This window comes from Bos grunniens, chromosome 11 (genome assembly GCF_055505025.1).
Source record: "Bos grunniens cultivar Pamir isolate PY7600 chromosome 11, Bosgru_T2T1.0, whole genome shotgun sequence".
Classification (NCBI taxonomy): domain Eukaryota; kingdom Metazoa; phylum Chordata; class Mammalia; order Artiodactyla; family Bovidae; genus Bos; species Bos grunniens.
Window position 1 is genome coordinate 25,402,277 of NC_141175.1, and position 72,089 is coordinate 25,474,365.

Genomic DNA, 72,089 nt, shown 5'->3' on the forward strand with positions numbered 1-72,089 from the left:
CATTCCTGATATTGATGGTCAGGGTTTGAAATTCAGCAAAGGCCCCCAGGACTCAGCAGAAGGTGGAATGAACACAGGGGCCTCCCTCCAGCAGCACAGTGACCACAGGCTGTCTCCACAGTGGCTCCTCACTGGGAGGGCAGATCCACAAAGAAACAGCACTGTTCTGTCTTCACAGCTGGGGTTCAGGACATCTCAATCCCGTGGGCAGAAAGCACTCACCGTGGCTCTCCGGCCCCTCCTCCTAGTGTGGGTAGTCCAGACGCAAGCTGTGGGTGGTTGGGTGGGCTGGGAAAAAGGAATCCTGAGGGCCAGCAACATCCACGCCCCTGGGAACGAAAAAGAGACTGCGCAAGCACTGCCAGGGTAGCAATTTTGAATGTCAATGGCCCTTTCCTGGTTTTTGTTTGTTTCTCTTTCCTCCCAGTAAAATGCCTACACCTTGTCTCCCTCTGTGAGGCTCCTTCTCACACTGCTGGGCGAGGGGCACATAGTAGGCCCTCAATAAATATTTGCCCAGCGGAAGAATGGATGGTAAATCCAGCATTAATCCCCTCTCTTCAGCTCCCCACCCCCAGGAAGGAATAAAAGATGTCCCTTCGCGGCTCGGCCACATTCAGGCGAACTTCCATATTGCTGCCAAGTCCTGCCATCTGCCACCTCCGCGGGGCAGGTGCTGGCAGCCTCGGCACCCACAAAGCCCGCGCGGGCACAAAGGCCCGACGTGCGCGGGTAATTGCCGAGCGCGCAGCCCGCCGGCCGGCCGGGCCGCGGCGAGTCCGCGGCGGCTGCGGAGGGAGATTTGCATACAGATGGCCCGTCGGGCCGCGGGGCCGCCGCCGCCGCCGCCCCGGGTGGACCGGCCCAGCCGCCTCAGAAGTGCGCGCGGCTTTGACTGCAGCCCAGCCCGGGAGAGGCCGCATTCTGCCCGCCCTGAATAGTCAGCCTTTCAAGGGGACGCTTTGAAATTTGAAAAGAGAGAGAGAGAAGGAAAGAGAGACAGACCAAGAAACAGAGAGGCAGACAGAGATTGAGAGAGGCAGACAGGAAAAGACAGAGACAGAGAAACGGAGGCTGAAACTGAGAGAGAGAGAGGCAGAGATGAGAGGAGGAGATAGGGAGAGAGGCAGAAATAGAGACTGGGAGACTGAGACAGACAGAGACAGGGAGGCTGAGAGAGACAGAGACAGAGAAACATGGAGACTGAGGAGAGACAGAGGCAGAGACAGGGAGGCTGAGAGACACAGAGAAACATGGAGATTGAGGAGAGACAGAGGCAGAGACAGGGAGGCTGAGAGAGACAGAGACAGGGAGAGAGAGTCAGGGAGGTTGAGAGAGAGTCAGGGAGGTTGAGAGGGACAGAAACGATGGAGGACAGAAGAAAAGCCAGTCTCTTGGTGAGGCAGAGTTCAGTGGGAAGGGAGCCTGGGCTTTAAGAATAAGAGGCGCCTCCAGGAATGCGGGGAGATCTCTGGGGAGACTCGCTCCGACTTGTGGCCTTCCTTGGCTCTGGCTCCGGATTGTCTAGGGTCCCGGATGTGCAGGAAGCAAGGAGAGAGGGCCCGCGGGGGAGAAGAGGCGCTGAGGAATGGCACAGGCAGGTTGCAGCTGTTTTGTAACAAACAACAACAAGACCCCCATGCTCGAAACTGCATGTGAAAAATCTCTGTAATGAAAACTAAATTATAAAGGTTAAGCGGGCAGAACCGTTTCGAAAGCCAGTCCCGAGTCCCTAAAGGGGCCACTGGGGCCCAGGCTCGGCTGTTTTTCTCTGGCTCCTTCAGTGGGTTTGGAAACACAGTCCCAGGGGTGAGCAGCCGCGCCCACCACCCCTCCTCCGCCCCCGCTCCAGGGACACGGGGACACGGTGACGCTGGATGTCTACATGCGGCAGGTGCTGGCCGGCGACTTCACGGCTCTGTTTAGCAACCCGGCGGCGGCTTTCGGCTCCATGTTTGCTAAATACCCCTCGCCCTCGCCCTCCGCGCGGCTCCCCTCCCCACCTCCTCGGTGAATGACCTGTAGGGCTGAAAAAAAGAAAGGCGTCATTGAACTCCTGTTGCCTCTCTTGTCCAAACTAAATGAAAGGGAAACAGAAAAGCAACAGAGGAGCTATTTCTCGTGTTTTTCACTGGACGTGCTAAACCTGCTGGTCCCTCTGGGTCACCTCTGCACGAGGAATCTGGGAGTCAGCCTTGATCTCTCAGCCCCACCCCTGGAACACAAGCAGGCACCTAGACCTTGCTTCCTGTACCCCTTAAAGCCTCCTCCTTCCCCCCACCAACCCATATTCCTCAACCGCAGTGACAGTGCTGCTTCTAAAACCCAATTCCCATTTTCTTTCTGTCTTAAAAACGCTCACTGACCCATGATCATCCTCTCAAGAATAAAGCCTGGCGCTTTAGCTTGGTGTTGAAACCTGAGGTTCCTTCCAGCTCTAGCCCTTGCTTGTCCCCACCTCTGCACCTTCCATGAGGGTTCCATTCTAGTTGAGGCTGTTTCCCACCCCTGCCCCTTTGCCCAAGTGACTTCAGTTCTTGGCAAGCCCTCTCCAATCCTGATGAGCAGGATGCAGGCTCCTTCCTTCCTCTGCCCACCTCCCTTCCTCCTTCCACCTGCCAACAAACAAGTCACCGATGCCAACACTATGTCAAGCATCAGGTGCTAAGGATAAAGGGATGGCGAGAAACACTTGTGTCTTCTTCCCATCCTTTCCCTGGGTACCATAAGGCGTCCGGAGGAAGTTCCTCTGGTGGTGGTGGTTTAGCTGCTAAGTCGTGTCCAACTCTTGGGACCCCATGGATTGTATGTAGCCTGCCAGGCTTCTTTGTCCATAGGATTCTCCAGGCAAGAATACTGGGGTGGGTTGCCATTTCCTCCTCCAGGGGATCTTCCCAACCCAGGAATTGAACCTGGGTCTCCTGTGTTGCAGGCAGATTCCCTGGGTACCATAAAGCATCTAGAGGAGGTTCCTAAAGTACCAGATCTCCCATCTCGAGCTGAGGCTGTAGTTTTCCAGCCCTGTGTTTCCAGATGACGAGTGTTTTTCTATCAGAGACAGATACTGATGAACTCAAGACTATCTCATCACTGAACTGAAGGCTCTTCCTCAATGTTTTTTTATCATGCTTTTTATGTTTGAAACTATGCCAGAAACTCGGGGGAAATCATTCACGGAGGATCAATTCTATAAAAGGGAAATTACTGACAATTTGAGCCAGACATGAACATAGCTTTTATGATCTCTTTTTTTGCTTTCACCACTTGAAATGTCAGAGCAAAATGCACTTTAGATGCTGTATTTTTATTCTTTCAACAAGTATTTAGGTTGAATGAATGAGATTGTGAATGAGGTATTTGGGTAATTGTTTTTTTTTTTAATGAAATTAGCTCCAAAATGTTAATATTTTCATGCTTGGAAACTTATTCCTTCTTGATGACTCTCTCTGAATGAGACTCTCTGTTCTTTTAACTCTCTGCAAGTCTTTTTTTTTTTTTTTAATATAACTGATTTACAATATTGCGTTCATTTCAGGGGGTAGAGAACAGTGATTCAGTTATGCATGTAAATATTAATATATATATATGTACTTTTTTCAGATTCTTTTCCAATATAGGTTATTACAAGATATTGAGTATTTTGTATTGTGCTATATGGACATGACTGAGCGACTGATCTGATCTGATACAGATACTATTGGGGATTCCCTAGTGGCTCAGACAGTTAAGAGTCTGCCTGCAATTCAGATCGACCAGAGTTCAATCCCTGGGTTCAGAAGATCCCCTGGAGAAGGAAATGGCAACCCACTCCAGTATCCTTGCTTGGAAAATCTCATGGACCGAGGAGCCTAGCGGACTACAGTCCAAGTCACAAAGAGTTGGACATAACTGAGTGACTTCACTTATACAGACACTATTGATTATCTATAGTAGTGTGTATGTCTTCATCTCAACCTCTTAATTTACCTCTTTTTGCAAGTCTTGCAAGGACTTTGGCTAAAAGGAATATAGTCTTGGACTTCCCTGATGGTCCAGTGGTTAGGACTTGTGCTTTCACTGCCAGTACCTGTGTTCAGTCCTTGGTCAAGGAACTAAAGTCCTGAAAGCCACGTGGCACAACCCCCATGAAAAATAAATAAATCAAAAAGCGTTATAGGCTGGTCTCACCGGAAATGGGATAATGTGCTGTGGCTAAATAAGTATCACTGGGAACAGACCACTGAGTAAAATGGTTGCTTTTGGATCTGAATCTGGGTGGCTTTTGGTAATGATAACCATTCTCTGGGCTCCAGCCCATTGTTCTGTAACCTAGCAACTGGTGTATCTATTTCAAGGGTGGGGTGTGAGAGTCCGGAGAGTGGAGAAAAAAGTCATAAATATGAAAAAACAACCTAAATGGTGTTGTTGTTGTTATTCAGTCTCTCAGTCATGTCTGACTCTTTGCGATCCCATGGACTGCAGCACGCCAGGCTTCCCTGTCCTTCACCATCTCCCTGAGTTTGCTCAAACTCATGTCCATTGAGTCGGTGACTTCAAAGCATCAACATGAGTCAACTTGATGTCATTTTCAAACTAACTTGGTATCACTACTGGAACGATACTTTGTGGCAAAAATGAAGAGGAGAGACAAAGTTGGAGGAACTCTGAAAACCCTGTTACTAAGGCTGTGGTTTGGGGAGAGGCACTTAAGCTTGTTGAGCATCATTTTCCATAGTTTCAAAGATACTAACGCCTACTTTCTAGGCTTTTTGTAAGGATTAGGTGACATAATGTCTATCTGATGCAGTATCTGAGGAGTAATAGGTACTAAAAATGAGTCATTATTAATAACATGATTGCTAAGAACAATTTTATTTATTTCCGTTTTAAAATCTATTTTCATTTTGGTTGCCCTGGGTCTTTGTTGGTGTGTGCAGGCTTTCTCTAGTTGTGGCGAGCAGGGACTGCTCCTCACGGCAGTGCACAGGCTTCTCACCGTGGTGGTTTTTCTCGTTGCGAGCGTAGGCTCTAGCCGCACCGGCTTCAGTAGTGGCAGTTCACCCGTTCTAGAGTCTGGCACAGTAGTTGTGGCACATGGGCTTAGCTGTTCCATGGCATATGGAATCTTCCCAGACCAGGGATCGAACCCATGTCCCCTGAAATGGCAGACAGATTCTTATCCACTGAATCACCAGGGAAGTCCAGGAATACAATTTTAAAAGGTGAAATAAATCTATGCACAGGTCGACTTTTACCTACCTGAAAGTAGAAAACAGAAACAAATTATTATTGTGCCTAAGCTGCCCTGTTTAACTGTATGTCCATTTATAACATTTTTTTCTGAAGCAATTTCAGAAGCTTAAAGTTGACTAAGTATTGAGAGTATGAAGCACTGTGTCCCTGTTTCCCAGTCACTTCAGGAGGCAATAAACTATTGAAGTATAATGTGTTAGAAAGCATCATTCAGTTCAGTTCAATTTCATTCTATTCTGCAGATATTTCTAGAACACAGCAGACATTTCTAGATTAGCAAGGCACTATGATGTGGGGACCTTAGAGGTGAGAGCATAAGGGATACACTGAAGAAATGTAAGCTGATTACTATAGGAACAGACATGGGTATCTGATGCCCCTGACCCTGAATCCTGTAACTTCCTGTGATCTTGAATATCTTGTAGTTTCTTTTCTTCCCTCAACTGTAAACCGGAGGAGAACAAATCTGATCTTTCAGGGCCATTGTAAAGAGGAGAGGAGAGTTACATATGCAGGATGCCTAGCATTGAGTGTACAAGATCACTGCAAGCTCTTTTAAAGTGTGGAGGGATGGCTGAGCCTCCAAGAAGACTCGATGATGGACAGTGGAGACCTGGCAGTGATAACATCCATCACCAATGGGCGTGGCAAGGTGTCCTTTCTCTAGGACGCACTCCATTGCCTCTTCTCTCTGTTCTAGACCAGAGGCCACCCCAGTCGTGGGTTTGAGCCAGCCAGTGGTGAGAACGGGCCTGGGGGAGGTGAGCTCAGTGCCACAACGATTTGAACTGCTTGGAGAGTGAAGATCTCTCCCAGCCTCACTTTCTTCCTTTGACACATTGGGGAGAAAATGCCTCTTTGAAGTACTTCACATGGTGGGTGGAAGAGAACTGACATGACAGACAGGAAATGGCTGTGTAAACAGCAAGTTGCTGAACCAGGCTAGAGATTGCTATCAGCTTCCCAAAAGGAAGGCACAGAGAAAATCCTATCAGTTACTGAATTCTCTGAGTTCTGTATTCCTCTGGCCAGGAGCTTTTGTGATCATTGGTCTTCCCAGTTGGCTCAGTGGTAAAGAATCTGCCTACCAATTCAGGAGACACAAGAGATGCGGGTTCAATCCCTGGGTTGGGAAGATCTCCTGGAGAAGGAAATGGCAACCCACTTCCGTATTCTTGCCTAGGAAATCCCATGGACAGAGGAGCCTGGAAGGCTACAGTCCGTGGGGTTGTGAAGGAGTCTGACATGACTTAGTAACTATAAACAGCAATAATAAGCAGGTGGGGGACAATTACCATTCCAGTCTGAAGCCTCTCTACTCAAAATGTGAACCATGGATGGACCAGCAGCATTGGCATCACTGGGGAGCTTGCTAGACGTGCATGGCTGGGCTCCCCATCCCACATCTACCCAATCAGAACCTGCATTTTAGCAGAATACCTGTGAGTCATAGACACATCTGGACTGCCCTGGTGGCTCAGATGGTAAAGCATCTGCCTACAAAGCAGGAGACTCACATTCAATCCCTGGTCAGGAAGATCTCCTCGAGAAGGAAATGGCAGCCCACTCCAGTATTCTTGCCTGGAAAATCCCATGGATGGAGGAACCTGGTAGGCTACAGTTCATGGGGTCGCAAAGAGTTAGACACAACTGAGCGACTTGACTTTTGACTTTATAGACACATCAAAGTTGGAGAAGCCTTGGTCTACAGGCCTTGGTGTTAAAGAGGAAAAATTGATAGCCAGGAAGTTAACCAGCCCTGGACAGGAAGTTCTGTGATCCTGGAGGTGAAAGGATGCAAGACCTGCACACACCTTTGGTGTGTTGGGGTTGCTTGGTGTGATGTCAGAATTAGAGGTGATAAGAGAAGGAGAGAAAGAAGAAATGCCTTCACTCAAGAAAGGCTAGAAAGTGCCAGGCCTCTGAAAAGATGGGAGTTATGGACAGCCACCTGCAGCCACTGAGTGGTTCCCTCCCCAGTGGTGCTGTCACTTCTGGACCCAGTGGTTCAGGCGATTCTTGGGGGAAAACCCAGGCCCATCTGCTGTCTTACCTGAGCCTAACTCCTTTCCAAGACCCTAATGAGCTCATTCAACATCACAAAGGCTTCTCATGAGGAGACACCACTTAGGAACTCTTTGTTATCAATTAGTTAATCATTAGGTCCACGGGCACTTACTGATGGCTGAACTAACTACACCTGAAGCACCCTGACATTTTTACTGTTACGAGATAAATCAGAGGTGGAGCCCATTGTCTGCCCAGGTATTTTCAGGCTTTCTTATCTTTCATCAAGTGGTTCCCTCTGCTCGCAAAGCTTTCTCCTCCCTCCTCTTCTCAATTTAACACTCAATGGTGTCCTTATCCTTTAAGACTTAGGTCAGGGGCTCCCTTCTCAGTGTGACCCTGATCTCAGTGGAACTCTCACTTAGTTTGGGGTAAGAGAACGCATGGATGCTAAGGACTGGAAAGGGAATTTTCCCCCTTAAAGTGCTCAGTGACTTACTTTCTCCATGGGACCCCATGGAAAGTCTCGATGTAGTGGGGAAAGTGTTTATGACTCCCAGAGGGCACTCCCTTTGTGGCTGGCACTTCCTAGGTGTTTTACAGCAATTGACTTATGTCATTTTCCCACAAGGATTTTCCTAGATGTGTGTCGTCATCTCCATTTTATGCACAAAGAAAGCAGAGTCAGTGAAACTTGGATTTATACACAACATTCTCCAGTTCCTGAGTTCCGCTCCCCCTGCTCTCTGCAGATTAAGGGAGGAGGAGGATGTAGAAGAAGAAGAAGGGAGACCTTGTCTATGATGGGGGGCCTTGGGTAGCATCACCAGGCTCCCAGATCCACTGGGAGTCTAGCTCAGGAGGAAGTACATATAGTGATTTCTAGTATGGGCCATTCAGACCACTGTCCATCTCTCACTGTTCCGTGGATTTCTGTTGGATGGAAATCAGGATCCTGTAACTTCAAACATCTGGATGGACTGAGATGAGAGGTCCCTTCGCAGTACCATGAAATTAAAGGAAAAAACATAGCTCCTTGTTTTTCTTGATGAGATATGTTTTCTGTCTTTCCTTCTTGCTTTTTTTCTTTTTCTGTCTTCCCCCACCCGTCTCTCTTCTTTCTTTCCCTCTTTCTTTTTAAAGTGGGTGTATTTAGCCATTATAACTGGTTAGAAGCCAGAGATAGTTAGGCGTCTTCTGGTTGGAACAGAAATAGCCCTGTTAGCCGTGGCCTGCATCCAAGCCCCTGTGAACAGCTTCCCGAGAAGATCTCCATATAAATGGTTCCTTCAGGACTCCCCTTTGAATGCTTTCTTGGTCTTGGGGGTCTGAAATGGAGCCAATTTGAGAGAGTTCCAGGCATTTCCCACAGGGCCTCCTTCCCCAAAGCTTTTCAAAGCAGTCCCAGAGGTCCAAGCATCTTCTCTAACTCAGGACTCCCGCCACTGGGAGGAGTTTGGAAAACTTGCCTTCAGCCTCCTGACACCTTCGCCCCAACTCTTGAAAGGGCTCAGACCTGGCCGACTTTTCCTGCAGCGCAGAGACAGTGCCCAGGATGGTAATAAATGTTTGCAATGAATGTTTGTTAGTTTTAACTGTGAAATACATTGGAACTGTGCTGAAAGCCTCTGGAGCTGAGTCGTGCTGGATTCCCAAGTACATGGATGGCAGACGGACCTCTGGGTGTCTCTCCAGTTACTAATAATGAATGGATGAAATAGACGAGTGACTTGTACGTGCTCATAAATATATAAGAGAGCATTTCAGTCAACTCATTCATATTTCCAGTATTCACAGCACGGATGTGAAACCTGGGATATTGTGTGTCTGTTAAAACAATGATAACAAAACCCAAGTCATTTCCTGAAAAGCGCAATAGGCAAAGATATGGACTTGGCCAAAGTGGGTTTGTATTCATTCTTTCTTTCCAGGAGGATGTTTTCAGATAAGTCACCTGGACTCTCTGGACCTGTTTCCTCATCACTATTAGTTGTGTTAAAGGAAAAGCCTTTGCTCAAATAAGATAAATCTGAAAGTACTTTGCAGAGGATAAAGTTAATCATACTTTCATTTACATAGGCTAATTTTTAGAAGCTGACAAACTGGGCTTAAAAAAAATTTCTAAATGACCCTAACCTGAATTAGTAATGCTTTACAGAGTTCAAAATTCTTATGTAATAGGTGGGGGAAGGCAGCTGAGGACCAGACAGGGTTAATAACCATCCAAGTCCTTACAGCCAAGGTTCATCATGTGTTTGCGCTCAGTTGTGTCTGACTCTCTGGACCCCATGGACTGTATAGCCTGCCAGACTCCTATGTCCATGGGATTTTTCAGGCAAGAATACTGGAGTGGGTTGTCATTTCCTTCTTCAGGGGATCTTTCCTACAAAAGGATCGAATCTGCATCTCTTGCATCTCCTGCATTGGCAGATGGGTTCTTTACCAGCTGGGCCTCTGGGGAAGCCCACAGCTGTGGCAGAAGAATAGTTCTTCTGAATCTCAAATTCTGTGTTCTTGGTTTCTTCTTCCCATGACCCAGAAGAGCAGTCAGTGTACACCAGCTTACGTTCTCCCCACTTAGGTCACCATAGTGCTGTGTGGCCTTGGGCAACTCTCTTGCCCTCTCTGGGCCTCTACTTCCCCATCTATAAACCTGATGATTTCGAGGTACCTGCCATTCATTTAGAATTCTAGTTCATATTCACCAGAAGACCTTTTTAGAAAGAGTGCTCATTTTCAAAATCCAAATCTCCCCTTGGCTTGGATTGATTTCTTCTTCCCCTAGGCTAGTAAGGAAATTTCCTTAGATTTAATTATAGCAGATGTGATTTTCTTGAGAGTGAGGGTAAGGAACATACCTTACAAATATTTCTTTGTATCTTCTGAAGACCCTAGCACAGAATTGGCATAGAGCAAGTATTCAGGAACTGTTTGCTGCATTGAAAACCCATCACCCCTTGATAACCTGTTTCCTGGTGGCTCAGACGGTCAGGAATCCACCTTCAATGCAGGAGACCTGGGTTCTATCCCTGGGTTGGGAAGGTGCCCTGGAGAAGGGCATGGCAACCCACTCCAGTATTCTTGCCTGGAGAATCCCCATGGACAGAGGTGCCTGGTGGGCTACAGTCCATGGGGTCGCAAAGAGTTGGACACAACTGAGCAACTGAGCACAGCACAGCATCATAGCTAAAATAGTAATTAAGGAAAGTATAGAGAACCATGGGAAAATGACTTAGACAAGACCTATGAAAACAACAACCTGAGATGGTCTCTACACTCAGATTAAACCATAAAATGCACACATCTGGACAAGGGTAAGAGTGGAATAATAATAGTACCACGGTGACTAATATCTATTGAGCTTTTATATGTCTAGAGGTTTTCTAAGCTTTTCAAATACATCATTTCAATTAATTGTCATAAAATCCTCATAAGGAATGTAACATTACTATCCCCATTTTACAAATGAGAACATCGAGTCCCAGGGAGGTTAAATAACTTTAAGTTGATCTGACTCTATTTCTCAGAACACGCCTACAATTTCCACTTCAAACAACTGTTTATTAAGCATCTACTGTGCACTATTGCAAGGTTTTTGGGAAAATAAGGAACAGTAAAACTTGAGGTCCCTGATATCAAAGCTCTTAGAATCTAAATGAAGCTAGAAGATGTACCACATAAAAAATATAGGGAGTAGGATTTGAAATTGGATGAATCATCATGCAACTTTTAAAAAAATGAAGCAGACTATATCTATATATTTACAGCAGGGGAGGGGGAGTTCCCTTGTGGCTCAGCTGGTAAAGAATCCACCCACAATGCAGGAGACCTGGGTTCGATTCCTCGGTTGGGAAGATTCCCTGGAGAAGGGAAAGGCTACCCACTCCAATATTCTGGCCTAGAGAATTCCATGAACTATATAGTGCATAGGGTCACAAAGAGTCAGATATGACTGAACAACTTTCATTTTCACTTTCACATATATTTACAACAGGTTTGGGTTCATAACAAAACTGAGAGGAAGATAAAGAGATTTCCTACCAACAGCCCTATTCCCTAACATGCACAGTCTCTCCTGTGATCAACATCCCCCCATACCCCTGCCCAGGACAGTACATTTGTTAGTCAATGAATCTACACTGAAGCATCATTATTGCCCAAAGTCCATAGCTTACATTAGGGTTCACTTCTGGTGTTGGGCATTCCATGCGTTTAGACAGATAATGACATGTGCCCATCACTGTAGCATCATTTCCACTGCTCTAAAATACTTTGCATTCCACCTATTCATCCCTCCCTCTCTCTGGTCCCTGGAAACCACTGATTTTCACACTGCCTCCATCGTTTGCCTTTTTCAGAATGTCTTATATTTGGAACCATATAGTGTGTGACCTTTTTAGATTGAATCCTTTCACTTAGTAATTAATATACATTTAAGTTTCCTCCATGTCCTTCCGTGGCTTGAACACTCCTTTCTTTTTAGTGCTGGATAATATTCCTATTACCTGGTGGCTCAGTGGGAAAGAATCCTGTCAATGCAGGAGATGTGGGTTTGATCCCTGGTCAGGAAGATCCACTGGGGAAGGAAATGGCAATCCACTCCAGTATTCTTGTCTGGAAGACCCCATGAACCAAGGAGCCTGGCAGGCAATCCATAGGATCCTAAAAGAGTCACATGACTTAGTGACTAAACAACAACAACAACAAATATTCCATTGTTCGGATGTACCGTAGTTTATCTGGAGGATGTCTCTTCTGTTGCTTCCGCATTCTGGCAGTTATGAATGAAGCTGCTATAAACATCGGCTCTGTGACTTGGAACAAGTTATTTTATGTCTTCAAACTGCAAGTTCTTTATCAAATAGAGATAGTAATAGAGGCAGAATAACAATAGAGGTTAAGGACTTGGACTGAAACAGACTGGGTTCTGATGGTGGTGCTGACACTTACTGGACCTTGGCTGTGTCACTGGACCTCCAATGAGGGTGATAACAGTTCCTGCTTCAAGAGTTCGCTACGAAGATTTAGCGAATTAATAGTGTAAAGAGATTAGAACAGTGCCTGAAAAATGGTAAATACTAAGGGTTTGTTAAGTTAGTGAGATAAATACTGGCCATCTCACAGTATATCTTTCAAAGTTAAATGAAGGAGCGTGTGCATTACCTAGTATGTGTGTGTGCTCAGTCACTCAGTCATGTCCGACTCTTGGCCATCCCACGTGCTGTAGCCCACCAGGCTCCTCTGTTCATGGGGTTTTCCAGGTAAGAATACTGGAGTGGACTACCATTTCCTCCTCCAGGGGATCTTCCTGATCCAGGGATCGAACCCGTGTCTCCTGTGTCTCCTGCATTGGCAAATGGATTCTTTACCACTTGAGCCATCTGGGAAGTCACATTACCTAGTATTGGAGGAATATCTTGCATATGGAAGATATTCAGTTAATGTTTCTTTCTTCCTTTGCTTTTGTCCTTCCTTTCAAAGTGCGGCACCAGGAGCATTTTCTGCCTACTGCTGCAGACGAGGTGCGAACCATGGTTCCCAAAATGGGCAGCATGTGAGAATCGCTAGGTGAAGCTTGAATAGTCCCAACCCAAGCACGTCTTAGATCAATTAAGTCGAATTGGCTGTGGCTGGAACTCAGGCATCAGCGTTTTCAAAACTCTCCTTTGTGATTCCAACGTGCAGTCAAGTGGGAGAAACAGTAGTACATCTGGGTTCCAATGGGATCCTGGAAGGGGCTGGGGAAAATTTCTTCTTTTTTTAAAAAAAAATAATTTTTATTTATGTATTTAATTGTTTCTATGTTAGCAGGCTTCCTCCAGTGGTGGTGAGCGGGGGCTGGTTTTCTGTGTGGTGCACAGGCTCCTCATTGTGATGGTGTCCCTGTTGTGGGCCACGGGCTCTGGGCGTGTGGGCTTCAGTAGCTGTGGCACATGGGCTTCGTTGCTCCAAGGCATGTGGAATCTTCCCCAACCAGAGATCGAACCTGTGTCCCCCACATTGGCAGGGAGATTCTCATCCCCTGTACCACCAGGGAAGTACCAAGGAAGGTTTCTTGATATTGATCTTTTTGTTGACTCCTAGAGGTTGTCCCCTCAGCTCACTCCACCTCAGAAGCTGCATTCACACCTTTGACAAATTGCTATTGGCACCTGTGGTGTGCAAGGCACAGAGGGTGTATCCCTGAGCAAGCCAAGTCCTGTCGTCTTGGGGCTTACCCTAGAAAGGGTAACAGATAGCTTATGTGCTGTGCTCAGTCATGTCTGACTCTTTGTGACCCCATGGATTGTAGCCTGCCAGGTTACTCATGAGATTTCCCAGGCAAGAATACTGGACTGGGTTGCCATTTCCTTCTTCAGGGCATCTTCCTGTTTCAGGGATTGAACCCGAATCTCTTGCATCTCCTGTGTTGGTAGGCAGATAATACTAACAGACAGACACACATGTAAAAGAATGAGTCATGCTGAGAACGATAGTTTGAAGAGCCACAAAAGAAAAGAGCAACAGCAGAGAGTGACTGGGGTGGGGTGGGTCCAGAGGACTTTCTGCTAAGCTGACATGGAACTGAGCCCAGAAGGAGAACATGGCGTCTGTCCTAGGAGGACTATCCCAGGGGGAGACCACAGCTTCATGTGTCGAGGGATAGAAAGTCCGTGAACCTGGGGTATAGTAGCAATAGCAGGGGCCCGGACAGGAGCCTGGAGAGGCAGGGGCCTGAGCTAACAGGGCCTTTTGGAGATGTTGAGGATTTCCTTTGGATTTTCTTTGAAGTGTGATAGGAAGTGTCTGGAGGTTTTGCTGCAGGGGGAGAGATGTAACCTGGATTCTGTATTTCAAACAGGATCCCTGTTGGGTGGAATGTGGAGGGTTAAGGATGAACAGTGATGGTAGGGAGAATGGGTAGGTGGCTACAGGTGCAGCCCACGCTGGAGGGCTTGTGGTTTGGGCGAGGAGATAGCAGTGAAGAAGGATGGCAGTCATCAGATTCTAGATGTACTTTTTTTTTTTTAATTTTAATATTTATACGACTTTTAAAGGTTACTTTCCATTTACAGTAATTACAAAATATTGGCTGTATACGCTGTGTTGTACAACACATCCTTGAGCCTGTCTTAATTCCAACGTTTTGTACCCCCACACCCCTACTCTGTATCACCCGTACCCCAGATGTGCTTTCGTGAAAGACCCAGTGGGACTTGTCAATGGATAGGATGTAAAGGACACAGAAAAAAAAAAAAAAGCAGGATCAAAATGACTCCCAGATGGTGGACCTGAGCATTTGAGTGGATGGTGCCAGTTCTAGATGGGGAAGACAGAAGGGAGAGCATGGTCTGGATGTCTTGGAGTTTGTACCGGTGGCTGGACTGGAGGGAGGGTAGGGTTCTTTGCTCCTATGCTGATATGGGAATCCCAGGCTCATTCAGAGTCTGTTCCATGGCCCTTTGGTCTAGGAACATTTGGAAGAAACTGTGATTCCACCTCCGAACATCCATGACATGTCCACAGTGACATTCCAAATGCTGTGCAGAAGAGTCCCTGGGAACCTTATCATACAGAGTGGTTTAAACCATTATATTCACCCCTGCTCCTTTCTTTAGAAGCAGAGCTGAGCTCGGTTACCTCAGCAAATCCATCTCAGATATCTTAAAGCTGAACTTTGAATTTCTTTTCCAGAGACTTCCTTGAAGCAGCACAGTGAAAAGAGCCCCGGGCTGGAGCCTGGCAGCCTGGCTTTGTGATCTTGGGTGAGTCACTTAACCTCCCAGAGCCCCAGTTCCTTCATCTGCAGATGAGGGGGTTGGATGGGGGTATTCTCAAGGGTCTCTTTGAGCGCTAATGATCTGCTTTCTTAAGGCAGATTCCTTCCTTGGCTCCTATTAAAGAGGCAGAGAGAGGAGGGCAGAGTCCCTGCCTGCATCAAAGTGTGCGCTTCCAGAGCCCTCGCCTTCTGCCAGTGGGACTTTCTCATCCTGCCTTTTACAAAGTCAAAGGCAGAAGAATGTGATATTGAAAGACTTGTGTGGATTCTGACATGGGAATTGATCAGGCCTCCTTGAGCACCTACTAGGAGCCTGAGCCTAAGCTGGTCACTGGTGAAACAGAGACAATGAAGCAAAAGAAGGAAGCAAGGAATTTAAAAAGAAAAAGGTGATTCATTTTCTCATCTTAAAAAACATTCTCATTGTCCAGTAAAGCATAATTTTATTGAACCTTTGTTGTAGACAACAACCTTTGTTGTAAGACGTTTCTGGCTCTTTTGAGACCCCTCTGAGCCCATCAGGTTCCTCTGTCTATGGGATTTCCTAGGCAAGAATACTGGAGTGGATTGCCATTTCCTTCTCCAGGGATCAAGCCCATGTTACTTGCATCTCCTGTATTGACAGGCAGATTCTTTACCAGTGAGCCAACTGAGAAGCCCAGATTGAGTGCTTACCCTGCACCAACATAAGTTAATATGAAATAAAGGAGCTATATCACTTAATTCTCATTTAAGATGTTGGAGTCCTCCTTTTTTTAAAAAAATTAATTTTCAGAATGACTTTGTGCCCAAACAACTTTCAAAGTGAATGATGACATTTTAAAAATGTTTATGAACTCATAGATTTTTGTATATGTATTGATTTCAAATTTCCTTCCTTTCAGTTATTTTTGGTTTTCATCCTAAAACTGTGTCATTTTTGATTAGGGGCAGTCCTTCAGATTGGCTCCTGTAAATCTTTTGGCACCACACCAGCAATCTTTGTAAGCTTCCTTGTAGGTAAAGAATCTGCCTGCAGTGCTTGAGACCCATGTTGGGAAGATTCCCCTGGAGAAGGGAATGCCTATCCATTCCAATATTCTTGCCTGGAGAATTCTGTGAACTGAGGCATCTGGCAGTCTACAGTCCATGGGGTCACAGAGAGCCAGACACTACTGAGCTCACTTTCACTTTGCTCTCTGTTACAACATTGTTTCATTCTTGCTACAGTCCTTGCAGTGGAATTCTTGCTGTAGAAAATTCTTAAAGAGATGGGAATACCAGACCACCTTACCTGCCTCCTGAGAAATCTGTATGCAGGTTAAGAAGCAACAGTTAGAACCGGACATGGAACAACAGACTGGTTCTAAATAGGGAAAGGAGTACGTCAAAGCTGTATATTGTCACCCTGCCTATTTAACTTACATGCAGAGTACATGCTGTAAATGTTGGGCTGGATGAAACACAAGCTGGAATCAAGATTGCTGGGAGAAATATCAATAAACTCAGATATGCAGATGACACCACCCTTATGGCAGAAAGCGAAGAACTAAAGAGTCTCTTGATGAAAGTGAAAGAGGAGAGGGAAAAGTTGGCTTAAAACTCAACATTCAAAAAATGAAGATCATGGCATCTGGTCCCATCAGTTCATGGCAAATAGATGGGGAAACAATGGAAACAGTGAGAAATGTATTCATTTTGGCGGGGGGGTTCCAAAATCACTGTAGATGGTGACTGCAGCCATGAAATTAAAAGATGCTTGCTCCTTGGGAGAAAAGCTATGACCAACCTAGACAGCATATTAAAAAGCAGAGACATTACTTTGCCAACAAAGGTCCATCTAGTCAAAGCTATGGTTTTTCCAGTAGTCATGTATGGATGTGAGAGTTGCACCATAAAGAAAGCTGAGCACTGAAGAATTGATACTTTTTTTTTTTTAATAAGGTGAGTCATTGGCTGAACCTCACAGCATGTGGGATCTTAGTTCCCCAACCAGGAATCAAACCTGAGCCCCCTGCATTGGAAGCACAGAGTTCTAACCACGGGGCAACCAGGGAAGTCCCAGAATTGATGCTTTTGAACTATGGTGTTGGAGAAAACTCTTGAGAGTCCCTCAGACTGCAAGGAGATCCAACCAGTCCATCCTAAAGGAAACCAGTCCTGAATATTCATTGGAAGGACTCATGCTGAAGATGAAGCTCCAATACTTTGGCCACCTGATGTGAAGAACTGACTCATTAGAAAAGACCATGATGCTGGGAGAGATTGAAGGCGGGAAGAGAAGGGGACAACAGAGGATGGGCTGGTTGAATGGCATCACCGACTCGATGGACATGAGTCTGAGCTAGCTCTGGGAGTTGGTGATGGACAGGGAAGCCTGGCGGGCTGCAGTCCATGAATTTGCAAAGAGTCGGACATGACTGAGGGACTGAACTGAACTGAAAATTTAGGATTGCCAAAGGTTATAAGGCAGAGTTGGGATTTGATCTTCACTTGTCTTCCAAACTCTTCAGCATTATATCACATAATCAATTTGAAGAGATATGATTAACACAAAGGAAATAATTAGTCAATAGCAAAGAGTATGTTAATTAATTTAACAACGGTGCCATTAAACTGAGGTGGTTCTAATGTGTTAAGCAGCCTAGGTATGTGTGTCAGTTGCTTAGTCATGTCCAACTCTTTGCGACCCCATGGACTATAGCCCACCAGGCTCCTCTGTCCATGGTATTCTCCAGGCAAGAACACTGGAGTAGGTTGTCATTTCCATCTTCAGGGGATCTTCCCAGTCCAGGGATCGAACCCAGGTCTCTTGAATTGCAGGCGGATGCTTTACCATTTGAGCAACTAGGGTAGCTCCTAAGTAGCCTAGGAAGGAAAACCAAACCTAAGCCTACATTGCCTCAAGATTAAGAAATCCAAACCCAAAGGTAACCAAACATAAATAGCCAACTAGACTCTCCCGAATTAGGCAAATAAATTATAACCAATCAAATAATTTTGTTGCTTTGCTTCTTTGTCTTCTCTGTAAAAGTCTTGACCCTGGCTCCTGTCATTCTGATGACTTCTGGTTTGGTACTATCTGATGGGAATCAGCTTTTGCTCAAATAAATGCTACAAGATTGTCATATGCCTCAGTTTATCATTTAACAAGTGGTACATGTCTTTTGATTGATTCATTAAGCATCTATTAAGTTTCAGTGATATGCCAAGTTTCATGGGATGAGTAAGACAAGATTCCTGTCCTCAAGGAGCTCATGTTTCTTTAAAGGCTGATCTTTGTGGTCATGACAGTGGGTAGGGAAGGAATTCAGTGTGGACTGGGGAGGCCTAGGAGGCTTCTGGGATAGAATTAGATCTGGCCTTAATCTGGCTAATTAAGAACTTTTCTGTGAAGAGGCATTCCAGGTAGGGGATGACCTGAACAAAGACCCAGAGGCAGGAACCAGAATGGCAGAGGAGGTGGCAGTGCCCATTTGTCTCAAATCATTCATCTTCCATAGGCTTCTTGACTTCGAGAAGAGTGGGAGTCCTTGATTGAGCGTGCTGTGAAAATGACTCTCGAATGGCAAAGGAACTTTCAAGTTCTATGTTATAGGGAAGGCCAAGGATTATGGGAAAATTCTCCCTCCCCCAAACTCTTCGTTTTTTTGGTAACTTTTTATTAAACTATTTCCATGCAGAATGAGAATAGCGGCCCATTTTGCATGGGAACCGGAGTGGTGTGTGTGCTTGTGGTATCTGAGCTCTCAGAGAGTAGAGACTACATCCCATTGGTCTCTGTATCTTCAGTGATCACTACATGGATAGGCTCTTAGTAATTTTCTTTTTGACCTCAACACACTGAATTCAAAACTTCACCGCCCAGGGACTGAACCCATGCCCCATGTATTGGAAGCTTGGAGTCTTAACAACTGGACTGCCAGGGACATCCAGCTCTTAAATCTCTTTTAAAAACTGAAATAACTTTTCTTCCAAAACATTTATACCCTTTGATTAGATGATTCCACCATGTGTCACTGAGAATTTACTGCAAAGAAATCATTAGGAATGTGGATGCAGCCTTCGCCACAGATGTTCATCACGAAAGTATTCATATCAATAAAGCATGAGAACCAGCCTAAGGTGAATGTTTAATCACACCCATTCTGTGCTATTCTAGGTATGATTGCCTTGAAGCCTGATGTAGATGTTAAACATCATGGTTGTGGGGAGTTCTGAATCACATGAGAATATGCTTAGGATATAAAAATATGTGGGCTATGAAATTATCAGCAGAAAGTGACCCTAACTGTATATAAATGCATAGGGAGAAGCCTGGCAAGAAATTTACTAAGGCTGACAGCAAGAGCTTCTCTCTGGGATGGTTGTCTTCTTTGGTTTTTCTCTATTTTGTAAAATGGGTGAGCCTTACTTTTATGACACAAAACAAACGTATGAAGGATAGTCATGGTTCTACTTTATCTACTGATGACTCAACATTTTAACAAGTGAAAAGCTGAGTGTTATATTTTGTTACTTAAAACAGAACCAGAAAGTCAGGAGGGGTGATGGATGTGTTCGGGAAGGGTGGGTGGGTCGGGTGGGGGTGTCCAGCTGAACAATTCAGGAAAACGGGTGAGGTCACCAGGTAGGCAAGATGATGTCCTGCGGGGCGTCCCATCCTTGGTGGCTCCTACCCCTGATCTCCAGCTACCTGAAGAGGTAGCTAGGCCAACGCTGGTGGAAACTCCAATTTTACAGTCATTAGGGGCACAGTGGGCTGGGCCTTCGGCAGAGGCTTTGATCTGGTTAACCTCGCTGGGGGTCAGGCAGCTCTGACCCCGGCAGTGTTCTCACTCTAAAGCCGCAGCCGGGTCACCGCTCCTATTGTCCTGCCGGCCGACATTAACTCCCGGGCCAGAGAACAGGGCCTGCTCCCCACCACCAGCCTCCCACCCAAGTGGGCATGCTTTGTTCGCTCCCCATCGGCTCCCATTGTGCCTGCTGAGGGGGAAAAAGCCAGCGTTCATTTCCTCACTCTAATGGCTCCATCCTCTTCCAGCCCATAAGCATTTTGTCACTGTGACCCCGGAGGTTATCCAGGCCTTTTGATCTTGCCCACCTAGAGCCCGGCTCCCCAGCTGCCATCAGAGGCCTGACCCCCCACCCAGAGGGTGTGCCCATTGAGTGACTGGGCCCCAGGCGTGGAGGCCCTTAGCTAACTGGTCTAGGGGCTGGGATTTGGAGACCAGTGTGGAGTGGCTTCCCTGATAGCTCGGTTGGTAAAATATCTGCCTGCAATGCAGGAGACCCCAGTTCAATTCCTGGGTCAGGAAGGTCCTCTGGAGAAGGGATAGGCTACCCACTCCAGTGTTCTTAGGCCTTCCCTGTGGCTCAGCTGGTAAAGAATCCGCCCGCAATGCGGGAAGACTGGATTTGATCCCTGGGTTGGGAAGATCCCATGGAGAAGGGAACAGCTACCCACTCCAGTATTCTGGACTGGAGAATTCCATGGACTGTGTAGTCCCTGGGGTCACAAAGAGTCGGACACGACTGAGCGACTTTCAGTTTGTGGAGTGGGTTCTCGTGGGAGATAATTTCTCTTCACCACAGCCCTCTCTTCTCAGAAATGAAAAGCCTGAGGGGGTGGAGTCTTCTTCCATCTAGGAAGAGGTGAGGGGGGCTTTATCTAACGCCTCTCGGTTCAGTTCAGTCGCTCAGTTGTGTCCTACTTTTTGCGACCCCATGGACTGCAGCATGCCAGGCTTCCCTGTCCATCACCAACTCCCGGAGTTTACTCAAACTCATGTCCACTGAGTCAGCGAAGCCATCCAACCATCTCATCCTTTGTTGTCCCCTTCTCCTCCTGTCTTCAATCTTTCCAAGCACCAGGGTCTTTTCCAATGAGTCAGTTCTTCACATCAGGTGGCCAAAGTGTGGGAGCTTCAGCTTTACCACTGGTCCTTCCAATGAATATTCAGGACTGATTTCCTTTAGGATGGACTGGTTGGATCTCCTTGCAGTCTGAGGGACTCTCAAGAGTCTTCTCCAACAGCACAGTTCAAAAGCATCAATTCTTTGGCATTCAGCTTTCTTTGTAGTCCAACTCTCACATCCATACATGACTACTGGAAAAACCATAGCTTTGACCAGACAGACCTTTGTTGGCAATGCCTCTGCTTTTTAATATGCTGTCTAGGTCGGTCATAGCTTTTCTTGCAAGGAGCAAGTGTCTTTTATTTTCATGGCTGCAGTCACCATCTACAGTGATTTTGGAGCCCCCCCCCCCCCAAAACTAAGTCTCTCACTGTTTCCATTTGTTTCCCCATCTATTTGCCATGAACTGATGGGACCAGATGCTGAGATCTTAGTTTTCTGAATGTTTTCTGAATCTAAAGCCTCTAATCCTCTACAGTCCCACCCCTGCTGACTGGCCGACTTATCTCCTACCCTTGGCCTCAGGGCACTCCCAGAATTCTCTGTTTGCTTATTGTCCCCTGAATGTCCTGGCCTCCTGGATCCTCCACAAGTTCTCTGCACTAATGGAACCTTTGAACAACAAGGAGATCAAACCAGTCAATCCTAAAGAAAATCAACCCTGAACATTCATTGTAAGTATTGATGCTGAAACTGAAGCTCCAGTACTTTGGCCACCTGATGCGAAGAGCTGACTCACTGGAAAAGACACTCATGCTCGGAAAGATTGAGGGCAAGAGGAGCAGGGGGTAACAGAGGATGAGAAGGTTGGATGGCATCACCAACTCAATGGACATGATTTTGAGCAAACTCCAAGAGATAGTGAAGGACACGGAAGTCTGGCATGCTGCAGTCCATGGGCTTGCAAAGAGTCAGAGACGACTGAGCGACTGAACATCAACCCCTGAATGTCCTGGCTGCCGGGATCCTCCACAAGTTCACTGTAGCCTCTGCACTGATGGAGCTCTTCACATCCCTGGAGCACAAGCAGGCGCAGCCCCTTCCCCTCACACAGGGTCCTCCATGACAAAGCTCCTTGGATATGGGCTCTATGTTTTCTTCCTTGATAGATCCCTTCTTCCACCACATGCCTCCAGCAGGGGCCTGGAACAATGACCTGGTAATGTTTAGGGACTTCAACACAGGTGTGGGATGAGTTCCGGTCTTTTCTGAAGCAGCTTTATACAATAGAGAGTTTGGCTTAGGGACCAAACTCTTCTGAATTAAGTTAGATGGTTGAGAGGTGGTCAAGGTATTTCAGAAGGGTTTTGGTACGTTTTTAAAAACAACAGAAGGATCAAATCATATGCTCTCTTAACTCCTACAAACAGGAATCAAGCACCTTCTCTGGGTAAATATTAAATGGCCCTTAGCCCTGAGAATGCAGAAGGGAAAACAGTCTTAGCCTCAGTCTTCGATGGGCTCCCACTCTGGCGGTGGTGACAGGTACACAAGGAGGACAGCATAACCCATCACAGGTGTGATGACAGGTGGACTCGTAGGCATGTTGAATTCTACTGGGAGACAGGAGGAGCTGACCCTTTAAGAGAAGGTAAAATCGATTGAGAGAGATGTAAAATATTCACAATAATAAATTTAGTAGGCGATATTGGACAGCCTGGAAGAATTCATCTATTTCCTCCAAAGTGAATAATCGCAATTCAAATTCCAATTAATGGCTTTGAGGAAACTACACTGAAGCATCAAACAGCAAGTTAAATACAGCCTTTTCTGTCCGCCCACCTCTAGACAGCCGGGTGCCCTTTATTGACATTTGTGTCTGTGCCTCTGCAGGAAATCCGGGCTTGCCCATAGGCAGTCTGCCACAACTGCCTCTGCTCTGTGCCAGCTCCTTAGGAATCTACCTGCAGTCCCCTCCACGGCTGGGCGGAGTCTGTGCTTAGTCATTAACCAGTCCTTTTCAGCCCAGATTTTATACTGTTCAGAAGGCAAACTTAGGTTCTTTCATTAATACTCCTACTTATTCATTCATTGCTATCCAATCAATAATCTATTCTGTGTCAGTCAAGTCATTTTCATTTATTCATTCCACAGATGCTTTACTATGTGCCTAGAACTGTGTTATTATACATTCAGGAGATGCAAAATGAATGCACAGTGATGTCTGCCTTCAAGAACGCTATTTTAGTGAGTGTCTCTTATAATGTCACCCGGGAAGTGAAACACCATGTGTTAGGGGACCTCTATCTAGGAGTATTCAAGGCAGGCAAAGCTTTGCTAGACAAGATTGCCTGTAGGCTCAGTCGATTCAGTTGTGTCCAACTCTTGACGACTCTATGGTCTGTAGCCTGCCAGGCTCTTCTGTCCATGGGATTCTGCAGGCAAGAATTGTGGAATGGGTTGCCATTTCCTCCTCCAGGGGATCTTCCCGATCCAGGGATCAAACCCATTCTCCTGCATCTCCTTCATTGCAAGCAGAGTTTTTACCACTGAGCCACCAGGGAAACCCAAAATCACACTTGAACAGTTCTTGGCTGCTAAGGAATTAGCCAGGGGAGGGGTAGAGAATGGTGTTTGAGGTCAGAAGAGTGAGTGAATGAGTGAGTCAGTGTGTTCTCATTTGTGTTTGAGTCTGCAACCCCATGGACTGTAGCCTGCCAGGCACCTCTGTCCATGGGATTCACCAGGCAAGATTACTGGAGGGGGTTGCCATTTTCTACGTCAGGGGATCTTCACGACCCAGGGATCGAACCCATGTCTCTTCAGTCTCCTGCATTGGCAAATGGATTCTCTACCACTGTGCCACCTGGGAAGCCCTGAGGTCAGAAGGAAGCTGGGTTAATGAGGAAGACCCTAGAAACTGAGGGTGTTGGAACAGGAACCCAGGGGAGCTTGGACTGGGCTCTGGCCCTTGTTTCTGAAGTGCCCCAAGGGCACAGGGACCAGTCAGTGTGGCCCCTCTGCTGGAACCCCTCACTGTGTCCTGGGAATGGATCCAGCTCTGACCATGACCTCCTGACAAAGGTTGCCTGCTGCACCCTGGGTGCCACCTCTGTGCATGCCACTTTCACATAGGGCTTACCTCTGTCATCTGTAAAACGTCTTAGCAACGTCCAAAAGCCTCACCATCCTCCAAATTGTTGCACTGTCTGTGCAGATAATTTCTGAGAACCCTTACTGGCTTCAAACAATTCTGTATTCTGTTGGGTGGGTATCCCCGCCCCCGCCGGATATGCGGATAGATGCCTCTGAACACGCTGTCTGGATCTGAGGAAGAAAGATAATTATTTGTCTTTCTCATAAGGAAAAGCTAATTACTAGAAGGAATCCCAGCATAATTACACAGTTAGGCTTCGTGTCTCTGTACACATCGCTTCCTGACAGAAACGTCCTGGTTAGCCTGTAGCCATTTGGAGGAGGGAGCAATCATTTCTGGCTCTTTCTGTCTTCCCCACACTGTTGCCCGCCCCTGACGGATGACACTTTAAGGCAAGTGAATGGAGTTAGGGGCTTGAGTGATAGGAAGTGGAAGGCGGTGCCTTCCAGGTGGCTGGTCCGCACGGTAACCTACTAAGGGGTTCGGCAGGCAAGTTGTGGTGCTCAGGGAGGCCTGTCACTTGTTCGGTGTCTCTGCCTGTAAGAGTTAAGAGTTGAAGGACACCTCTGGTGGTCCGGTGGTTAGGACTCAGAGCTCCCAACTCAGGGGGCCAGGGTTTGATCCCTGGTCAGGGAACTAGATTCCTCATGCTGCAGCTAAGACCCAGCACAGCCAAATAAATTTGAAAAAAGGTTAAGAGTTGAGATTCGAAGCCACGCCTCTGATTGGAAAGCTCGCCTTTTACCCCAGGATGGCCTCACTGTTGGGTGTTGACTTCATGCTGGGGGCCCCTTGCAGGGTGGCCAGGAAGGGGAGGAGGAACCTATGTCTCAGTGTGGGCTGGCTGGGCTACCTGTGAGCTGGAGTTGAGGGCTGGCCTGGGACTGGACCAGGGAAGGAGGGAAATGCTCAGTGTGACTAACACTTATTGTGTGTTCATGGATAGGGGCAGTCAGGGAGGCTGGGGACATGGGTGTGGTCCTCAGAGTGAGAGGTCTCACCAGTGGGCTTTTCATCCCCTGCAGGCCCATCCATTCCCAGGAAAATGATGACCCACTGACAGGGAGGGAAATCTCCACAGGCCTTGAAGTCTGCATGGTTTTCTCCACAAGGAGGAACAGGCCAGGAGACAAAGTGAGGATCTTCCAAGGAGGAGAAGAGTTGAGCAAAGGCCAATGTACACATTGCCAGAAGTGAGGAAAATAGAGGGTAGGCGCCGTTTTGTTGAGTGAGTGATGACTGCTGACCGTGATCTTGTAGACCCATGGCCATCTCTCAAATGGGAAGGGAAGGGGTTGAATCAGGTGATTTTAAATCTTCCTTCCTATTTTGACTGTGCATCAATGTTTAAAATATATTTAAATATTTATAACACCGTTGGGACACATCTATTGAGGATCTTGACCTCTTTGTACCCTTTGATCAAGTGATTCCAGTTCATGACATCTTCCTAAAGGCAATCTACAAACAAGCATGTTTACTATAGTGTTGTTTATAACAGAGACAAATTGGAAATAACCTAGAGATCCAACAGTAAGGGGTTCACTATGAACACAGTTCTTTTATACTTTTTATAGTTTTATATTGTTTTTATAATAAAAACAATAGATTTTTACACAGTTATTAAAGGTATGTTTATGAAGATTCTATAAAAACAGAGGGAAATGGTCATAGCATAACATCGAGGGATATATTATTGTACATTTAGCCATGATTATGAAAAAACACCATCTCATAGGGCAGCAGACACCCAATTACACATAGAAAAAAATTTAGAAAGAAGCACTCATGGTGGCCTTCTTTGACTAATAGAACTCTAAGGGCTTAAAAAATTACTGTGACTATTCTAATAGGAGTAATAAATATTATTAATATGTTTTTTAAATGAAAACATAAACAATGGCAACAAAAAGAACAGCAAAATCTCCAGTGCCAGGGCCAGATGGTTCCGACTCCTTTTCTGGCTCTTGGTGGTTACACTTGGCCCCATGACCTGGAAGATGGCAGCTCCAGGTGTCAGAAGCGTGCTTGCCCCACAGCAACTGTGCTAGGAAGCAGCTGAGATAGTGGTGGTTGGTGGGTGTCGGAACCCAGCCCAAAGGGCAGGTTTCTGGGTGAAATAAACTCCTCAGAGGCTTTACAGGAGGAATCCAGCAGTAACAGTGAGCCCCGGGCGTCTGTTAGGACCTGCAGTACCCAGCTCTGACTCGAAGAAAGTTGTGAAAGTCTGTCTCCCCAGGGTTTTGTGAAATGTTAGCGTGGCTTGACATCCTTTCCTTCAGCTTCCTTGGAAAGTGTGGGGGCTGAGTTTTCACAGCAGAGCCTAGACTAGGGGTCAGAGAATCAAGCTCAAATCCTACTTCTACTTCTAATTCCTTCTGCGATCTCGGCTTTCGTCCATCAGAAAGGGAATTACAATACAGATCCCAGAGACACAGGCACAGAGATTTCTGTGAGGAACTGTCAGCAAAGTGGCCAACTCTGAGAAGGGCCTTTGCTCGAGGTAGCTTACATTTGGAGGTTTCTTCTTAAGTGACTGGTGCTGCTCCCTCCTTTGTTGGTGAGAAATGTGTGTCTGGTGGCGAGCTCTTGCTGTGACGATCCCAGTTTTAAATTGGCCAGTTTGGTTAATGACATGGCCTAGCAGGCAGGCCTCATTGTGCGAGCAAGCACTAAATTAGTCCTGTGCAGGAGATTGCTCTACTGACATCCAGCCCCGACACCCATGAGAAGGTCCCCCTACCCGCAAGGCAAAGCCGACAGCCAATCGCTGCATTCAACCAGCGGACGGTTTCACAAAACCTGTGATCTGGAGGCAAAACCAGGTTTTCCTGTGACTTGCACTGCTCCTGGGAGGGTGAGCTTCTCTGCTCCTCTGCTCTGGTCTCCCACCTGCCTGGCATCTCTCAGGGCATAGTTTTAGATTCCTTGGACAGAAGGGGAGTCTCCCTATTGTTGCCGAAGAGGGATTTCACAAAGGCTGATGATACATATTTTCTGACCAGATGGCTCTGAGAGGCTCTGGGAGCCCCAAGATGACCCAATAATCTGGAGGCTTAGATGGAGAGGATTTGTGAGGTTAGGAGGAAGGCTGCGTGTCTAGAAAGACCAACCTAATTAATACCTGCCATTCCATCACGACAGCTCCACTGCACGGAGCCTAGAAGGGGCTTAGTCTTTACGCTTCCCTTTCTTGAAGGTAGACTGTCTTGGGAAGGTCAGATGGTGCGCCGTTACTAGTCACTGCTGATAAGTTAGGCTGAGAGGGACACGTTAGGAAAAGGTGCTGGCTAGATTCTGAGAAGTAGGGCAGAATAGTAGGGGAGGCTCTGCAGACCAGCCTCCTCTGACCCCCTGGGGTTTTCGGTTTCACCCACTTTTAAACAGAATGTAAGTTAAGACCTAAAGCAAGATTATGATTAAGGTGGGAGAGAGTTGAGGAAGTCATCTGGAATGAGAGATGGGAGGTATGGAGTGGGGTCAGGGAGCTGGGAGGCATGAAGGCATGATGCATGGGAAATGGTGTTTGTGTGTGTGTGGTTGAGCAGATATCCAGAGCCACTTTCAGCCCCAAATAGTTTTCCTTCTTAGAAATCAACTCCTGGGAAGGAGTCCAAGGATGGAAGGAGAGTGAAGCTATGGTCCAGGTCCTGATCCTTCACCCTGTCCATCAGCAAAGGCGGGCTTTGCCCTCTACCATGCAGACGCTGCTTCTGATCTCTCAATGCCAAAGTCTAGGCTGTCACAGAGTCAGGAAGGACTGAGGAAAGAGAATCGAGAACTGCTGCAGGGTCGAATTAATTATCCCATGACTGTTCAGACACCCACATGTGATGCTGTGATCTGAAGACTCCTCATCTGTCCAGGCACCCCCCTCTCCCCACCCCGCATGTCCAAGTCATAATTCTAAGATGGGGAAACTCAGGCTCAGAGGGGAAAGTGCCTTGTCCATTCCTGCTACTGCTAAGTCACTTCAGTCGTGTCTGACTCTGTGCGACCACATAGACGGCAGTCCACTCCTAGCCACAGAAAAAATCAGGCTGAGTCCCTAAGTCTTTGTTTCCTTGACCTCCAGACCCACGCTCCCCTCTGTGTGTCACCCAGCTTCAGATCACACCCTGGGACAGAGCTCCATGGCGTTTCCTGCCTCATGTGGACAATTGTGAGGATTTATTGTAGCTGGGATTTTGTTTCAAGCCTTTAATATGATTAGCAAACATCAAATATCAAAAGCTTATCTAGTAAACACCTCCCGTCCGTGCTGTGGATGTTATGGTCAGCTTTGGATTGAAGTCGAGTCGCATTTCAAAACAGATGCAATTTCAAGAGGCCAGGGCAAGGCCGCCCACATCTGCGGGCTGTGATCTTTCGTGTGCAGTAAATGGCATTGTTGGAGAGCTCGGCTGTAAAACATCAGCCTGGTCAGCAGGATCGGCTCACAATGCCTGGAGCTTTCCGGGGGATTTTAAAAATGCAGTTGAGCACTCCGAGTCTGGCGGGCTGTCTGCCGGGGCAAGGACCAGCCGTCCACTGAGGACTGGGATGCTCAAGTCTAGTATTTATTATCTTTGACCCCAATTCAAATGAGCTTATTAGGAGCAGCAGGGTTTCCAGGAGTGATGCTGGCGGGAGTAAAGGGAGAGCATTTGTAAAATAAGATGACTGTGTCCTCCCCATCTTTCCTTTTCCTTCCGTGCCCTTGCCTCGTCTCGTGACTCAGTCATGTCCAACTCTTTGCAACCCCATGGACTATAGCATGCCAAGCTTCTCTGTCTATGGGATGATTCTCCAGGCAAGAATACTGGCGAGTATGTGTGTGTGTGTGTGTGCACACACGCTAAGTCGCTTCAGTCATGTCCTACTCTTTGTGACCCCATGGACTGTAGCCTGCCCAGCTCCTTTGTCCATAGGGATTCTCCAGGCAAGAATACTGGAGTGGGTTGCCATGCCCTCCTCCGGGGAATCTTCCGGACCCAGAGATCAAACTCGGGTCTCCTGCATTGTGGGTGGATTCTTTACCATCTTAGCCACGAGAGAAGCCTGTCCTTGCCCTAGATGTGACATTTAAGAAAAAAATTTTTTTTTCTTCCCGTTTAAGGGTAAAGTGAGGCATGAACCTACAGCATGCTCAGTGCGTGTTTTCCCTTGGTCCATAGGTATTGTGGCTAAATGCAGCGCCTTGCATGGATGTATCTGAACACGAGGTTGGGCTCTGCCTAGGGCCCACTGAGCCCTCCAGCTCGTCTTCAGGGATGCTGGCTGTATATATTTGTGTGGATGTGTGTCTGGATGTGAAAGTTTAAGTTTGTTGAGTGCTCAGTGATTCCAGTCACTGCGACACAGCCACCAACATCACCCGCGTGGCATTCTCTGTCTACTGCTTGCTTGGGAAGAAGGAGACACTCTATCTGGGGGACTCATATTTCTCCGGGCACCCAAGCCCATGGATTTGAATGACCCATTCCAGCTGTTCCGGCAGCAGCTCCGAAGTTTGCTGTAGCCCGGCGGGTGGCAGGGTGGTTTGCACCGTGGAGAATGTGTTCCTAATGGGGCAGCAGCTGCCACTGGCCAGCACTTGAGGAGCTGGTGTCATGAGAGAAATTGTTCTCTGCTGGTGGGTCGGGCCAATTTCACCCACAAATGAAGATTTGCTGCTCCCAACAGGGAGGGATATTTATTTGTTTGGATTCCTGGAAGCTGATAAGGAGGTGGGAGAGATCCAGTGAGAAAGTGAACCAAAGACTCCATGGAGAAACACAGCAAAGGCATGCTCTGGGCTCGAGTTGGGTCTGAACTGGGTGGATCCAGGTCCCATCTGTGGTCCGCAGGCTACCTGGGCCTCTCAGAAGGAACCCCACTTGTAGGTGCTGTGGAATCCTGGAAGGGAGAGTAAACAGAGGCAGGGGTGGGCTCATTGGGATGGGACGATGGAGGGGTGGAGCAGGAAGACACTGTCAAAGCTGCGGTTTCATCCTCGGAGACTGCCATGATCAGTGGTTCAGATGATTGGTACTACTACACAGGCTGTTACTCGAGTCCAGTGAAGACTTCATTTTCCTTAATTCAGTTTTCAATTTCTTGTTAAAGTTATACAGGTGTTTAACTTGAGGAATTCCACAAGGTTTCTTAGAAAAAGCAAATTTCCCCCAGCCTCTCCCCCCATAACCGCCCCTTGTTTTCTTTCCCCAGAGGCGATGGCTTTTAACTCTCTTGGTTGACTCATGTTGCTTTCCTCTTCATCTTTCAGTGACATATTGTTTCTTGCTGTGACAGCTTGAGGAATTCTCTGCTGGCTTTGCACTAGGGAAGATGAAGATTTAAACCCTTTTGTGACCGTTCCTCTTCTCAACATCTATTGACATTGCCTTCCTCCTTTACGTCACAACTTGGGATCGGGATGAGGAAAAGTGTGGGCTCCCAATGGTAAAGAATCCGCCTGCCAATGCAGGAGACTTAAGAGATGTGGGTTCGATCTTTGGGTCGGGAAAATCCCCGGGAGGAGGAAACAGCAACCCATTCCAGTATTCTCACCTGGAGAATCCCATGGATAGAGGAGCCTGGTGGATTATAGCCCATAGGGTTGCAAAGAGTCAGACAAGATTGAAGTGACTCACCAGGCATGCACACACAAGGGAAAGGGTACAAGAAACCGAATATGGAGCCCACACACACTAAGCCAAGGGAATTGTGGCAAATGTGGAGTTTGGAGCTGAATGTATTCATGTAAAAAGTGCTTGGCGCTTGTAGACTCCAAAACCATATGAAGTCTTCCACCAGGCAGGGAATCTCTAGAAAAGCTGCATCTTAGGAGAGTGTACATTCTCCAGCTTTCTATCCCTGGCAATGCTGTGTGAAAGAGAACCTAGTTGGATTAGAAACACACTTTCTTCCTAGCCTGGGAGACCCGGGAGAGGTATGCAGGGGGCACATAAATAATGAACGAGCTCTGGCAAATGCATTCGAAGTGAGCCATCTGTTCCTGCTGCTGAACAGACCCATGAAAATGTGATTCTGACCACAAGGTCCTAGCAAAGGAAAGGACCTGTTTACATTTATGACAGGCACCGCACGGAGCATTGTGCTCGGCATCAAAGTAGGTGCTCAAACCATATTTGTCTTCAGTAAATGAAAGCACTTCTTTGGCAGATGGGTAAACTGAGACTCAGAGAATTAAAATGACCCTCTCTGGGTCTTACAGCAGATTAATGGCAGGGCTGGTGGAGGGGAGGTACCCACAATTCATCCCTGTCTTCTTCCTTACCTTGTAGTGACATATTGAGGACCACTCAGCCAAGAATTGTGTAAAGGAATAAAAAGATGGAACTCCAGTCCCCAAGTCAGAGGAGCTAAGAGTCTTTTTCTTTTTTTATAGCTAAAATTTCTGGCAAGAAGTATTTTATTTTGTTTTAATTTTTTAAAATAAAGTATAGTTAATTTACAATGTTGTGTTACTTTCAAATGTATAGCAAGGTGATTCAGTTATACATATATAAAAGAATCTCAAAAAGAATATATATACAGCAGTACAGAATCTACCTGCAATGCAGGAGCTGCAGGAGATATGGCATTGATCCCTGGGTCAGGAAGATCCCCTGGAGGAGGGCATGACAGCCCACTGCAATATTCTTGCCTGGAGAATTCCAGGGACAGAAGAGTCTGATAGGCTACAGACCATAGGGTTGCAAAGAGTCAAACATGACTGAAGAGACTTGGCATGCATGCATTCTTATACATATCACATATATATATTTTTCAGAGTTTTTCCACCATAGGTTATCAAATACAAGATATTGAATGTAGTTCTCTGTGTTATACAGGGCTGAGAGTCTTTTGGGGAGACTGTGCTGGAGGCAAAGTTATGCAAGATACTTTGGGAAGAGAAAGGAGGCGAGGTGAGCTCTGATAGGAAGTCTTCCCAGAAAGTGGTAATTGAGCTTGACCATAAAGGAAGAATACATTTCAGCTAAGAAGAATATGGCCAGCCCTTCATCGTGTGAGCATGTGACAGAACATGCAGGGTCCAGAGGACAGGAAAAGTCTGGTGGCAAGAGGCCAGGGGAAGGCTTACACACCTATTCAGGTGAGATATGACCTGGGCTTCAATGAGCAGGACAGTAGCCAGGGAATAAGAGAAGGAAGATGTGAGAAACACTTTGGTACAAGAACAGATGTGACTCGGGGATAGGCTGGAGGCAGGTGGAAAAGGGAGGACTTAGACTGACGTCCAGATTCGTGGCTCAGCCCTCCTGGTTGGCAGTGCCATCCACAAGCAGAGAGACCACCAGAGATGAGGGAGGTCTGGGAGTAAAGAGGATGAGTTCAGGTTTGAATCTGTCAATTCAACAGGTAAGTGGAGGTGTTCAGTGGGCAGATGCAGTTGAAGGGACGCGCTGAAGAGAGGTCAGAGGCAAGGCTGATTGTTAAAGCCATAGAAAGAAATGTCAGCTAGGGGTACATGCTCTGAGAGAAGAAGAACAGTGAAGACAGAGCCCTGAGGAGCATCAACATGGAAGGGATGGGGAGAAGGGGCATACATGAAGGTGAAAGTGAAAGTCGCTCAGTCGTGTCCAACTCTTTGCGACCCCATGGAGTATACAGTCCATGGAATTCTCCAGGCCAGAATACTGGAGTGGGCAGCTTTTCCCTTCTCCAGGGGATCTTCATCCAGAGATATAGGAGGAATGTCTCTCAATGACAGAAAATAGATTTCAGAAAGGAGATGATGATCAGAGTGTCTAACGTAGCAGGAAAGTCTAGAAAGGAAAAGACTGATAAAGCCATTGGGTTAGGCGATATGGTGGTAGGCAAGCTTGATGAAGGCAGTGTCAATCGGCTGGTGGACAGTGGGAGCCAAAATTCAGTAGCACGCTGAGCTCTTGGGCAGCAAACTTCCAAGCCATGTAGAAACTCTGGCTGAGCTTGGGAAGAGAAAGATCGATGTTCCTTGAGGATAGCAGTCTGTAGTCCTAGCTCCTTGAGACCCACTGAAGAGCTGCCCTGGATGACTAAAGGATGGTAAATCCTTTCCATGGAATTCCAGTGCAGACTAAAGCCAAGGCAATTTGGTGAAAGAATAGGGCCCATTTCTGCTCTCTGGTGACCCTCTGCCCTGGTCACTGTTTTTTGTTTTTACTCTGACTGATATATGTATTTGTGAGCAACCAGTGGATAACGTTTGCTGCTGCTTCTAGTGAATTCACCCAGCATAGACACTGAATAACCAGAATCCGATGATCATGTGAAACAGATTTTAACTCAGGGGGTCTCCCTCTTGTTGATGGGAAGACAGGTAAACAGTCTCATTTCTATTCTTTAGTCAATCAATGAGAAAAGCCTCTTGTATGTATGGTCCCTAATTCTTGGAACAGGAGCTTGTATTTATTCTTTGGTTGAGAAAAGTAAGTAAAACAGGCCCCAATAGACGTACGTGGAATCCTATGTTGAAAAGACTTCAGATTGTTTCTTTCATAAGACATTTAGATGCCAGGTCAATAAAAGATATCTGTTTTCTGCAGATTATTTCCAGAATTTTGCTTTTTTAATAATTTCCATAGTGTTACTATTAGTCACTCAGCTGTGTCTGACTGTTCGTGACACTTTGGACTGTAGCCTGCCAGGCTTCTCTGTCCATGGAATTCTCCAGGCAAGAATACTGGACTGGGTCGCCATTCTCCACTCCAGGGGATCTTCCCGACTCAGGGACTGAATCCTGCATTACAGGCAGATTCTTTACCCTTTGAGACACCAGGGAAGCCCATGGTTGTTGGTTGGAGAGTCAGTTCTGACTTAAAGTCACTTAAATATTTTCATTAAAACTCTGTTTTTCCAAATATATTGTTGAGAACTTGTAGTATTCCTGGCAATGAAACAAAACCATTAACACATGAGAAAGCAGAGGGAAGACATGAATCTTTTATGTGGGGAAGATAGAACAATATTACCAGTAATTGGGATAACATAGTAACTGCATGTGAACGTTTTTAGCTATGAGCATTTTGATCTCAAGGCAAGATGTGTTGGCTGAATTGTACGATTGTCCATGTCAAAATCACATACAAACATGATCAGTAATGACTGTGGAGATTATGTGGTTGTGGATTTAGATGAAAGGGTAGAGCTCATTTGGAGGATCTGAAGCCCCCAGGTACTGGTGTCAGGCTTTGTGAAGAGATGAATGTCACTTTTCTGATTCACCTGCTTTATTTCACATATGGGGAAACCGAGGCCAAAGAGATGAATACATTGTCAGTTGTCATCCAGTTGATTGGTTGGTGAACCAGGACTAACTTCTGAATCTTCCACTTGCTTTTCTATCTACAGTGATCTCATGATTTTTAAAAATTTATTATCAAAAAGGCTTTTCAGTTTCATAAAATTCACTAAAAATTTGTCGGTTTCAAAGAAGGGAATGGCAACCCACTCCAGTATTTTTGCCTGGAGAAATCCATGGACAGAGGAGCCTGGAGTGCTATGGACCATGGGGTCACAAAGAATCAGACATGACTGAATGATTACCATTTTCACTATCCAGAGATAGGTACTGTTAGCATACAAAACACTCACATACACATATACATATACAGTTTATAGATTATAAATCAATTTCTGCTTTTTTATCTTAAAATTACATGTCATAAATATTTTAAGATTAGGTTATAAATATTTTGCCATGACATTAGGAATATTCTTATAAGTGTGATTTTTAACATTTGCATAAACTATCATATGAATATATCACATAATGAACCTACCTGACAGATTGGCTTTTTTTTTTTCTTTTCCAAGTAAAATCTCTTTAAAAACATGTGTGTCAGCCTAACCATTTGGGGGCAGGAAAAACCACCTTAGAGAAATTTCTAGCTTGAAGAGCTTGGTTATCCTCCCCACAGGTGATATGTGGGCATGATGGACCCTGAGTTTCACATTCCCCAGAGTGGCTTCCGTTAATTTGATGCTTTCTGCCTCTGAAGATGGGAGGATGTCTCATCTCAGCCTCGTTTCTGCATCTTGATTTGCACGACTTGGCTCTCTGAAACAGAAGCCCTCCGCTTTTCTTCCCAGTCTGCTGAGGAGCAAAGGGAAGGCCACGGACTTTTCCAGCATGGTGAGTAAAGCCCCTGAAGGGTGTTCACATTTACCAAAGAGAGAGATTCTTTGGGATTTTACAATGGCAACATGAAATCAATTTCTACAAGACTAACAAATTAGGAAAGAATGAGGAAGGATGTTCAGAGAAATGACCTCAGGTCATTGCCAGGTCCTTAAAGTGCTTTCTGAATCATCAAAGAAAGATTGCATTACCGCCAGGATGGTTATAATGTCAGGTTCAATTTATTATGTCTGGATGCCTTTAAAATTAATCATTTAAATATAAGAATTTAATTATTTATTTATGATCTATACCATTCTTACTTCAAACATGAATCAGAAATAACATGCTATATATATATACTTTATTTATTTATTTATTTGTATTTTTGTTAATGTAAAATGTCCATTGTTTGGGCAGTAATGGCAATAATCTGCTCTACCACATTCACCTTCTGAATTTTTGCTCTTTAAAGGCAACCAGTTTCAGCAATTTAAGATGGTTTTTATAAGATTTATTTTCATTTTCTGTGTGCTTGTATTAGTATTTTAAAATTTATTATTGCTGGGCATTATCCATATTGACTGCCGGTGCACCTCTGGTTGATTACCATGTATTACTGATTCTTGGAGGAGGAAATGGCACTCCACTCCAGTATCCTTGCCTGGATAATCCCACAGACAGAGGAGCCTGGCAGGCTATAGTCCATGGGATGGCAAAGAGTTGGACACAACTGAACTCGCACACATGCGCTGATTCTAGATGGAGCATAAGATATTACACAAGCAGAAATCAAGGAAAAAGTATCTGTCACCTTCAAGTTATGTAGCTTTAGTCACCTTACTTTACTTTTGTCACCTCGAGGATTTTAATCTCTTGTAACTACATCCTTCACGTCTTCTCTTCCTATCCTCCCAATTTAATTACTTCACAATTTGTAGTTAAATTGATGGTTAGTGTTTACCTTTTTACTGTGAAAACATTGTTCACTTACAAGTGCTGTATTAAGAAAACTTTCCTTTTATAATATAATATTTTGGTATCTTCTAGAGTTCATAATTCTTTATGTAGGACTTTGTACATATTCTTAAATTTTTTAATCTTTAGGTTATATCAAGAGGTTTTTTTTTTTTTTTATTGCAAGAGCTTACATCAATTGCATTTTCCCACCTGTAGAACTCCGTCCATAGCACTCTGTCTTCTGCTTCAATCTGGATTGCTTTTTAAGCCTGATACACAGAGTGATCCTGGGACATAGTTGACTATGTGTTAAAACATATTCACTATCCTTTCCTGGATGAGGATTCTATTTCTGACTCCCGTTGATGTCAAGCTTGGTCTTGTAACTTGCCAAGGAAGTGTGAGTAGAAGTGGCACGTGTATGTATCACTTCTGAGAAGAAATTTTAGAGCCAGAGTATGGTTTGCCATGATTTCTTTTATCCTCTGCCATGATGGCTGTCAACATTTAAGATAAAAGATGCTCCCTTGAGTTAAATCTGGAGTAAGGAAAACATGGAACAGAGCCATAGCAAACCCACAGTAGATGTGTAGCAAGAAATAAACCTTTGTGAGTCCCAGCATGTAACCTAGCCTGTTTTGTCTGAGTCATGTGACTTATCAATACTGCCTTTCTCTGCTAATAAAAAGTCTACAAACAATACATGCTGGAGAAGGTGTGGAGAAAAGGGAACCCTCTTACACTGTTGGTGGGAATGCAGACTAGTACAGCCACTATGGATGACAGTGTGGAGATTTCTTAAAAAACTGAAAATAGAACTCCCATATGACCCAGCAATCCCACTGCTGGACACGCACACCGAGGAAACCAGAATTTAAAGAGACACATGTACCCCAATGTTCATTGCAGTACTGTTTACAATAGCTAGGACATGGAAGCAACCAAGATGTCCACTGGCAGACGAATGGATAAGAAAGGTGTGGTACTTAAACACAATGAAATATTACTCAGCTGTTAAAAAGAGTGCATTTGAATCAGTTCTAATGAGGTGGATGAAACTGGAGCTTATTATACAAAGTGAAGTAAGTCAGAAAGAACACCACCAATACAGTATATTAATGTATATGGAATTTAGAAAGATGGTAACAAGGACCCTATATGTGAGACAGCAAAAGAGACACAGATGTAAAGAACAGACTTTTGGACTCTGTGGAAGAAGGCAAGGGTGGGATTATTTGAGAGACCAGCATTGAAACATGTATATTACTGTATGTGAAATAGATCACCAGTCTAGGCTTGATGCATGAGACAGAGTGCTCAGGGCTGGTGCACTGGGATGACCCTGAGGGGTGGGATGGGGAAGGAGGTGGCTGGGGGGGGTGGGTGGGGGTGGTGTTCAGGATGGGGAACACATGTATACCCATGGCTGATTCATGTGAATGTATGGCAAAAGCCACTACAATATTGTAAGGTAATTAGCTTCCAATTAAAATAAATTTATTAAAAAAATACTGCCTTTCTGTTGTTCTTAATTTGCTTATTCCCTTGATCTACCTATTCACCTATCCACCCACTTTATCTATCTATCTCTAATCATTTAATCTCTCATTTTGATGGCAGATAATGCATGCTAGCTTCTTAAGAAATGGTGTATGAGATGTAAAATTTTTGAGTTCTTGCATAATTTTTTATTCTTTATTATATTTCTACATCATTTAGCTACTTTGGCTGGGTATAAAGATTTATATGGACAGTCACCGTCTTCCTGAAATTGAAAGCACTGTCTCTTTTTTTTCTAATATTCTGTGTTACAATTGAAAAGTCTGATGACATTCCTTTGGATAGAATTTAAATTTTCTTCCCTGGAAGCTTTTAAATTTTTACTTGTCTCAGTGTTTTGGAACTTTACCCTGATGGAACTTACCATTCAGAAAGGATTTTTTTTTCTTTTTTTTTTTCTTTTTTGAATCCTGGAGCTCATGTTCTTTCCTCCTAGGATTTTTATTTTTTTAGGAAATATTTTAAAAATCCCTTTAATAATTTTCTTCCTTCTCTTTTCTCTTTCTTCAAATAATATTAGTTCAGTTCAGTTCAGTTCAGTTCAGTCACTCAGTCATGTCCGACTCTTTGCAACCCCATGAATCGCAGCACGCCAGGCCTTCCTGTCCATCACCAACTCCCGGAGTTCACTGAGACTCACGTCCATCGAGTCGGTGATGCCACCCAGCCATTCATCCTCTGTCGTCCCCTTTTCCTCCTGCTCCCAATCCTTCCCAGAATCAGAGTCTTTTCCAATGAGTCAACTCTTCGCATGAGGTGGCCAAAGTATTGGAGTTTCAGCTTTAGCATCATTCCTTCCAAAGAACACCCAGGGCTGATCTCCTTTAGAATGGAATATTCTGGATTGACCCTGATATTTCACCTTTTCTGTTCAATTTTCCAACTGTTTCCTATTAAAGAAAATTTAGAAGATTATTTGTATTTTCTAATCTTTTTGTTGAGTTTTCTGCTTTTGCTAATTTAAAATTATTCAAGGGAGTATTTTATGGGAGAATATAGAGAAGATGAATTTGGGGATCTAAATCTACAATATTTTTTCCTTCTATTTACAATGTTGTGTTAGTTTCTGATGTATAGCAAAGTTATTTATATATATATATTTCAGATTCTTTTCATTATAGCTTATTACAAGATTTGGAATATAGTTTTCTGTGCTATATAGTGGAACCTCATTTATCTGTTTTATATATAGTAGTATCTGTTAATCTCTTGCTCCTAATTTATCTTTCCCTCCAAATCCACTCTACTTAGCTTTCAAATTTGTATGAATCCTGAAGTCACTGAGTTTAGTGTCTTCCATCACCAGTTCCACCTCCAATTCAACAGAGGAAGATGATTCCCAGAAAGGAAAAGGACTTCTCCAAGGTAATGTAGCAGTATCACTTCTTACTTCCAGTCAGTTGCTTTTTCATCATCATATTCTTCCTCTTCCTCTGATAATGACTAAAAGCTTATCTCCATTCTAACTCAAACTAAAGTATATTTTAAATTAGTTTCTGAATGAAAGTGAACACTGAAGACGGGCTGGGGCAGCATTAAAAACTGGGCACTTAATGTAATGGTAAGCAACCATCACTCAGGGGCATGCAAGTTCAGTTTCTCTCCTGCCTCTGACTTACACTCTGATTTTGGCAAGTCATTTTAACTTTCTAGACTTTGGAGTCTTCATCTATAAACTGAAGACCTTGGGGTCATTCATTACTTTTCAAATTATATTCTTCTGGACCGCAGAAGTTCTATAGGGTCTTGGGCCTCCATGGTTTGGGGAGGGGGCTGAAACAGGGAAGGGGAAGCAGGATTCTAAGCCTTCCCTTTATTTTTTTATTTTTAATCTTTTGGCTGTGCTGAGCAGCATGTGGGATCTTAGTTCCCTGACCAGGGATTGAACCTGTACCCTCTACATTTGAAGCGTGGAGTCTTAACGTCTGGACTGCCAGGGAAATCCTTCTTCACTCTACTTCAGCCTGAGCAGTTGGACTTGGATTTGTTTTCTGCATTTGCTTTCACGTAAGCTTTTACTGCAAAAATGAGATCCTGTGGCCAAATATTTGAGAACCACTGGGCCAAACTTCTCTGGGTTTTCTTGTGGCTTTTCTGTTTCTCTGATTAGAGACGTTCTCTCAGGGACTCCCTTAGACAGGCTTAAATTTATATGCTGTCAAGCTCTCTGGAGTTCCTATAAATTAGAATACACATTGAGATAATTACCATTCTGGAATTCTAAGCACTTAAATACAAGTCAATCCTTATAACCCCCTTTTAAACCAATTGCCTCACTGCAGACATGGTCACTCAATATATATTATCGAATGCCAATAAAACAGGAAACTTGATCCTGCCATTTCCCCGATTAGATAGTACAGACGGGTTAAAGCCAGAATCGCTTAGCCATCATTCTGTGATGGCAAGGTCTGGCTTCTCTTTGCGGAGTTGAACTCTGATTGTCGGGCGGGGAACAGAGGCGCCCAACTCCGTCCACCGTCTCAGCTCTGGAGGGTCACAGACTAGACCAGCCTTCAGTTTCTTTTGGGAAGGAAACGTTTTCTGTTTTCTTCAACCATGTTCACTTACCATGAAAGGAAATAGTGGATCTAGGCCAAACACTACTGTTAAATGGCAGAGCTGGGAGTGAACAGATCGGAGCCTGGGCTTAAGGAAGCCGAGGTCAGTGGTGCATCCCAGAGGGACAGAGAGGTGGCTTCTCCAGGGCACACCTACTCTGAAAAAGAGCCTGTTGACTTGGGGGACCGAGCCAGAGAATGGATTTAGGACTCTGGGAAGTCAGAATGACCTTTCTAGAAAGCCCGTCAGGATTATGTACTGGGGAACCTCCCTGGCAGTTCAGTGGTTAAGATGTCACCTTCCAGTGCAGAGGGAGCAGGTTTGATCCCTGGCTGGGGAGCTGTGATCCCACATGCCTTGCGGCTGAAAAATGGAAACATAAAGTAGAAACAATATTGTAACAAATTCAACAAAGACTTTAAAGATGGTCCACATGGAAAAAATGTGATGGAAACTTCTCATTGGATACATGGCAAAATTAGAGCACAGAGAAGGGGCACCTTTTGTCCAGGGTCACCCACAAATCAGTACTTCATCTCTTCCTGTCTGCGTGTGTGAGTCCTTGGGCATCTCTGAACAGTGATGAGGCACTTCATTCAGGTAACAGACAAGGAATGTGTTCTGGAGGGGTGACCTTGAGGAAGAATGGTGAAGGGATGGGGATTTTCAAATGTGGGTCATTGCTCAACTCACCGAAGCCAGTGTCCCAAATCCAGACTAAGGAAACCAAACCCAGACTAAGTTCATCACCATGTGAAGAACTGGGCCCTACCCAGGAAGGACCGGGGACTTCATAGAGTATGCAATGTATGTGGGATTTCTTCCCATCTCCCCTGGCTCTTAGCCCACCCCAGTCTGTCCCTGTCACTGTTTATCTTGAGTTAAAAATACCATCACACCCCAAAAACTTGGTCCTTGGGCCACCTCTGTTGTGTTGATTCCTGATAGAGAGAGCATCCTGCCCTTTTTTGAGCCTGTCTGTGGCATTTCTAATACGGACAGGGAGCTCACACGTATCATTGTCTTCTGTAAATAGTCATTCAATTAACGATCATCCACTGAGAGAAGAAGGCTCACTTCCAGCCTCAGGCCTTGGGTTTTCAGTTTCAGGAAGATGCAGATGAAATAGAGCCATCACCAGCCCCTAGGACAGTCTCAAGAGGGATGGCTGTCCTCTGCAATTGCTGCTGGGGAGCAGTTTGCCCTGGAATCCAACATACCATTCCTAAATTGACAATTTCATTTCCCTCCCAGCCCACCCCCCTGCCCCAAAGATCTGCTGAAACCCCAAGTTCCATCTGAGAAGGCAGCAGGATAATAGGTGAGTTCCATCCATCAGTCAGCGATAATAGTCAGACACTTGCGTCGCCTTTTGTCTGCTGGTTTCCCTGAGGATGCAGGCTGGGGACCTGGGGTATTTACACTGCCTTTGTGTGTGTGTGCTTTTAAAAATCAGCCCTCTTGTTTACTTTCCGGCCTTCACCCGGGCTGTTTACTACCTTTGGAGGGGCCCAGCAACTAAGTCAACATGCATGAAGACCCAACATCAAAATGTCATAATACGAATGAGCAGGATTCAGAAAGGCCAGGGACACTGGCTGCTCTTTGGGTCCTGTTTAGTCTGAGGGTAATGAAGAGCTCACAGATGACCTGATTTCATTAAACTAGGTCAGATTCCGCTGAAAAGCGGCTATGATTCTCACCCAGTTATCCAGCAAGCCCTCCCCTCCCTCTACCACCGCCCCCACCTCGGGGCTCGAATGCTTTCTGGGAATTAACGCTGAGTTTTGTCAATACAGTAGCTAAATCTCCATGGAATAATTGGACCTTTCCCTTTGGGTTCTGTTTGTGCAGTGGCGAGGCTGGGCCTAGGGGGGAGGGGTATGGAGGTCTGGGGAGCTTTAATGTTGCCTTTTGGAGGACGTTCCCTGCGGGATCCTGGACGTATGATTCAGCTGTAGCAGATTGCTCTCGAGCCAAACATTCTGAGTTCCAGCGTCTTATCTGAGGGCTGTATTGATGGAAGCAGCTGAACCGACTCAAAGAGGAGTTACCATGCACACAAGGCTTTCAATGTGTGCAGTCTCCCCAAGAACAGCCTCAGAAATCTCGCCGTGGGGAGCAGGAAGGGGACTCGTCCGAGGGTGAAGGCGGGTAGCAGGGGTGTCTGCAGCCCTGTCCTCCTCCTCTGGACTCTGGAGGGAAACACTGGGTCAGTGGTGAGCACTCTGGGCTGGCAGAATTCAGCTCATCCACAGAGAAGAAGGCATTTCTAGGGATTAAAACGGAGCAGAGATGGACAGGCTGTCAGATGCGATCGCTTGTTAGACTCTATTAAGCATCCACTCTGTTTCAGGCCTCTGTTGGGCACTTCATCTACTGTTTCTCTGAGCTCACAGCATCTCAGTGGAAGAAGAAAGAGAAGAAAGCGGAGTGTTAGACATCGTAAGAGACTTATTTGAGGAACTGAAGCGAATCCGTGACAGAATCAGGATTTGAACCTGGATCATTTTGTGCTCATGTGCTTTCCACAGCCCTCACTGTCCCTGTTCCCCCCTGCACCCTCTTCATCCCACACTCCTTGCCCCATGAGCATTTCTGGGATCCTCCAGAGGGGATTCCTGTATGGAGGGTGAATCATGCATCCACGGAGGCTGGGCTAGATGCTTCCTTCAGCAAACTTTCTCCAGGAGAATCGTGAGACTTGAAAAGTTCAGATAACTTGTTCCCAAAGAATCTGAGGGGAAGATTCTTGGAGACAATTTCAGAGCCCCCTCTTTCACCTCCTGCTTGTCCAAGTCTCATCCTTTCAGATCCATCTCTTTCAGTCAGTTTTTCCTGCCATCTCGGGCCTGCAGAGTCTCTTGTCAGGAGCATCCACCATACTGACCTGGCAAGTTTCTCCCTGGAGGACTGAGCTTACTGGGGCAGGGCACTCTGCTTCCTTGGCTGTGGGTCTGATCTCCCTGAGGACTGGCCTGAATCCTGGACATCCAAGTCCTACCTAGCAGCAGGTAAAGCTGTGAATGCTCAGTTGGTTTCTGATGACAAATTGGGTATCACTTCTCACTTCCATAGAGCAGGAGAAAGAAATGTCTCCCGAACAGACCTTGGCATTTGGATACACGGGATGGTTTAATCTCTGCTTCCATGAACCCATGACGGTGTCACTTTCCTGGACCTCTGTATTTTCTTCTTTATAAAGGAGGTGATAACATATATCTTACAGAGTTATGGTCAGGCTCATATGAGATCACGCATGTAAACAGGCTCAGCGGACTGTAAAGTGCTGGTTAGATGTGAACAATTCCCCTAGGGCTACAGAAACCAATTTGAGCTAACTTAAGCAAAATGGGGAAATTATTTTAAAGAGAGGGCTCAGGGATTTCTCTGGTGGTCTAGCGGTTAAAACTTCACCATCCTATGTAGGGGATGTGGTTGGGGAACTGAGATTCCACATGCCTTGTGGCCAAAAAACCAAAACATACAACAGAAGCAATATTGTGGCAAATTGAATAACAACTTAAAAATGGTCCACATCAAACAAATATTCAAAGCAAAAAAAAAAGAGAGAGAGAGAGAAAGGGCAGGGGGTGGGTGGTGGGTGGCCTCAGAGCCCCAGGAAGAACTGGAATCCAGGACTGCAAGACCTTGTGAAATCCAGGCAGGCTTCTTGGTCCTTTATATTTGCTCTTCCCTGTGTATCTGCTTCTTTCTCTTTCTTGATTTGCCAGTCTCCACAGCACAGAAGAAAGTGGCCCCAAATCTGAATTTACATGTCACAAGATCCAGTCACAGGGGGAGAGTCCATCTTTCTTTGTTTTTCTCTCTCAATTCCAAATTCCTGAATTAGGATATTTGTGCATGCATGTGTGTGTGTACGTGCTCAGCCGCTCAGTCGTGTCAGACTCTGTGCGACCCTATGGACTGAAGCCCGCCAGGCTCCTCTGTCCACGGGATTTCCCTGGCAAGAATACTGAAGTGGGTTGCCATTTCCGTCTCCAGGGCATCTTCCCAACCCAGGGATCAGTCCTGTGTCTCTTGCATCTTCTGCATTGGCAGCTGGATTCTTGATCACTGCCCACCTGGGAAACCCATAAGATGGGACAAGGATTGGCCCAGTCTGGTCAGGTTATTAGTCCTTTACTATCTATGGACCAAGGGATAGAGTTAGCTTGTATAGGGGAGATATGGAGGGGTCTTTGCCCTATGGTTATGTACTGGGAGTTCTAGAGAAGAGGTGAGGAAGTTGGTAGTTCCTGGGCTGGATAGGCATCTCATAAGTATCCACTGTACTTGTTCTGATTGTCTAAAGCTGCATAAAAAAAGGTCCCATGACTCAGAGGTTTATAACAATCATTTATTATGCTCTCTGATTCTCTAGGTAAAGAATTCTAGCAGAGCACAGAGGGGATGACTTGTTTTTGCTCTGCTATGTCTGGGGCCTTGGCTGCCTGACTCAAAGATTGGGGCTGGAATCATCTTGAAGGCTTGTTTGGTCATATAATGGGCAGTTGATGCTGGCTATTGGCTGAAGGAGGGTGCTCAGTTTCTCTTCACATGGGCGTCCCCATGTGGACTCTCCTTGTGGACTGCTTGGGCTCCCTCACAGCATGGTGGCTGGGTTGCAAGGGTGAGCATTCAAGAGTCAGGCTGAAGTTGCATCATCTTTTCGACTTGGTCTTAAGAGTCACACAGCACCACCACTTATACACTTTGTATTTCATAGCATTAGTTAGAAATAAGTCACTGAGCCCAATTTGTGGTCAAAGAGAAGGGAAATTAACCTCAACATTTTGACGAGAGTAGAGGTAAGATTCTAGAAAAACACATAGGGGCTGAAATACTGCTGTGTGCTTTTGGGGGCAGGAAATGTAATCTGCCACCATATTCATAATCATTACAACCACGTTCTAATGTAACTTTACAACGAAGAAGCTGCGAGACCTCCTGATAGGCTTGTAGAATTAAACCAGAGGTCTCCCAGACCAATCTGGTTCATGGTGCTTCTAGGCCAAAAGAAATGCCTAACAGTTCTGTTTATTAAGTGTTTATATCCAACAACTTAATAATTATTTGTCTCCCCACAATTTAGTTGCCTTTTGAATAATCCCCATCAAGTGAAAGACAAGTTCTATTTTAACTTCATTCTTAGCGAATGACAACAAACGGGATGTGTGGGGTACCACACAACTTCTCAGGTCTTGGACTCTGATTGGACACCATCACCTTTACTTCCTGTTCCGTGTTGATCTTCTCACTATTTATTATCACTGAAGTGAAGAAGTGAAGTGAAATTTGCTCAGGCGTATCAGACTCTTTGAGACCCCATAGACTATACAGTCCGTGGAATTCTCTAGGCCATAATACTGGAGTGGGTAGCCTTTCCCTTCTCCCGGGGATCTTCCCAACCCAGAGATCAAACCCAGGTCTCCTGCATTACAGGCAGATTCTTTACCAGCTGAACCACAAGGGGTTGTTATTACTGAAACCACCCCAAACCCAGCTTTGCAAGGATCTGGTATCTTTGAAAAGAAGGGAGAACAATATACTGCTGAAACACTGAACAACCTCAAGCTCATGTTCCTGACAAACAGATGTCAGGAACTGCTCCGAAATGTAAAATGCTTTTCCATGCTCCTAAGAATTTGTTGTGGGCCTCTGGGTACCTCTGTCCACGGTTTGGGAACCATGAGGTTCAACATTGTAGATCCAGAATTAGAGCCTGATTAATATGCCAAAGATATAGTTTCTTAGCAGATATTCAGCTTCCTGCAAGGGCATTCAGATTTTAAATTTTTGGGATACACTGAGTCTGGGTAATTCTGGTTTAGTTGATTTGTCCAAACTGATGAATTTTAGGGAACCACTTTGGCTTGCTTTCATACATAACAGGTGAGAAATAGTCTCTTTCCCTTCTCTTAGGGGTGGTGAGCTATGAGTTGCATATTGCTTTTAAGACATTGACAATTGCCCTGGAAAATATCATATATAGAGGTTGAGGGGATGGCATAGAACAGGGAGTGGGTGTGTGATGAGACTCACCCAAGTGAGGCTGTGCTGGTGGAGAAGGCTCAGCATCACTTCGTTCCAAGCTCAAAGTCCTACATCTTGTAGGACAGTCCAGGATAAGGTGAAATCTTATATGAACTGCAAACAATTAAGGTGAACCCACCCCATTTCTAAACCAAAAGAGTTTCTGCGGCTCCTGAGGCCAAATGAACCTAAGACATTAACATATTCTCCAAGGCCACTTCTTATCTAGTTCAGAACTTTCTATATGACCCCAGTAAGGTCCTTTTATAGCTCTTCATTTCTCCTCAGCAATGAGGTGGTAAGAAGTCATTTTTCTCTAAACTTACTTAATCAATTTCAAACGAAAGAGAAAATATGCATGCATTTAAAGGGTCCACCTTCCTGATCTAGAAATACGGCCCAATTTCTCCTTCTCTCTCTTTCTTTGCCTCTTGCTCTCTCTCAGCTTCTTATAATTCTCAGCCAAGACAATAGGAGTCATGTGATGTGACCGAGAAATTGGGCCAGTTAAAAATAGAAGGTGCATTCCACCAAGTTCATTAGAAACTTGAAGTTTCATTGTTGATGGCTGTTAATTTATCTCTGCCTGCCACACGGATGGGGGAGCGGGGCAACAGACAATCACCAATTCTGCAATCCAAAGCCCCCAGCCCCTTCCCCCATTCTCTGGTTCTATTTCCTCCCCTGGCTGAGCATCATCGCTGACACCTGCTTACCTGGGCTCTAATAACCTCCCGTCCTGGTCCTCGGAAACTCTCTCCTCTGGGAGCAGTTGTAGCTATGAAGAAGCTGGGTTGACTTCTCTGTTCCCTCAACATCAGCTCTTCTAAATGGAAAATGGGGGTCCCCTGTCTTGTAGATCTAACATTTCACTTTTACCCTGGCACCTGCTGAATTCTAAACACATCTTGGCCAGCCTTGTCAAGAAGATAAATATTACAGGTCACAGTGAGACCCACTGGTTCATTATGGAATCAAGTCTTCTCTGCACTTGGCCCTCAACAAATGCACGAGCCCCCATTGTCTGTCCGGCAACGTATCTGCCCTGGCCTCCAGGGTTCACAGTGGAGGGTCCGAGGAAGGCCTGGCCAGGCCCAGTGCTCTCAGACCTAGCCCCTCCAAGGCTGGGAAATATTCTTAATGATACAATTTGCAAGTTGTTTCATCAGATCTGCTATTTTCACCCTTGTTTTCTTGGATGAGCAGATTGAAGCGCTGACAGGGGAAGTTGTAAGGCTGGAACCATCTCTTTTTAGGTCGGATTGTCTTTTTAGGTCTGTTGTCTGGGTCCCCTCTCCTCAAGTAGGAGCAGGGCATGCATTCTAAGCCAGGGCTGTCCTCGGTGGAGAGAGTGCTAGAGTTTGGGGTGTGGGTGGATAAATTTATGCCTGGCCATTCTTTCCAGTGGGCTTCCCAGTTGGCACAGTGGTAAAGAATCCACCTACCAATGCAGGAAATGCAGATTCGATACCTGGGTTGGGAAGATCCCCTGAAGAAGGAAACAGCAACCCACTCCAGTATTCTTGCCTGGAAAATTCCATGGGCAGAGGAGCCTGGCAGGCTACAGTCCATGGGGTCACGAAGAGTCAGACACGATTGAGTACACATGCACACATTGTTCCCGGTGCTGAAATAGAAGCAGTGGTGTTGAGGGGTGCTGTCTGTACATCTGTGTCTCTCTGAGTTGGGGTTGATTGGGAAACAGACATAGCGAGGACTGATGGAGTTTCAAACCTTGGCCTTCCTACCAATGAAGTCGGCTTGTGGAGCTCAGCCTGGCTGTAGTCTGGCCTCCTCACACCCCCACCCTGAGCTTACACCTCAGGACCCAGCTGACGATGAGGCGAGCCACTGAGCTGGGACATTTTGCCCGGTGTTGCCTCATCCCATCAAACCCACAGAAGAGCTGGAGCTCCGGTTCTGGGTGTGGCAGGCCAGCCGGCCTGAGCATTCAAGGTTACCCTTGGGAAGATGGCAGATCACACCAGCTGGGCCGGCTGGGCCCGAGAAGGGCTGAAAAGAAATTGTCCTCCTTCTTCAGGGAGGTGAAGGCCCCAGAGTCTTCCCTGCTCATCCCATCCTCTCAGGGAGGGTTCACGGCTTCCCTTTTTGGACAGCAAGGAGGGGCAGCCTCTTTAGTTTCAGTTTTCCTGAAGCTGTGGAGTTGACTGTCACGTGGCTCTTGGCACTGGCCTAGGCCAGGGGCACATGGAGTGTCCTAACGACTGTGTTGAACCCAGCAGTGGGGCTGAGGTGAGCTGTGCAGGCAGCCCCAACCATGAGTGACTCTGAGAAGATTCTTCTGATGGCATTGAGGCTTCAGAAGGCTGGGCTTCGGGCCCTAAGGGCCCTAAGGCGGTTGTCAGGGGGCAGCTGGCCCCATCTGCTTTCCAAGTGAGTTTCAAGCTTCAACTAACCACACGGCTGAGTGTCATGGGGACCCACCCACTTCCCCACCTCCCCCCACCAGAGTTCTTTGGACAACTTCTCTGAGGGCAGCTGGGAAAAAGCGTTGAGCAGGAAGGCTGGGAGGTAGGTACTATCATCCCTTATTGCGAAATTTTGAGATACTGATGTCCACCACCACCTCCCTCCTCTGCCTGGAAGTTGAGTGACAGCCCTCACTGCTCGAGTGTCTGGGAAGGGGTATTCTGAATTGCATGCTTTGCCCGCTGGAGTTGAGAACAGGATGTAGAGGGCTGTCTCTGAGGAGAGGTTCTTAGACCAAAGAAGAGAGAAAAGAGACTTTTGGACATTCTTGGTGTTTATCAACAGGTCCCAAACGAATTTGCTGAAATAACATTTCTCTCTCTTTTCTTTTTAATATTTATTTATATGGCTGTACCAGGTCTTATTTGTAGCACACGAGATCTAGTTCTCTGACCAGGAATCGAACCTAGGTCCCCTGCATTGGGAGCACAGAGTCTTAGCCACTGGACCACCAGTGAAGTCCCCGAAATGGCATTAGCTATATAGTGAGAAAAAGCACTTTCTGAGCCATGTTCTCTGCATGTATAAGGTGGTACCCTCAGTGTGGTCCTAGCCAAGTTATGGTATCTGTGGCACTTACTCTACAGAGGTGGTGGGATGGTGCTTCACCTGTCAGATGGGGACCTTTGCTTGTATATGTCACAGGATGGTCCCCAGGGGTGAGTAAGCTATGTCCACTGGGCAACCTAAGTGTCACAGTCTCATTCCTACTGGGCAGCAGAGTGTGGTAGTCAGGACGTGGGTTCTGGAGCGGGATTTCCTGGGTTCCGACCCCAGCTCTGCAGTTGACTAACTGTGTGACCTTGAGCAAGTTATTTCATCTCCCTGGGCTTCACATGTCCTGTCCATAAAATGAAGAAAATAATTGTGCCATTTTATTGGGCTGCTGTGAAGATAAAATGAGGCATTTAAGTGCTCAGTAAACACTGGCTGCTGTAATGAACACTGCTATTGGCAAACCATGATTGCTGCTGTTATCCCATTTCCTGGAATCTCAGGGCCCTCGGTGATGAGGAAGGCAGAGTCTACAGAAGGTTAGGGTGATCTCCACCAGCTGACCATCACTGGGGATGTCTGCAGAGATGTATTTCAGGTGCTAAGTCATGTTCCACTCTCTGAGACCCCATGGACTGGAGCATATCAGGCTTCTCTGTCCTTCATTATCTCCCGGAGTTTGCTCAAACTCATGTCCACTGAGTTGGCGATGTTATCCAACCATCTCATCCTCTGTCGCCCCCTTCTCCTCCCGCCTTCAATCTTTCCCAGCATCAGGGACTTTTCCAGTGAGTCCGCTCTTCTCATCAGGTGGCCACAGTATTGAAGCTTCAGCTTCAGCTTCAGCATCAGTCCTTCCAGTGAATATTCAGGGTTGATTTCTGTTAGGATTGACTGGTTTGATCTTGCTGTTCAAGGGACTCTCAAGAGTCTTCTCCAGCACTACAGTTCAAAAGCATCAATTCCTTTGTGCTCAGCTTTTCTTATAGTCCAACTCTCACATCCTAATGTACATGACTGTTGGAAAAAAAAAAACATAGCTTATAGTCAATTTATATGTGTTAGTTTCTGGTGTATAGCAAAGCAATGTTGTATTAATTTCTGGTGTATAGAAGAATGATTTAGACACACACACATGCATATATATATATATATAATTTTTTCCATTATGATTGGTTACAGAAGTTTTTCCTCATTTTTGAAATGCAGATCGAATGTAGCAAACTTCTTTTCCATCTTTGCCTCATCTTTCATAAGTGTCGAGAAAAGGTCCAATATCCCCCTTACCATTACCCCTAACTAAAAAGAGATCAAGACCCCCACCTTGAAAAACCCTGGAGCCCCATAGCCTCTGCCCTACATGCACCATCGTGTCCATTTCCACAACACAGTCCAGTCAGGTGTGGGTTTCAGTTTACCTGGGATCAGGTTGAAGGCTGAGTGCCCACCAATTATCTCTATAAAGGAAGGGCTGGGATGAGAGAATGGGAGCAGCCATCATGTCGAGCTTGTATGATTACAGGTGAAAGGGGAGTCCAGGTGGGAGAATTGTGGGGAGGGCAGGACAAAGAGGAGCCTGAGGGGTTACGTGACCTGTGAGTCCTGCCGGAGGCCGACGGATCCCGCTGGCCCTGATCCAGTGATGGCAGGGGCTGTGCCTGGGGAGTAGAAAAAGCAGGGTGTTGGATGTCACTGAGACCTGGGCTGAAGCAAGGTGGTGGCTCAATCGGCTTTGAACATAGAGCTTTTTAAGTCTCAATTTCTTTGGTGGTGAAATGAGGCTAATAGAAGGTACCTGTTAGAAGGTACCTCTGAAGGTAATGCAGATTTAACAGTTCAGTGAAAATAAGATGCTGGTCTAGGGTTGGCTACATAGCACACAGCAAGTGGTTAGCAGATTTTTTTCTTTTTAAATTGGAGTATAGTTGATTTACAATGTTGTGTTATTTTCTGGTGAACAGCAAAGTGATTCAGGTATACGTATACATATTATGTATGTAATAACATAGGTTTTTACAAGATACTGACTTTAGTTCCCTGTGCTGGACAGTATGTCCTGTTGCTTATCTATTTCATATATAGTAGTTTAATTCCATTAATCCCAAACTCCTAATTTATTCCTCCCCTGCTGCTGCTGCTGCTGCTGCTGCTTTGTCACTTCAGTCATGTCTGACTCTGTGCGACCCCATAGACTGCAGCCCACCAGGCTTCCCGTCCCTGGGATTCTCCAGGCAAGAACACTGGAGTGGGTTGCCATTGCCTTCTCCATTGCATGAAAGTGAAAGGTGAAAGTGAAGTTGCTCAGTCGTGTCCGACTCTAGCGACCCCTTGGACTGCAGCCCACCAGGCTCCTCTGTCCATGGGATTTTCTAGACAAAAGTACTGGAGTGGGGTGCCATTGCCTTCTCCGATTCCTCCCCTACCTTTCCCATTTGATGACTATAAGTTTTTCTTTTATGTCTGAATCTGTTTCTGTTTTGTAAATGAGTTCATTTGTATCATTTTTTAAAAATTCCACGGATGAATGATATAATATGATATCTGTGTGACTTACTTTGCTTAGTATGATGATCTCTAGGTCCATCCATGTTGCTGCAAATGGCATTATTTCATTCCTTTTTAAGGTTGAATAATATTCCATTCCACACTATATATATATATATATATATATGCATCCATATATCAGCTCTTACTTATCCATTCATCTGTTGATGGACGTTTAGGTTGCTTGGCTATTGTAACAGTGCTACTATGGACATTGAGGTGTGTGTATCTTTTTGAATTATAGCTTTTGTCTTTTCTGAATATATGCCCAGGAACGGGATTGCTAGATCATATGGTAACCCTATTTTTAGTTTTCTAAGGAAATTTCATCCTACTCTGCATAGTGGCTGAACCAATTTACACTCACACTAACAGCAGAGGAGAATTAGTAGATGTTAATATGCCAAACAACAGGTATTTATTGAGCATCTGCTGAGCAACTTCCATGATGGACTGATGTGCTTGACTATTGTTTTGTCATTAGTTCACTCAACAAACATTCATTTGAGAACAGTACATGTCATGCTCTGAGATCGTCCAGAGAACGCAGAGAACACGGCAAGTGTCCTCAGGGAGCTCACACACCATACACTCTCTGCGACTTTGTCTGTAAGGTTTAAATATTGGAAAAAATCGGAAGGCCCAACAATAAGGAAGTGGTTAAGAGGATGGTGGTTTGTCCACACAAAGGAGAGTTATTAATATCATTATATTGACAAGTGTTTATGAAGTCACAAAGAAGCAGAAAATGAAATATAAGTAAGTATAGCTGATTTTCAGGCTTCCCTGGTGGCTCAGAGGTTAAAGCATCTGCCTCCAATGCAGGAGACCCTGGTTTGATCCCTGGGTCAGGAAGATCCCCTGGAGAAGGAAATGGTAAACCACTCCAGTATTCTTGCCTGGAGAATCCCATGGACAGAGAAGCCTGGTAGGCTACAGTCCATGGGGTAGCAGAGAGTTGGACACAACTGAGCGACTTCACCTTCACCTTCGCCTTCACCATAGCTGATTTTCAGTATTGGCAGTTGTTAGGTTCATCATAAAGTCACGGTGCACATTGAATAGTGAACAGGAACCATGCTTCCTAAGAGAAATACACAGGTTCCTGGGAGCCTCTGGGTACAATGTTTTCATCAACTGATCAATTCATAACCTTGTTCTATTTGTGCTTCTGTTTAAAGATGTTTTATATATATATATATATATTGTTGGTTCTTTAATATGGAACTCATGGCAATAGAGCTAGAGCCCATGCCCAAAGAGAGCTTTTCTAACACATACTTTTTTCTGTAAAGGATGTCACAGCCTTTTCATGTGTAGGAACACGAGGCAGTGCTACAGCTGGGGACCATTTTAAAGAGTGAAATCATCAACAGAGAGCACAAAAATGTGAAAACCATGGCACTAAATAGACAGGATTTGCACAGTATGACAGTTGGAACAAGAAGGCAGGGCTTCATCACGGTCGCCGTGGGCTGGGGAGGTGAATGTGGGTATCATGACGTTTCCACTACTTGGTGCAAGTAAAGTGCATGAGCATTCATTTTAGGGTTTCAAATATATTTCAGTGAGGGCACCCAGTATTGCAAATAAGAAATCCACAGACAATGCATATGTACGTGTGGATAAAGACTGGAGATGATGGAGAAGAAAATAAAAACAGTGATAGTAAGATTACGATCAGTGATTTCCCGTTTTAACATTTTCATCCATGTCATCAAGGTTTTTCTCTTCTTTTTCCTCTTCTTCATCTTATAATAATTATACCTCCAGGAAAACAATATGAGCTTGTGTGTGGTCTCCTACACACCCCTTCCTTCCTAACTTGCTCACACGGCTTGATCAGTGGGCTCAGAGGTGATGGGAGTGATGCTTAGGGCTCAGTGGTTTTCTAACCTGGGCTCCTCCATGACTACCAAGGTTTCTGGAATGGCAGTAACAGGGGCCAGGAAGACTTAAAACTCTTTCTCAACGTGGAGGCACTCACATCCCGACTCGGGACCCCTCCTTGGAGCACAGCAGCGACCAGTTTTTCTCTGGTTGTCACTGTGTTCATTCTGTGTGGCAGTTCCCCAGGCCTCAGTCCTTTCAGAAGCTCCAATATAAATTTTCCTGTGTTTTCATGACTGGGAAGAACGAATTCATTAAAATGGTGAAGCCTTTTTTTTTTTAAGAAAAAAAATCTTCCCCGAATTTGAATTCTTTGGAGGAAAGTTTGAGAAAAAAAAAAAAAAGGTGTGTCTATAATGGAAGTATGTAGAGTTTTTGCTTGAAATCATGTAAAAGGCACCCTTTAGTTTCCTTTGAAAAAGAATTTGGCAAGAAGCCAGCTCACCCATGAGTGGCGCCTCGGATGTGCCTTTGGATGATTCTAGGGAGCTCTTTGAAGATCCAGAAACTTCTTCATCCACTCTGGCAGAGGCTAGGACAGAAGTATTCTAATTCCAGCCTATGGAGACAGGAAATTCCAAGCCACAAAGGTTGCTAACATTTTTACCTGATTTGCCTCTGGATTTGGAGTTATGTGAATGGCTTGTTTGTCTAACTCAGCTCTGCTCAAATCAATCTTTCATGGATTCCCCTCAAGTAAAGATCACCTTGGGTCGAAGGTCACAGGTCATCATGGTTCTCAAATGCCTACCGACTTTGTGAGAGTTCCAAAGTAGACAATTACTCAGAAATTAGTGAGGAACAAATGCAAGTATTTCAAAAGACTAATTGGGAAAAAATGAGTACCACATGAGACGTGATGTGTCAAAAGTCGTCTTCGTGGCTGTTCCAGTTAATTCCCAGTTTTTCTCCAACTTGACTTGTTACACCACAGAATGTGATGGGAAGCCCCTGCTGCTGACACAGAGTTCCTTTGTGTTATGTCTGCTGCACAATGTCCTGACCGTTTCGATATTCATCTCTTCTGGTCCTGTACTGCGCTTGTACACATGACACAGTCTTAAACACATGTGAGTCCAGACACAGACATGCACGTCCTAACAAAAAGATTACCCTCAAGCAATTAATTTGGCAAAAATCTTAGAAGAACTTTCCAAAGGTATAGTTTTGCAGCTCATTCCTGAATTCTTAGGGTATAAAGCTATTAATTTTGGTTTCATAAAAAGTCAAGAGTGTTCGCAGAAGCAACCCAGGAATAAATAGGGGCATTCAAATTATATGGAGAGGAAGAAGCTGAAAGGTGAACTAGGAATTGTTGGAATGACAGATTAAAGCAGTGTGAGCAATGTGAAAGGATCAGGCTGATTAAATGCATGCATTTTTAAAGGGTAAGTGGTCATGCATACAACAACGCGCAGCCTTGCCCTTCTGGAGAGCCAGGGGATCGCTTCTAGATGAAAGGAAATTATTATTATTGTTTTTTTACATGGGCAACGAGAGGACCACTGCTTCTTCCAAGTGTGACCTCCGAACGTTAACATCAAGATGCCTTACATTTGGCTTCAAGCCATGCTTTAAAATCAATTTTTGGCAAATTTTAACATTTTTATTGTGAATTTTGGGGGAAAAGATTAAAAAGAAGTCCATCTGTTGATATTTATTTTTCTTGTCCTTTGTTAACCAAAGATTCTATGGAATGTATATTCGCACTCAGTCACTCAGTCGTGTCTGACTCTTCTGTAACCCATGAATTGTCGCCTGCCAGGCTCCTCTGTCCATGGAATTTTCCAGGCAAGAATACTGGAGCAGGTTGCCATTTCCTACTCCAGGAGATCTTCCTGACACAGGGATCAAACCCACGTCTCCTGCATCTCCTGCATTGCCAGGTGGATTCTTTACCGCTGTGCCACCCAGGAAGCCCTCTATGGAACGTTCCAATTTAAATGAGCAACTTCTATCCATCTTGGTGCAACTTCTGCATTTCGGTCCCTTCTTCTAGAGGAAAGGACATTTTAGAAGGGGCAAAACTTGGAAATCCCTGTCCAGTGACCTGTCCCTTCTCAAGTCAGCAGAGTGAGATGTCTAACAGTATAGGCTTGGCTCCAAGATCCTAAATAGAGTCACTCTAACTGGCTATTTATCCCCTTTGTGTTGAAAACGAGAGGAGTAGCTTCTGGGGCAGCTACTGTATGCTAGACACTGAGCTGGATGCCTTGAATGCCTTGTCAATTTCCTATCATCTTTATAATCCTGTTGCAAAGTGGACAGTATAAACTTCCCTGTTTAAATGAAGCTTCATAGAGAGGTTAAGTAACTTACCTGAAATCACCCAGCTAAATGCCTGAGCTGAGATTCAAGCCAGATGTGTCTGTCTTTGTGGCTTCTACATGGTCACACTTCCCAGAAGCTCTGAAATCACCCTCTAGGAGAGATAGCATCCCTGTAGCCCACCAGAGGGGGTGGGGGATTTCGGCTCATTTGGCCAGGATGGGGAGGAGGTGGGATGGAGGAGCCAGCCAGATGCCACAGCCATCTCAGGTCAGATGAAGCCTGATCCTTTCTCAGCTTGATTTGACCTAGAACTGGGAAACAGATGGGTCCAAGCTGCCTGAGGGTCTGAGGGAGACTGAACAGACAAATGGGGCCAGGCTGTGATCGCTCTGGGGCTGGGGGCTGTGTTGGGAACACCAAAGCTCTAGTGTGGATCTTTTGACTTATAAAACCTTAGAAAAAAATTCAACTCTTGGGGCTAGAGGGCTCATACTTTTGGAGGTCAGCAGACCTGGGGAGAAGAGGGGCAAATCTGGGGAGATAAGACAGATGTCAACAGATGCATTATAAACAATGTGGCTTCTTGCTGGGATAGCCAGGAAGATAAACAAGGGCCAAGGAAAGGTGCCTAATGGACTTAAAGCTCATTTAGCGGCAAAGATTCATCCCTTTGCAGTGCTGAGCAGTGGGGTTGTTTGGAAGAGATGCTGGATGTTTGCTAGAAATACCCTGCAAAGGGCATGGGGCTGGGCTCACAGAGTCTTAGAATACATGTGTTGAATGAATGGTGACCTGGGCATTTGTTCATTCATTACTACACTAACAAGTGTACAAGTAGTTCAGGTTGGCCCAGGCCTGGGCTGTTTCCTGGGATGTGGGACTTCCGGGAGCTGTCTTGGGCACGTCAGGGCTAGCTGGCCCCCTACTTCCTGAGAACCATGATGGACCAGGCCCTGGGACCCCACTCCGCATAGCAGGTGAAGTCAGACTCAGGCCCTGCTCTCAAGGAGTCCACATATGGTTGGGACAGATACTATAATGTTATGGTAAATGTCACTATGATAGGGCAAGGACAAGAGCAAGGCCATGGGGTTGGAAGCATCATGACGGCACTTGGGAGGAGGGGCAAACACTGGAGTGAGTCTGAAGAGGGGGAGCTCTCCAAATCTGTATAGGAAGCTGGGACAGGGCCTTGGGACTGGAGGGACCAAGGCCTGGAGGCTCTTATCGTGTGTTTTGTTCCAGGAACAGTAGTAGCCTGCGTGTTGAGGGGGTGGGGTGGGGTGGATGCGTGTGTTGGGGCATGTGGAGGAGAAAAGAGGGAACTCTGAGATTGGAGAGGTATTTGAGGGGCCAGGTGACAAGATGCAGGCTGTGTTAAAAAAAAATGAAATTTATACTAGAGGCAATGGGGAGCTATTGAAGGTTTTTTAAGCAGAGAGAGAGAATCCAATATTAAGAAGCATTCCATTCATTCCACAACTGGTCCCTAAGCTCCTACTATGTGTCAGGCATGGTTGCTAGTGGAATGAACGAATGAATGCATGATTCGCTCTCTGCCCCCAAGTGTCTTTCATTTTCCAATGGCAGTGAGGGGCCTTGGAATCCAGGGACCAGCTGACATGACGTTGAGGCCCGTGGCCTGTGTCAGAAGAGTCATCCCGCAGTGAACGAATCTAGCGAGCAGGCTGCCAGCGCTGACTCCAGCCTCCGCCCCCCTTATCTGTTTTTCTTTTTCCAAAGGACCTTGAGGACTACAGGCGATTCCACTACAAAATGGTTACACAATTTCCACCTCCCCTCCACCCCAGAGAAAGCGAGTTTCCACCTTAGGGAGATGAATAAGCCTTTTCTTTTCTGGAGAGCTGACCAATGGAGGCCCAGGCTGGGTACTGCAGGAGGGGCGGTGTGGGGAACTGCCTGCGGCGGTCTGATTTGGGGGTGACTGTTTGTTTTCTCATTAAACAAAGCCTGCAGGGCAGGGGCTGTGGCTGCAGGAGCCTCCGGAAAACCCATTTGCAGGTAACAGGAGTCAGCTCGCAGCAGCGGCTGGCTGGCTAAGGACCCTCTGATTGCACCGCTGCCCAAGGCACACATTTTTTCTGGGGCTGCGTGTCCTCTAAATGGTGCCTTTGAGGAGGCTGCCCTGGTGACAGCAGGACCCTCCCTGCAGCACCCACTCGGCCACTGGATTCTGAAAGCTGATTGTCCCTTCTCAAGTCCTGCCCTCCTGCGACATTCCTCGCGCTGACCATTGTCTGCAGAAAGAGGCTATTGTCTGAGGCTGACATATTTGCTGACGGAGGCACAGGAGACAAGCCGAGCTTTGGGGAGAAAGAAATCCACCGCAAACAACAGCAAACTGGAGCCTCGCTGGAGGGCAGGGCTTAGCCTGGGCTTGTTGAATTGCCCGACGGGCTGGTGTTCTTCCCAAGAGGAAATGCCCCCCATTATGGGAGGATCAGAGTTTTATCTCTGGGCTGGAATGACACCATTTGTGCCTTTGTGTCAACAGCACTGAGAGGCCTTGTCTAGGGTTATGTGGCCAGCGCTGGGAAGGGCTTGTTTGAAGAGAAAAAAAAAAAAAAAGAAAAAAACGCGGAACAATGTTTACCCAGAAGGCAGCTCCTGCCAAGACAGCGGCCGCCACCCTCCGCGCTGGGCTGTCAGCTGGCTCGCCAGGCCTCTTGGGCTGCCCCTTGGCCTTGAGTGCAGCTGGGTGGACAGGCAGCTGGCGGGGACAGGTATGCTGTGCCAGCTCTTAAAAACGTGGGTAAATAGTGAAGTTCCCCTCCTCCTGCCCCCCACCCGCAACCACCCCCGCCCCGGCCTTGACTGCCCAGCCCTGCCCCCAGCATCCTCTCAATCCAGAGGTTAGTGCCTGGGAGAGCAGAGTCATCGCCCTTGGGTGCAGGCGTGATGCTGAGACTTCTTGAATTGATCTGGGCATTCAGCCTCAGAGACGCTTGCTACTCAAAGTGTGGTCCCCACACCAACAGACTGGAATCACCAGGAACTCGTTAGAAATTCAGAATCTAAGTTCCTGCTCCAGACCTGCTGCATCTGAAACTGCATTTCAACAGGATCTCTTGAATGGCTTGACATGTGAAGTTTGCGAAGCATTGTTCTAAATCAGAGGTTCTCAAACATAGCTGTGTGTTGGCATCACCTGGGGAGGATTTAAAGATTCCAATGACTAGACAGCATTTCAGGCCAAGGACATCAGGACCTCTGGAGGGTGGGACAGAAGCTTCGGTCTTTTTCAAGACCTCACAAGGGATTCCAACTGGTTTACAGGTTTGAGGCAGAGGAGCAAGAATGATGCCTTTTCCCCCCGCCCTAGAGAACTGACTTTATCTTATATGATGCGATTGTTTCTGAGCATCTTCTCCATCCAGGCATTACCACTGTCCCTGAGACTTCATCAGTGAGGAGGGAACATGTTCACAACTGCCATGCTTTTCTGTCCCAAAGAATTGCTATTCATCTTTCAAATTAAAACACTTGTTCTCTGTGATGCATTCTGGGATCTCCTGAAGCAGGGAAGGATGTTTCTCCTCTAAACTTTCTCTGCCTTCTGCATTTTTCCATCATCACAGTTGGAGCCCTGAGGACAGGGATTGGGTCTTATTTATCACTATATGCCTGAAGACTAAGATACTCAGCATAAAGTAGGTGCTCAGTAAATGTTGTTGACTGAATAACACATGGGTGAATGCCTGAATAACTACAAGGATAAGTGAAGTGACCTATGCTAGGTCACTTCAGTCGTGTCCAACTCTTTGTGACCCTATGGACCGTATTATGCCAGGCTCCTTTGTCCATGTGGGATTCTCCAGGCAAGAATATTGGAATGAGTTACCATGCCTTCCTCCAGGGTATCTTCCCGACCCAGGGATGAAACAGTGTCTCTTACATCTCCTGCATTGGCAGGAGGGTGCTTTACCACTAGCACCACCTGGGAAGCAAAGATACATTCCCTAATGCTCCCTCCTCCGTTCGACTGTCTGGCCCAGAACTCAAGCCTGGGGAGGACAGGAAGGAGTCTAAGGAGCCTCGGGACTTCCGAGCAGGTGGTACTGTCATATTGGCTGCTGTGGGTCTGTGGCAGATTGGGCTGTGTGCTGGCTGGTCACAGCTAAGGTCAGGGCCTTGGTTAGCTGAAGGTCTTCCTGGTCAGAGGCAGAAGAGGCTGCCCAGTCTGCCCAGACTGAGGATTTATGAAGTCAGGAGTCTTGGATGGTGGGCAGAGGCCAGTTGATCAGCTAAATGGGTACAAAAGAGGCCCAGGCAGGTGGTGGGAGCTGGTGTGCAGAGGCCAAGATCAGAGGACCCAGAGTCTGAATCCAGGGGCAGCAGGCAGAAATATGCGATGTGGAGGGGGTGTTTTGAGATGACACCTAGGAGAGGGGCCTAACTCTTGCAGGGTCCCCACTGGAATTCACTGACTCTTCCCTCCCAGCCCTGGCAGCTCACCCCAGCCATGGAGAGATTGCAAAGGACAGAACTGAAGACCAGGATGTGCCCCCAGACTCCCCTGGGCTTCCTTCTTCTCCAGGAAGTTGATGGCCCCTTTGCCCAACGTGTTTTGTTTTGTTTTTCTCCATTCTTGTGGCTATTGTCTCAAAGGAACCTTTGGGGATCATGCTTGTGAGAGCTGATGACTTCTGGGTGATTTCCACTTGAGCAAATCTCCTTGACTTCCCAAAATGGGAGGTGTCTGTGTGCAGTGCACAGGGAATAGAGAGGTACATTGATAAAGACGAGAACTGATTTCCTTGACACAGATAATGGATCTCAAGCCTTCATGAGAAAATGAGAAAAGATTGGAAGACGGGAACTTCTCTCCCAGATGTCCCAGGATCCCAAAGTGTTTGCAGGTGAGGTCCTAGAATTGCACCTTCACTGGTTCTGAGAGAACTCCCAAGGATGGTCCTGGGAAGAATCCAGCCAAACTGCCAGTCAGCAATTTTGCTTCTCCTCCCTTCTGCCCAGCAAATGGACCACACAGTGCCGTTTGTGAGAAAACTCCCATCTCTGAGCCCTCCTCTTCCTTATTTTGCCACCATGATTTTTAAGAGAGCTTAATAATCTGCATGTCCTGAGGGTCAGATTCGAGGGGCCTGGTTCAGAGAGGTCCAGGGGCTGGAAAAAGGACGAAGCTGTTGTGGAGAAATTCTGTATAGACCTGGTCGAGCTGAGAAAGGGAGTCAAGGCTGAATCAGAAACAGCGCTGGGGAGAAGGCTTCCTTCAATAGGTGAAGGAGGCTCAAGACACCTTTTTATTGGCTCCCAGGTGGGAGGTGTGGGAATGTAGGGCTCAGCTCAGTAACATGGCAGGTGCACACTCTGCTCCAAGGAGGCTCCCTGATAACCCAGAAGGAAATGACCACCTTGAGGATTTACTCTGCATATTTCCTTCCCCATGGTTACAGACAAGTCTCCATGTTCCCCACCCTCAGGCACAGCACCTTCTGCAACTCTGGTCCACTCCTGTCTTCTGGGTGCCCAGTTCAGGACTTGGCCTGGCCTCATGTAGGGTCAGTGTTTCCTGAATGGAGTGTCTGGCCTCTTGGCAAAGGTGCACTGTGCCAAGGTTTGGGGTGAAAGGCAGGAGAGAAGCCCAGAATGCTGTACAGAGTAGTGGGTTTCTTCCATTTCCCACCTCAACATGGGCAGAAGAATCCCCTACAGGGCACTACAAGGAGCCATGAGAACCTGGATGTCAACTGGGAAATTCCAACACCAGTATGAGGGAGAGGCAGTGTAGAGTAATGGTCAGGGCCTCAGCTCCGTCACCAGCCTGCCAGGAAGTGAGTCTGGATCTGCTGCTCAGAGATGGACTACCCAGGGCTGAGGACTTGATTTCTCTGGGCCTCACATTCTTTACCAACTGAGCTATCAGGGAAGCCTAAAGTGAAAGTGAAAGTCGCTCAGTCATGTCCGACTCTGTATAGTCCATGGAATTCTCCAAGCCAGAATACTGGAGTGGGCAGCCTTTCCCTTCTCCAGGGGATCTTCCCAATTCAGAGATTGAACCCAGGTCTCCCACATTGCAGCCGGGTTCTTTACCAGCTGAGCCACAAGAGAAGCCCAAGAATACTGGAGTGGGTAGCCTATCTCTTCTCCACCGGATCTTCTTGACCCAGGAATCGAACCAGGGTCTTCTGCATTGCAAGCGGATTCTTTACCAACTGAGCTATGGCTGCAATGTGGGAAACCTGGGTTCAGTCCCTAGGTTGGGAAGATCCCCTGGAGAAGGGAAACACTACCCACTCCAGTATTCTGGCCTGGAGAATTCCATGGACTGTATAGTTCATGGGGTCGCAAAGAGTTGGACACAATTGAGCCATTTCCACTTTTCACTCACTTTCTACATCCATAAAATGGGCTGTTGTGAGGATCCCACGGAAGAATTTACATAAAGCCCTTGGAACAGTGCCTAGAGGTTGAGGATGGGTGGAGGAAGTGGTGTGCTGTGCTCAGTCACTCTGTCGTGTCCAACTTTTTGCGACTTGATGGACTATATAACTAGCCAGGCTACTCTGTCCATGGGATTTTTCAGGCAAGAATACTGCATCTGTGCTCAAAAGTTGGTTGGGGGAGGGGCTTTTCCTAATTTCAAATTTCCCACACTACAGTAAGACTGACTTCTGTATATTGTCTTGGTTACCTGGGGAACAAAGATGGGAATGGGGATACACAGCCTCCAGAAGGAAGTTGAGTTTGCCTGGATCTGGCTACTAGTTGATCTGAGGATCAATTGTCCCCTAAGCCTTGATCATTACTAACCGTCTATCAAAGTAAGCTTAGTTTCACTGCAAGAATCATCGCAGCCAGCTTTAGTGCACACTCCCCAGAGCAGAGAGTGCCAGAAGGTGACTCAGAAGGGATGGAGATTCTACCATTAAAAAAAAAAAAAAAATGTAAAGTAACCCTTCAGTTGTGTTTGAACTTTGTGACTCTATGGACCTATAGCCTGCCAGGCTCGTCTGTCTATGGGATTCTCCAGGCAAGAATACTGGAGTGGGTTGCCGTGCCCTTCTCCAGGGGATCTTCCTGACCCAGGAATCAAACACCCGTCTCCCTCATTGCAGGCAGATTCTTTACCATGTGAGCCATCAGAGAAGCCTAGAAATCTATCATAGGAGCCCTGTTATTTTTCTTAAATTTATGGAGCATCTGTTACTGTGTCCTAGGCACTTGATAAACTGCTTTTAATTTTCACAGTAATCCTGCAAGAGAGACCCTATCAACCCCATGTTATAGATAAAGGCCATCTAGGGATGCCGAGTCACTCTCTGGAGAACCTGGAGATGGGCAGTGACGCTGAATTCAAGCCTATCTCATCCCACTGGGCCCTGGCTGAGTGTCACTCATTCATTCATTCATTCATTCACTCATCAAATCTGCCTTGGTGCCAGTGGGGGAATCTAGAATAAGACACTTTCTTTTTTTTAAAGAAATACTTTTATTTATTCATTTTTGGCTGTGCTGGGTCTTCCCTGCTATGGGGGCTTTTCTCTAGTTGTGCTGAACGGGGTCTACTCTTTAGTTATGGTGGGTGGGCTACTCACTGTGTTGCCTCCTCTATTTGCAGAGCACAGACTGTAGGTGTGCTGGCTTCAGTAGTTGCGGTTCCCAGGCTCTAGAGCACAGGCTCAGTAACGGTGGCACACGGGCTTATTTGCTCTGCGGCATGTGGGATCCTCCTGAACCAGGGATCGAACCGCTGTCTCCTTCATTGGCAGAGACATTCTTTACCACTGAGCCACCAGGGAAACCCCAAGACATTTTCTTTTTTTTCAAGAAACTCAGAGACTGAGAGCAATAATGGATGGTACAACAGTCTTGGGCAAGATAAACCCAGAAGTGTAAGAAATTGCTCTCCCTGGAATAGGTGTATGGGATGGGTGATTAAAGTAGGAAAGTGGGTGTCAGAGCTCCTGGCCCTGTGCAATGAAGAGGTGTTGAGCAGGTGGAGCAGGGATCTTAGAGGGCACAAGGATGTTGCAGGGGAAGGAAAAGCACTTGCAAAGGCTAGCCGGCCACTGACGGGTAGGTTGAGGGTACAGAGCATGTGTCTGTGGCTGAGAAGGTCTCTGAGAGAAGGAAAAGTCTAGGGGGATGAGGCAGGAAATGCACATAAGAGCTTGGAAGTTGAGGCTGAGTGACGTGGACTCAGACTGCATCCCAGGGATCACCCAGGGCTTTGGTTCAGGCAGGATGAGGGTGAGAAGAGTGAGGTGTTCACCTTGGATGCAAAGTATGAAGGAAAGCTGAAAAACTCAGTCACCACAATCCTTTACAGTTGCTGTTCAGTCACTCAGTCGTGTTCGACTCTTGGCAGCCCCACGGAGTGTGGCACACCAGGCTTCCCTGTCCTTCACTATCTCCTGGAGTTTGCTCAAACTCATGTCCATGGATATGATGATGCATGCCATTCAATCATCTCATCCTCTGTCATCCCCTTCTCCTCCCACCTTCAATTTTTCCGAGCATCAGGGTTTTTTCCAATGAGTCAGCTCTTCGTATCAGGTGGCCAAAGTATTGGAGCTTCAGCTTCAACATCAGTCCTTCCAATGAATATTCAGGACTGATTTCCTTTGGGATCATACCAGAGATCATGGCAAAAATATCCGTGCCGAGCAACACGGCCAACTTGAAATGAAGATGATGCATCTCATTCACATCATCCTAATTTCAGCCTTGCTTTTGTTAAAACCCGGATTTCTGGTGTCCACCCTCCGGATCTGCTGACTCAGTCCTTCCAGAGAAGGAGCTCTGTTATTTCCCAGTGTCCTGGGTGATTTTTATGGTTGTGCTTCTTTTCAGACTTGTCTATGATAATGAAGTCACCTGGTAAAAATCTAGATTCTCACAGCCCTTCCAGACCTTCTGCATCTGAATGGACAGGAGAGGGGCCTGTCCAACCTCCAATATACAGGTTGGAGGCTGATCAAAGACCTTGGGAGCATCAGGCCACTGAAGAAACAGCAAACAGCAATGAATGGCAGGGTGAGTTTCATTTTAATTTAAATTTTTTTTTAATTTAAAAATTTTAATAGTGCATTTTGTTTTCTTTATTTTAAAAAACTAAAGCTACCATAACAACAAAGTAATTGAGTGGATCCAGTAGCTCATTATTTCAATTAGGTTTATTTATTTTTTTATTTTTCCCAAGGAAGCAGAATATTTTGTTCTTCAAAAAAAGCCAGTTCACAGCTAATTGTTGCCACTTCACCCCTAGTTTTATTTGACATTGTCAGAGAGATTATTTAAAAGTACTGAAATCCCAGAGGCAGGGTGTGTTGCCTGCCCATGGATTTCAGATTTGGGGAGATAATCCCGACAATCCCAGGCCACAGGCCCTGTTTGGGCTGAGATTTTCTCTTCTACTGTTCTGTCTCCAAATGGGAAACGGTCCCAGTTGTTAAAAGCTGCATGCATATTACATCCTTAGGAGACTCTGGAAGAAAGCCTGAACTCCTACCCAGACATCAAAGCCCTACACGACTGCCCTCTTGCACTCTCTCCAAGCTCTTCCCACATTCAGGGCTCCTTGTTCTCCTAGTATCCAGGGACCAGCCTTGTCACCGTCTCTGAGCAGACTAAACACTCTGAGCTTCTCCAGCAGGTCCTTCTGCTGAAATCTTTCCTGTCTCCCGCTACCTGTCTCTTCTTGCTGCTCCATCCTTAAAACTCGGATGAGGCCTTTCCTCTCCAAGGAAGCCCCCGTGCCACTGAAATGCAGCCGCTCCTCCTCCACCCTCTGAAGTCTACCACTCCCTCTGGCACTGTGCTTTTATTTTTTCTTGCTGTTTATCAAACCTTGGAGGCCTCCTCCTTCCGTCTGCACGCTGGGAGTGTTCCTCCTAAAGCTAACAGATTGATCCAAAAATATGCTACAGAGTCTGAAAGCTTGGCTCCGGGTCTCAACTCCATCTCTTCTGAGCTTGGGTGACCTTGGATGAGTCTTTTGCCCTTTGATGTCTTGGGACAAAATATAGTTACCTTGGTAGGGGTTGTGAAGGGCAAAGGAGATGGTATAAATTACGGGGGAGGGGCATCGCAAGAGCAAGGTTATTATTATTCATAGTACAACACAGTGAACATTCACTGAGGGCTGGCGGGCATCTCCTGAGGCTTTCTGTGGACCTCAGTCCCCAGTGAGCCCCGAGCGACAGCCTAGCAGTGGACTTGCCTCCTCGTCCAGCACCCCTGCTTCTTGGCAGCTGGCTGTGGTCGTGATCCTGGCCGTCTGCTGCTTCCAGAAGGAGGGGAAACCTAGGGTAGAAATGCTTGGAAGGGGCTCCTTTGTCACCTACTTTATTCCAACATTAGAAATTTCATAAGAACTGAAGATGAACTGGGGAAAGTTTCTTTTAAATTCTCTTACTGTCTGTCTTTAGCATTTAAAGGAAGGGTGGGAAACATGATTTTTGTGGAAAGGCCGCGTAGGGGCTGCGTTTTCTAGGCTGCTGCTCAGGGTGAACGCATTTCGGGGAACCTGGTCCTCCCCCCACAGTACTGTGTTAAGAGGGACCGACAGCTCTTGTAGCCACACGGCCCGTAGGGATGTGGGAGGCGCTGTGAGGCCCTGGATGGAGGATGGACGGGGGGAGCTGGACTCCCAGATACGATGCGAGACTCTCGTGTGTGTTCTGGTGTTGGCTGCTGGCGTGAGCTGAACAGATTCGGCTTGTGGTTTCATCTGGGCAAAGACAGAATCAGGAGGGGCTTGTTTCTTTGTGTTTGGAGCCTGCTGGTGAGCACGGATGGAAAACTCAATTATCAGTGAGGTTAGGGGCAGGGCGGGAGGTCAGGGCCTTCCTGCCCGCTCTTCCTCTGGGCGCTGAGAGAGCGGCTCTCCTTTCTGCGGCTCTGGGAGGAGGATGCATTGATCAGGGTCAGAGGTCATGTGTCATCAAAGGCGGGCCAGGAATAAAGGGAGCCCTTCCCCAGGATTCTAGAGTGGCCCCCCAAAACCCAAGACCATTCACTCCCTTGGTAAGCTCAGACTGCCTTATACGCAAGAGGACCAGAATTCTGATTATAAAATTGACAAGAAAACATTTCTTTATCCTGGGATGGCTTTCAAAGACTTAGGATTTTCAGGGGGAGGGGTTGGAAGCATTCTTTTTCTGGCCTCCTCAGCCAAGAATTCAGAACCCTCTGGGGGAGACACTACACATGTCTTCCTTTTTTGAGAAAAAAACAATTCATTAAAAAGTTCTTTGTATGAGTCTGGACACCTCAAAGATAGGACCTTAGCCACCCTTGTTTCACACTTATCTTTTCCCATGGGAATATTTCCTTTCTAGACAGAGAGGGAGAAAGAAAAAGCAATCCACACACAATAATTTGAAAGTTGGAAGTTAAATTTGAACAATCACATGGCCGACAGAATATGCAGAAAAACAGTAAAGGTAGAAAGACAAAAAGAAAGTCCACCAAAGAGACAGATAGAAATGTAAAAAATAGATGGAAAGAAATTCACAGAGAGAGTTCATGGCTGAAATCAGAGGAAGAAAAGAATTCCATATAGACAGAACAGCTCTAGTAGATCACAGACAGCTGATTTAAAATATAATAAACATCCCCGAATGCAAGATTTGGGACTGGAGGGGACAAGAGAGTTTCCTAACAGCTATACCTATATATTTTCAGCAACAATTTCTTCTTCTTTACAGTGAAGCGTGGAAGATGAATGAAGGGCCCAACTGTGATCTGCCTACTTTTCCAGTTATCAAAGCAAACTGGATGCAAAGAGGACAGTTGACAACATATGAGAGCAGGTTTACATTTCAAGAGCAGGTCTGACGCCCAGCTGAAGCATTATTTTAAAAAAGCAGTTGAGTCCCCCTTGCGTAGATGCTGTTGTATATATTGTATAGATACATTATACAAAGGTGGCTCAATGGTAAAAAATCCACCTGCCAATGCAAGTTTGGTCCCTGGGTAGGGAAGATGCCCTGGAGGAGGAAATGGCAACTCACTCCAGTATTCTTGCCTGGAAAATCCCATGGATAGAGGAGCCTGGCAGGCTACAGTCCATGGGGTCAAAGAGTTGGACATGACTTAAGGGACTAAACAACAACAATCAAGGTGTTAACAGGAATCTAGCCTGAGAGAGTTGGCCCGTATTCCATAAATGAGCCCAAAACGTACTTCAAGGTTTCCAAAAAATTGAGCACCAGGATAAAGTGCATAGGGCACCGTGCTCCTGGACCTCTCTCAATTTCACTTAATGTCGGTTAACTTGAAGAATCTGGTGCAAATGCCGCCTCCTCTAGAAAGCCGTTTCCGTTGCCCTGTCCCTCCATGGCTCCTCTGCAGACGGCTCTGTCTGGACTGCTTAGTGCCAGTCCCTCCTCGCCGGGTCTGGTCAGTTCTTGACGAGTCCCTTGCTCTTGTGTCATCACCCCATCAAGTTTGGAAGCTTCTGGCCAGAGATCACGGTGCAAATCTGGGGACCTGGAGCTTTGTTGGGTTATATCAATAGTAGGTCCTCTGTGAAGGACCTCTGTTGACTAATTAGAAGAGATGGTGGCCCCATCTGGAGATCAATAATTCTGAATGGAGTCCATTTCCTATTCCTGTTTATCTTGCAAGTCAGATAAAGAAGCCATTGGAATCATAGCATTTATTCATGGAAGGGCTAACACAATCAGTGCTGCTGCTCACTCAGTGTGTTGTTTAGTTTAACTGGTTCTTGCCCACCACCCCCTGCCCCCCTGGCATATTAAGATTTTCTCAGTGAAAGAAGCAGGATATTGATGGATATTCACATGCAAGCTCCTTATTCCTTGATAGACTGGTAACTACTGTGTTTTTTTTTTTTAATGCAGTTTGTTTCTTAAATATTTCATTTACTTTTATTTTTGGCTGCATTGGGCCTTCATTTGGGCTTTCTCTCATTGCTGCAAGCCAGGGCCACTCTCTAGTTGCGGTGTGCTGGCTTCTCATTGCGGTAGCTTCTCTTGTTCTGGAGCATGGGCTCTGAGGGTGTTTGGGCTTCAGTAATTGCTGCATGTGGCCTCTATAGTTGCGACTTGGGGGCTCCAGAGCTCAGGCTCAGTAGCTGTGGCTCACGGGCTTAGTTGCCACATGTGGGATCTTCCCGAATCGGTATCCGTTGCATTGCAAGGCAGATTCTTAACCACTGGATCACCAGGAAACCCCTGGTAACTACAATTTAAGGCACACTGACAAAGAACGCCTAGTCTTCACATTCTCTGTTTTACAGATGTGTACTTTGAGGTTGAGAGAGAAGTAACTTGCCCAAGATTTCACAGCAAGAAATGGAGCTCCAGTTGATACCTGGCCTCCAGGTCTATGATCATAATAAAACAAGAGCAGTGGTGTTGCCCATAACTTCCACACACATTATCACACTGCATCCTGGTCTGGCCTGGGTGGAGTAGAAGGGGTAACTGGAACTGGGTCCAAACCTTGACTGGTTGCTTCCTACCTGAGGCTGTATCCTTGTCTCTGAGATGAGGTTCAGAACATCCAAACTCTTATGGTCATGCTAAGACTCTGGGAGATGAGGGAGAAAGCACCTGGCATCTCAGCCCTCGAGGCTCCACTCTCAGTTCTAGTGTCTTCCTCCACTTTGTTTCCAGTTATTATTATTATTATGTACTTTTGGTTGTACTGGATCTTTGTTGCTGCACATGGGCTTTCTCTAGTTGTAGGCTTCCTATCGTGGTGGCTTCTTTCGTCGCAGAGCACAGGCTCTAGATGTGCAGGCTCAGTGTTTGCCCAGACTTAGTTGCTCCGTGGCATGTGGAATTTTCCCAGACCAGGGATTGAACTGGTGTCCCCTGCATTGGCGGGGTTCCTATCCACTGTACCATCAGGGAAGTCTGAGTTATTATTTTTTAATTGAGATATAAACTTCCTTCCCCCTTTTAGTCCCTGTTCTACCCTTTTCCTCTTCCCTTAATTTGTTGACAGCATACTCAGAGGTCAGCACTAGTGGAGACATTGGGATTCGGTGTTGGAATTTATGGGGTTCCAGTCCTCCAGGGCTCACACCAGCTGGGGCATGCAGACAAGAGAATCAGTGATGGGAAAGTGTATCTCTGGTGGTTTGCACTGTCCTTTCACATCTAGGCGACAGCTTCTCCAGCATTAGGCCTCTCTACTGCTTTATTTAGACCATTGCTCTCCTTGCAAAAGAGCATCCTTCAGCTGTTTGAGGGAGAGGTGTAAACACAGAGAAGAGAGAGGCACTCTATCCCCTGACCTCCCTGGGGCTCGTGGTCTCCGAGGAGAACCAGAACAGGACGCAGACAACAGCCCCCGGTCTGCTCCTGGACAACGATGTGCTGAGAGTGAGAACACGGTGGCTGTCCAGAGAGAAGGACGAGGGGTGATGGCATGTAGCACCCAGCAGGAAGGAGAGACAGACAGAAGGATTGCTACTCCGTGTGAGTCACTTCACTTGTCAAGTTGTCAGGAGGCAAGAGGATTCAACTGAGTTTGTCTAGAGGAAGAAGGTTCCAATAGGCTAGGGCTGTCTGAAGCCTCAAGTTCCCCATGGATCCTCAGAAGGCTGTTTGGTATTGGGCAGGCAGGGGTCCTCAATGGTGGGATAGTGACTAAGAATCGGAGGCCTTCTGTCTACCCAACTTGTGGAAACTTTGAGGGCTGGAGTGTGAGCCTGGCAATCCACCCCCACCCCACAGTAGATATAACTTATCAAGTGTCCCCAGCCCCCCACCTCTCCCCTGAGCACAAAAGCCTGTTGTTTGGGAGCTCAGAGAATGGACACAGACCATCCTGTCTTCTCCATGTCATTAACGTAATCTATTTGATCTCGAGGGTGGTTTTGTTTCAGTTTCTCAAGGCGTGTGGGGGAAGGGAGGGGATATTTCTTCTGACTTTGAAGAGTAGAGTGAAAGGGTTAAATGTGAAAATTAATCCCAGGAGGAAATCCATCTCAGGTCCTCTTCTCCTTGTTGGAAAAGAGCTGATGCTTATTTTATAACTATGGGAGTTCACCTACTCTTTGGCATGAAAGTGTTTTATTATTATCATTGTTGACAATATCATACTTGTTTACTTTTATATATGGGGTTTCCCAGGTGGCTCAGTGATAAAGAATGAACCTGCCAATGCAGGAGCCACTAGAGACTTGGGTTCTGTCCTTGGGTCGGGAAGATCCCCTGGAGGAGGAAACTGCAACCCATTCCAGTATTCGTGCCTGGCAAGTCCCATGGACAGAAGAGTCTGGTGGGCTGTGGTCCACAGGGTTGCAAAGAGTCGGACACGACTGAGCACACAGGCATGCACACGTGCTTTTATATCTATACACTTTGCCTCATATTCAGAAGGATTTTGGCATACCAGTAAAACAGGTTTGCAATGAATAAAAGAATCAATGGCTAAGACTAAATAAAGATAGAAGGAATAAGATGGTAACAGAGAAAAGATTAGAAGACAGAATTTGCCCTTGGAGAGCCTAAGCAGTAGCTGGATGTGGGCCAGGACTCAATTCTGAGCTTCCTAGTAGCCATAGTAATAAGGGAAAGACTTACAAACTTGGTTCCCTGCATCAGCAAGAAACAAAGCTGCCTTGGGACTTCCTTTGATCCAGAGGCTAAGACTCCACATTCCCAATGCAGGGAGCCTGGGTTTGATCCCTAGTCAGGGAACTAGATACCATATGCCACAAAAACAAGAATCTGCCTGCTGCAATGATGATTGAAGATCTTGAGAGCTGCAAATAAGACCTGGTACAGCCAAATAAATAAATAAATACAAAAAAGAGAGAGAGAAACAAAGTTGTCATTGAAAAAGAAGGCTTTGTATGACGTGTTGAAAAATACCAATAAAATCTTCCCAAAGAGTGAGCTATATATTGATATTTGGCCCTTTTGGGATTCAAATTCATAAATACTTTTAGAGTAGCATTTGCCAAATTGTGTTCTATGAAACACTGATGGTGGGAGGCATTAAGACATCAACAGGTGTTCCTCAAAAACCATCACAGTGGCTGGAGAAGCATGGTTAATATTCACACTCACTCCAGTCTTCAAAATTTACAATGCACCCACCCTCCTGATGGAGAAGGCAATGGCACCTTACTCCAGCACTCTTGCCTGGAAAATCCCATGGCCGGAGGAGCCTGGTGGGCCGCAGTTCATGGGGTCGCTAAGAGTCGGACAAGACTCAGCGACTTCACTTTC

The 72,089-nt window shown here is 46.1% G+C and overlaps 1 long non-coding RNA gene across 1 annotated transcript in view; it reads right to left on the bottom strand.

Annotated features, from left to right (window-relative positions):
• Positions 1-354, bottom strand: part of LOC147362752 (uncharacterized) — a 1,196-nt gene extending 842 nt beyond the window's left edge. The window contains exon 1 of the long non-coding RNA XR_015135687.1: positions 223-354. This is a non-coding gene — a long non-coding RNA (uncharacterized LOC147362752). The remainder of the gene's footprint in view (positions 1-222) is intronic.
• Between the last annotated feature and the right edge of the window lie 71,735 nt (positions 355-72,089).